This window comes from Musa acuminata, chromosome BXJ3-7 (assembly GCF_036884655.1).
Source record: "Musa acuminata AAA Group cultivar baxijiao chromosome BXJ3-7, Cavendish_Baxijiao_AAA, whole genome shotgun sequence".
Taxonomy (NCBI): Eukaryota; Viridiplantae; Streptophyta; class Magnoliopsida; order Zingiberales; family Musaceae; genus Musa; species Musa acuminata.
In genome coordinates this window covers 26,723,776-26,795,864 of record NC_088355.1, presented here as the reverse complement: position 1 = coordinate 26,795,864, position 72,089 = coordinate 26,723,776, and the positions used below count along the sequence as shown (strand labels likewise).

General features: G+C 39.7%; 2 protein-coding genes across 5 annotated transcripts; both read left to right on the top strand.

The window, feature by feature from the left end:
* The first annotated feature begins 39,086 nt into the window (after window positions 1–39,086).
* On the top strand, window positions 39,087–50,423 carry LOC135642151 (nitrogen regulatory protein P-II homolog). 4 transcript variants are annotated; one of them, XM_065158057.1, is made up of 9 exons: window positions 39,087–39,356; window positions 39,493–39,505; window positions 39,674–39,701; window positions 39,822–39,909; window positions 46,557–46,624; window positions 46,923–46,992; window positions 48,290–48,325; window positions 48,683–48,797; window positions 50,147–50,423. In XM_065158057.1, exons 1-8 carry the CDS (start codon window positions 39,158–39,160, stop codon window positions 48,757–48,759), a joined length of 579 nt encoding a protein of 192 aa, XP_065014129.1. In that variant the 5' UTR covers window positions 39,087–39,157; the 3' UTR covers window positions 48,760–48,797; window positions 50,147–50,423. The 4 variants fall into 4 exon arrangements, with proteins under 4 accessions (XP_065014129.1, XP_065014127.1, XP_065014126.1 ...); XM_065158055.1 differs by having other exon boundaries at window positions 39,457–39,505; window positions 48,683–48,776; XM_065158054.1 differs by having other exon boundaries at window positions 39,457–39,505.
* Window positions 50,424–52,262: 1,839 nt separating this feature from the next.
* Window positions 52,263–54,782, top strand: LOC135642572 (WAT1-related protein At1g09380-like). The gene is made up of 7 exons (XM_065158825.1): window positions 52,263–52,645; window positions 52,951–53,013; window positions 53,339–53,455; window positions 53,534–53,789; window positions 53,869–54,027; window positions 54,106–54,257; window positions 54,329–54,782. Exons 1-7 carry the CDS (start codon window positions 52,335–52,337, stop codon window positions 54,531–54,533), a joined length of 1,263 nt encoding a protein of 420 aa, XP_065014897.1. The 5' UTR covers window positions 52,263–52,334; the 3' UTR covers window positions 54,534–54,782.
* The last annotated feature ends 17,307 nt before the right edge of the window (window positions 54,783–72,089 follow it).

Here is a 72,089-nt window from a genome sequence, read left to right as displayed (position 1 = left end):
AAGACAAGCAGCAGGTGTTGCCCCGGAGTCAAGATCAGGATCACGTTGGGAGTTCGAGAGTTCGACGGAAGTTCGGACGGTCGTCGGAGGTTCAGCGTGAACAGATCCGAGAAGTCCAGAAGCTTGCCAAGCGAAGCTCGTCGGAACTCGCCAAGTGGATCGTTGCAAGTCCAGGAGTATGCCGGATGTCCGCAGAAGGATCACCGAGGGTTATCGGTTGATCGACGGAAGTTGGCCGGAAACTCGCCGGAAGAAGCGATTGACGCATTGGAGCAAAGCTGCAGAAGTTGTCTTAGAGTTAATCGTAGTTAGCACGATGATTAAGCATGAAAATGGGAGGTGATCCCATTAGCTTAATCTTGGGGCAATTGGGCCCCTGAAAAGATTCAAAGTGGGCCGAATGGAGTGAACCATTCGGACCCAGATTGCACCAGGAGGTGCAACCGCCCCAGCCAGGAGGTGCAACCGCCTGGGCTGTGGGGTTGAGAGGTGCAACCGCCCCAGCCAGGAGGTGCAACCGCCTGGGCTGTGGGGTTGGGAGGTGCAACCGCCCCAGCCAGGAGGTGCAACCGCCTGGGCTGTGGGGTTGGGAGGTGCAACCGCCCCAGCCAAGAGGTTGCACCGCCAGAGCTCAAGTTCCGAGCTCTGCCAGGCGATGCAACCACCGAGCTCAGTCTTCGAGCTCTGGCAGAGAGGTGCATCAGCCTGAGCTAAGTCTCGAGCTCTGCCAGGTGATGCATTCACCAAGCTCAGTCTTCGAGCTCTGGCAGAGAGGTGCATCAGCCTGAGCTGAGTTTGGAGCTCTCCCAGGTGATGCAACCACCGAGCTCAGATTTCGAGCTCTGCCAGGTGATGCAACCACCAAGCTCAGTCTTCGAGCTCTGCTAGGTGATGCAACCATCGAGCTCAGTCTTCGAGCTCTGGCAGAGAAGAGCAATCGGTTGAGCTCAGTCTTCGAGCTCTGCCAGGCGGTGCCACCTCTCCAGTTGAGAGGTGCAACCGCCTGATCCCAGAATTCTGGGATTTGATCGATTTGATCGTTTTGAGCTTGAATTTTGAATTGGGTTGGGGCCTATAAATACCCCACCCATTCAGCACTGAAAAGATACAGACCAATACCGAAATCTTGATCTTTTCTGTGATTCTAAGAGCTCAAAAGTGTTGTAAAGCCTTTAAGTCTCCTCCTTCTGTTCTTCAAGTTTTCAATTGTAAAGTGAGGAGAGAAAGGTCTGTAAAGGTTGTCTCCTAAGCCTGTCAAAAGGAGAGAAATTGTAAGAGGGAAGTTTGGCCTTCGCCCATTGAAGGAAGGCACCTAGTTGACGTCGGCAACCTCATCGGTGGAGGAAGCCAAAAGTGGAGTAGGTCAAGGCTGACCGAACCACTCTAAATCTCTGGTTTGCGTTTATTTTCGAGCACTTTATCATTACTGCAAACCTCCCTCATCACTACTGCTCTCTGCGCTTTCACGAACAAATTCTAAGTGCTGTTCTTCCAAATCTGCACTCAGACGTAAACTCGTATTTTCATACAGTACAGTTTACGTTTACGTTTGATTCTGCAGAACTGTTTTTCGTGCTTTTACGAACGAGCCTTTTTTGCAGTTTACGCTTACATTTTAATCCTATTAATAACTGCAATCTGTCCTCTGTGATTTTACGAACGAGTTTCAACATTTAGACGCAAAACTGCATTCAGACGTAAATCGGCTTTCCTCGCTCAATCGTCAGATTTCAGTTCACGTTTACATCTTGATTTCAACTGCATACTGCCTTCTGCGAGTATACAAACGAGTTTCAAAGTTTAGACGTAAATCTGCGTTTAGACGTAAAACTGCGTTTAGACGTAAATCTGCGTTTAGACGTAAAACTGCGTTTAGACGTAAAACTGCGTTTAGACGTAAAACTGCGTTTAGACGTAAATCTACGTTTAGACGTAAATCTGCGTTTAGACGTAAATCTGAGTTTAGACGCAAAACTACGCTTAGACGCAAAACTGCGCTTAGACGCAAAACTGCGCTTAAACGCAATCTGCGCTTAGATGCAAACTGCACCTAGATACAAACTGCGAATTTGCTTTTGCATCATAATAGTTTTTGAACGAACGCAGCTTTTGGTTTTTAAATTAATATAAGATTTCCGCTGCACTAATTCACCCCCCCCCTCTTAGTGCTCTCGATCCTAACAGTGATGAGATCATGATAATGAGATCGATTCACCTTTAAACACATATCCTAAATAATCCCGGTCATAGGTTACTCGAGAGGGACATCGGGATAACCGGATAGACTGGTGTGCTGTATACCCGTCCATATGATGGATGCAGCTGGTCTCATAGCTGCTCGTGTAGGGACACTAGGGATACAGTACAGGTGCTCATTGGAGAATGAGTTCACTGATTGATCCGCTTACGGAATGCTGGATGGTTGATGATGCCTTATTGTCAGACAGCGATTCCGTAGTCCTAGTGGTGTATCTGGTCCTTAGACTTGAGACACCAAGGATGTCCTGTATGAGTGCTCCACTCTTTGATACCAGACTTATAGGTTTGGCTGTCCCAGATCTAGTACAGCTGGTCATTGGGAGTGGTAGTCGACCTTACGAGGGCTATTGAGTGTCGATAGAGGATCATCCACTCTCGGCGTCATGAGAGGAATATCCCATGTGTTCTTGCTCAGACAAATCCCTGGCTAGGGTCATTCGGGTTGAGAGAGAAAGAGTTCTCCGGGAGAATCCGATTAGAGCGAGACTCGAGTAGAAACCGTATGGGTCTGACAACACCATGCTCGATATACGGTCTCTAGGATATTAGATGGATGAGGGATTATAGGTACACGGTAACTGAGGATAGATAGGTCCAATGGATTGGATTCCCCTGTATCATCTGGGGACTACAGCGTAGTGGCCTAGTACATCCGTAGTCGATGAGTCGAGTAAGTTATTACAGAGATAATAATTCACTGAGTTAGAAGGAGTTCTGACAGGTATGACTCATGGCCAGCTCGATATTGGGCCTAGAGGGTCACACACATATGGTAGGCATTGCGATGAGTAGAGGTTCGGATATGAGATATCCGATGGAGCCCTTGTCTTATTGGATGCAGATCCAATACCCACTAGGGAAGGACCCATTAGGGTTTGACACGGGATCTCTATAAATAGGAGGGATTCACAGCCTCATAGGCTAGAGTCTTTGTTTGCCTTTCCTATTCTCCTCTCCCTCTCCACCTCAGAGTAGGCCTGGAGTTTTGAGGAGCGTCGTCGCAACCCTGCTGTGTGGATCACCGCTAGAGAGGAGGGCGCTTGACCTCCTTCACCCTCTCCTAAGGATCTGCATGGAAACAGGGATATACGATCTCCCTAGGTAACACAATCTCTATACGCAGTTTTGTGTTTTGCGGATTTTTGCGCACCAATCTTCGCACGACGACGAACATCTTTTTGGGAATCGGGGATTTTTGTTTTTCTTGTTCTTCCGCTGCGCATATGATGTCGCCCCCCATGATTTCCCAACAGACAATCAATTGATGACGGAGTTAAACTTAACTCCCAGAGTTTAAACAAACTCCGCCTATCAATATGCCATATTGATAGAACCTTGAATTCAAACTGAATTCAAGTCATTGCAATTTTCATCATGAATACTTGCAATTTTCATCATGAATACTTGCAACATGTCATTATGAACTTATGTATAAACTTATACATAACATCATACTTCTCCCCCTTTGTCATCAATAAAAAGGAGAAGTCCAACTATTCTTGTATTTGGAATATAAGTTCAACTCATTGCATGAAAAACATAATATCAATTTTTACCATCATGCAAGTTTGTTATCATCAAAGATATACATGGTAGTATGATAGCAAATTTACAATATACAAGCTAGCAAAAATTTTTCAATGTTTTAAGACACGCAAGCTAGCAATTTTGATATGTTCAAGAAAGCAACTCTTGCTTCTTGAAATATGCAAGTTGCAAGCTATCAAATTTTGCTTCCTTTGCAATGTTTGAGCTCGCAATTTTGCTTCCATTGCAAAGTGCAAGTTTAGCATGTTTAGCATCTTGAGATAGCAACTGTTTGCTTCTCTTTAAACTACAAGCCAGCAATTTTTACGATATGCAAGTTTTGCTACATATAAGCTAGCAACAATTTTGAAAGCAAGTGCAAGATAGCTTTCTTGTGTAAGCTCATGATTCTTGCTTCATATTGCAATGTGCAAGTTGCAAGTTTTGCTTCTTGAAATAGGCAAGATAGCACATTTGCTTGAGATTATAAGAAAGCATTTCTTGCTTCTTTCGAGGTAGCAATTCTTTGCTTCTCTTTAGATTGCAAGATTTGTAATTCATTGATAGTGTTCATGATAGCAAGTTCTTTCAATGAAATGATCGAGCTAGCAAATTTTCCTTCCTTTGAAATATGCAGGCTAGTAAACTAACTCTCCCTTTATCATTATCGAAAAGAAGAGAGAAATTAATGGCTAAAAAATTTAATCATTATACAAGCCATATTACAAAATCATGTCATAATATCAAAAAAAATCACGAATGACATGATTCATTCGATAAATCTTTTTAATAGAGCAAAAGAATTATACAACCAAGGATCATGATTAAAATATATCAATATTATAGATCAAGTCATGATTCGTGATTCATCATAAAACAAATTAATTTTCAATCATCACATAAGGCATTCAAAGAATTTTTGAAACATAGGAGAATGATTAATTTAAGCATACAATGTTTCAATCAAATTCCAGTCATGAATACCAATACTTTCATAGTGTGAGTATCAATTCATGAATACCAAAAGATATTATTTGTGATTCCAATTTTGCAAGATCAAGATTATGATTTAGATAAAACTCATTCAACTCAAATTGCTAACTTGAAACTCATAATCAAGTCATCAAACTTAATTTCGAGATTCACAAAATATCATGAAATCATTAATCTCGATCAGATGGGAAAAGCATTTTTTAAATGATTCTTTTTCATCTAAGCATGCCTTAGTCTTTATATACTAAATCAAGATAAGCATGAAAGTTCAAGACGTAAAGGCAAAATCTTATAAAACAACTCATCAAGCAAGATTTTAAACATCTATTTTCAAGTCATATAAAGAGTAAGTCAAGGATTCAATTATCTCATGTCATAAATTCCAACAAACATCTCAAATTATCAACATCACATTAAAAAGATATTTCAAAAAGATATATCGATAAGTGATTCATTTGTATCATTTCATTCATTCGGAAGATTCTCCTCTTTGGTAAATAAATCTAAGAGAATAAAATGAATTAAGGGAGATATAACATTATTGAAGCATTGAACATGATTCATATTTAAAATGTGTCTCATGTCATAAGTATGAATCAAGCATTTGTGAAATCCAAAATCATCCTCAAAGTCATATTCAATAAATTCATACATGACAAGTATAGATTTATTGAATAGTCGATAAGATAGAGGATCGTATTTCGTTTTTATAAATTTCTATTCATGTGATTTGCTTCTTCTAAGCATGCCTTTATCTTTAATATAACAAGTGTCAACATTTAAGACGGAAAGGTAAATTTCATAAAACAAATCATCAAGCATGATTCCATGATAACATCCTTTTAATATCTTGATATTCATCATCAAGTATGATTTCAAAAAGTATGTTCAAGAGAAATCATTAAGACTAGATGCATGATACACTCATTTATTTTCAAAATATTCATCATTTTTATTTTCATGAGATTCACAAGATTGGTAAAATAAATTCATTAATCTCAATAGGATAGAAAATTCATTTCCATTTCATACAATTGATTTCATGTCACGGTATTCAAGTCTTTTGTGAAAATATGTATCATCATTTAAAATCGAAACATAAGTTTTGTCATGAAACCGTCAAGACCAAACACATCATAATATCACATCTATCATCAAAAGACTATTAAGAAATTCATACATAGATGTACATGCACTACGTCATCTTAATGTCATGAGAATGTCATCTTAATTTGTCATAAAAACGATTAGACCAAAAACATATTAATCTAAAATGAGAGTTTCAAATCAACATTTACTTTAAAAACTCATGCATGACATAAAATCATCAAGATACATATGTTAGGATCAAGAGCACTAAGAGGGGGTGAATTAGTGCAGCGGAAAACTTTCTACGATTAAAATCGAAAGCTGCGTTTGAACGACGAAAATGACTTCGATGTAAAATCCGATTCTAAGACTGCTTTAGCTTAAAATCAAGCGAGATGACGTTAAAGTAAATCTACAAGGGCAGTTTGCAGTTTATGATAAAAATTAGAATGCAAGCACAAATTGAAATACGATGTTCGTATGATAAAATCGGTTTACGTCTAAACGTCAACTTTGAAAATACTGAACTTTGAGATATGTTTTGTAAATGCGCAGAAGGCAGTTTGCAGTTATAATTGGAGTCAAAACGTAAACGTAAACTGCAATGTAATGATCGTACAAAAATGCCGATTTACGTCTAAACGCAAATACGGAAAGATCTGAACTTAGAAACTCGTTCGTAAAAGCGTAGAAGGCAGTAGCTATTTAGGAGGTTTGCAGTAATGATAAAGTGCTCAAAGTAAATGTAAACCGAGATTTAGAGTGGTTCGGTCAGTCTTGACCTACTCCACTTTTGGCTTCCTCCACCGACGAGGTCACCGACGTCAACTAGAGACCTTCCTTCAATAGGCGAAGGCCAACTAGACTTTTACAGTTTCACTCCTTTTGACGGGCTCAGGAGACAACCCTTACAGAACTTTTCTCTCTTCTCTTTACAACTCAAAACTTGAAGAACAGAGGGAGAACTTTTGGGCTTTACAACAATTTTGAGCTCTTAGAATCATAGAAAAGATCAAGATTTCGGTGTAAGTCTATGTTCTTTCTGTGCTGAATGGGTGGGGTATTTATAAGCCCCAACCCAGTTCAAATTTGGAGCTCAAAATGATCAAATCTCGGAATTCCGGGATTAGGCGGTAGCACCTCCTGATTGGAGCGGTTGCACCGCCTGGCAGAGCTCGAAGACTGAGCCCAGGCGGTTGCACTTCTCTGTTAGGGACGGTTGCACCGCCTCAGTCTCGCTCGGAGACTGAGCCCAGGCGGTGCCACCTCCTGACTGAGGCGGTTGCACCGCCTGCCAGAGCTCGAAGACCGAGCTCAGGCGGTGCTACCTCTCTATCAAGGGAGGTTGCACTGCCCAGTCTCGCTCGGAGACTGAGCCCAAGCGGTGCCACCTCCTGGCTGGGGCGGTTGCACCGCCCAATCTCCCTGGGAGACTTAGCTCAGGCGGTGCTACCTCCTGGCTTGGGCGGTTGCACCTCCTGGTGCAATCAGGGTCCGAATGGGTAGCTCCATTCGGCCCAATTTCAGTTTTTCAAGGGCCCAATTGCCCCAAGATTAAGCTAATGGGATCACCTCCCATTTCCAACTTAATCAACATGCTAACTACGATTAATTCTAAGACAATTTTTGCAGCTTTGCTTCGGTGCGTCAATCGCTTCTTTCGGCGAGTTTCCGGCGATCTTCCGTCGATCATCCGATGAACCCTCGGTGATTCTCCTGCGGACTTCCGGCAAACTCCTGGACTTGCGACGATCCACTTGGCGAGTTCCGACGAGCTTCGCTTGGCAAGCTTCTGGACTTCTCGGATATGTTCCCGTAGAACCTCCGACGATTGTCCGAACTTCCGTCGAACTCTCGAACTCCCAACGTGATCATTGACTTGACTCCGACGTAACTCCTGCTGCTTGTCTAACTTTCATCGTAGTTAATCCTGCACACTTATCTCAGCACATAGATTAGACAACAAATGACAATTGACTTCATCATCAAAATCCGAGATTCAACAATCTCCCCCTTTTAGATGATGACAATCATTTGATAATGGAGTTATCCTTAACTCCCCCTGTCTATATGCCATAGTTGAGATAAGTCAACCTTGAATTCAAGACCTAAGAATTCAAGCGACATATTAATAAATTAAATCGTTTGTACTTATCAATGCTCCCATCATGATTCCCATCATGATGTATCTCTCTGAAGATGATGTCAAGGCTTGACATCTATCATCAAGTTTGAATGATAGTAATTGTAACTATTCATCATGTAGTTGAACATCAACATGTAAAACTGTGAAGCAATATTACATGATGTACACATTTCAAATTTTCTAGCAAGTTTTTCATTTCTTCACATGGTAAGGTATAAACTCAAGGCATAATGCAAACTATAGCATATGTTCATATATTTCTTGGTGATGCAAGGATGGCATAATCATAGTAGTGTTTATAGCATCAATTCATATATTTCTCCCCCTTTGTCATCAACAAAAAGCATGGTAATTTGTGATACCAGGAAAATAATATAAGCAAGCATATAGAGGAAGGCATTATACATAGATTGCTTTGAATACTTCTTCCCTTTTTTTTGTTATAATCCTTTGTACAAGTAAAGATATTTCAAGATGGAATTCATACGCACGAATCATTTCATCAAATCTATTTCAGAAAAATATTTTTCATAAAAGTGTACGAGAAAATCTGATTTATAGCATTTGGATAATGAGATGCATTCGGACACGATTATGCTACAATCATGAAGACAAAACATTTCAACACATGTTATGTAATGGCAATCAAGTGATGTGATTTCAAAACTTTTAGCACAATATTCCATATCACATACCAAAAAAAAATAATAATACCATAAAAATCCGAGATAACCTTTCAGTTTATATTTACCACAAGGCACAAGACATATGTTTACCACGATAGATGTTTACAACTCCACATATGCTCAAAATATATCAGGTAACCATATCAAGGATCAAGACAAAGTACATCATGGTGCTTAACATAAGGAGTTTTACAACAACAACATATGTTCATACAAGTTCATTCATGAGGTGGAAAACTAAAGTGTCTAAACAAGGAGTCAAATTGACTATGAATTTGCTGCAGCTCAGATAGGATTTGATCTTGTCGTTGCTCAATCCGTTCTTGTCTCTATTCGAATTGGTTCATCCGAATCCCAATATCTTCGACAGATGATGTATGAGTTTGCTCAAATGGATGTGTTTCCTTAAAGGGACAGATCGGAGGAGATTGGGTACCCCTAAATACTAGTGTTTTCGGTTCTGGTTCAAATTGAGGGGGATCAGTTCTTCTTGGCATTCTAACCCAGTTACCGTTTCTATAATAACATCTTAGTCGGTGAAGTAGATTTTTGTTTATTATGCTAAATCTATCTACTTTTATTACTTCTTCTTCTGGTGGTATCAGAATATCGTAAGCTTTCATTATTCTAGTGATTATACCACCATATAGGAGCATCATGTCTTTCTTAGATAATTCTAACATGTTTTGTTGGATAAGATAACCAAGACAGATGTCATGTCCCTTCATGATCAAATACATGGTTCCCAATTCTAATTGACTCACTTCATCATGATGGTATTGTTTAGGAAGAATTATGCTAGTCAGGATATGATGAAGTATCTTAGTGTTTAAAGGCAGTAGATGTTCACAACTTTTAGGAACAAATGCTAAGTTGGGATTGGCAAAAATTGTTCCTAAGGCTTTCAACATAGGATGTTCCAATAGTTTCATCATCCCATGATCCTCTAAAGTAAAGTCCTATGCTTTTCATGGGAATGCCTATCATATCACAAATGAATCTATCCGTGATTGAGATGTGTTGTCCTAAAAGATAGGTGGACATTCTTTCTTCATCATCTATTTGTATGTTATTGTAAAACAATCTAACAAGTCTTGGATAGATGGGTTCGTTAATTTGCAAGATTGGAAGTAGATCTAGGTTTGCAAACCATTGGATAGTCTCTAAGTCTCTTAGTTCATTCAGATCTACGTATTTTCTCTTATTGATACTCCTAAGTTCGAAAGAGGAAAATTTTTCAGCATGGTTTTTTGAATCAAAAAGGGTGAGATCAAAATCTTCTACTAATCTCCTCTTTCCCTTGTCCCTTGAGGATCTTCTAGATCCCATAACTACTACTGTTTAGAGGGATAGTGATAAGCAAGAGTAAATGAAAAAAAAAAAACAGAGTTTAAGGGGTTCTTAGAGAGTACCTTAGTGAAATCTTCAAGAGAGGGAAGGATTGTTGATGTTTTGCTCCGAAATGAAGGGTATTTGGGAAGCTAAACGAGGTGAAATGGGGATGGAGGAGGTTTGGAGGAGTAGAGGAGGGAAGGGAGTGAGTTGGGGTCGGTTTCACCGCCGGCCCTAGCTCGAGTTAAAAAGGGCAGAGTTGCGGGCGGTTGCACCTCTGGCTGGAGCGGTGCAACCGCTGGCAACCCGTGATAGCTGGAGGTGCCACCGCCTGCAGGCAGTGAGCACTTTGTTCTGATCAGCGTGATTTGATCTGGGAGTTTTTTGTCTTGAGAAGAGTTTTCATTCAGAGCAATTAACTTTTCTTACGTAATTACGTATGAGTTTTTATTTTAAGGCAAAAACTCTTGAACGATTAAGATAGACCTTTTAACGTGCATACTCCCAATGTCGTACACATGTTTGTGATAGTTTGTTCAAGTTGGTAACCCTTTCAAGTTCATGACATACTTAGTTTCTTCATGATACAAGGTTTGATTCGAAGATGATGAATGGATGAAATTGACGGGTTCGAAGATCAAGGGGATATGTGAATTTGGGAATCATACGTTTCTAATTCTGAAAAGTCAAATAAGGTTGTATCTAAATCGCATTTGTGATTTCATAATTTTCACTTGTTATTTAAGCGTTGCGAGTTCCTTTTTGAATCTTGGGTCATGACTATCGAGAATCAAGGAGCAGAATATTATTTCTTGCTCCAGCCTAAAATTTTAATGTTTTTACAGGAAGGGATGATTTTTAGGTACCCATTTGCTTTTGGGTGCCTCACAAATAGATCTAAATTGTCTATCATGTTGCATAGAATTTATCATGGTTCCTTTAGGAACCCAAATCAATTTGTTTGGACTTATTTTCTTGAATGGACAATAATGCGTCTTGTGTCCAACTTTGCAACAAAAGTTACATTTGTCTTGATGTCGAACATGTAAGATGGAGCCTTTTATGAAGGTGGTTGGATTTTGGTGAGGACTTCTCAAGAATCCAATTCCACTTCTTTTAGGAACGTGACCCTTGTTTGCAAGGATCATGGTTAATGACTTGCTACCAACCTCGAATTTCTTCAAGGTGTCCTTAAGTAGCATGTTTTCCTTTTGGAAGGTTTCTAGATCATGGCATTTTATGCATGAGCTTAAACTATCATGATGTTCAGCTTTTAATTTATCGAAATTACAGATAAGACTATCATGCTCCTTTTTTAGCAATTTGTATTTTCTATTAATAGCCTTACATTCATCAAATAATTCATGGAAAGCATTTAATAATTCATCAAATGATAAATCTGCATCTATTAAATTTGTTACCTCATCTCTGATGGCCATTAAGGCATAATGAGCAACTTGCTCGGTGTTGGACTCCTCTTCTTCGGACGCGCTCGAGTCATCCCATGTTGCTTGAAGCGCCTTCTTCTTTGATGTTCTCCTTTTGACTTGGGGACAATCACTCTTGTAGTGTCCCGGTTTTTTGCATTCATAGCAAATAACTTGGTCTTTCTTGAGTTCAAGTTTATTTTTTGCATCATTCTTAAACTTATTTCTTTTAAAGAATTTTTAAAATTTTCTTGTTAGAAGTGCCAAGTCATCATCATAGTCCTCATCACTTGAGTTTTCTCTCAAGTGGCATTCTGAAGTTTTAAGTGTCATATCCTTTATGTTCTTTGGAAGGATGTCTTCTTACTCTTCATGAGCTTTACAAGTCATTTCGTAGGTCATTAATGACCCGATTAGTTCTTCAAGAGGGAAGTTGCGCAGATATTTTGCCTCTTGAATAGTAGTGACTTTATGATCCCAACTCTTAGGAAGGGATCTTAGTATCTTATTTACGAGCTCAAAATCCGAAAAGCTTTTTCCGAGTCCTTTTAGACCGTTGACAACATCCGTGAAGCGGGTAAACATGTCGCCAATGGTTTCACTCGGTTTCATCCGAAAAAGTTTAAAAGAATGTAACGGCAGATTGATTTTTGACTCTTTCACTCTACTTGTGCCTTCGTGAGTCACTTCGAGTGTGTGCCAAATATCAAATGCGGTTTCACAAGTTGAAACACGGTTAAACTCGTTTTTATCAAGCGCACAAAATAAGGCATTCATAGCCTTTGCATTAAGAGCGAAAGCCTTCTTCTCCAATTCATTCCAATCGATCATTGGAAGAGAAGACTTCGAAAATCCATTTTCGACAAGATTCCATAGTTCAAAATCCATAGAAATAAGAAAGATCCTCATTCGAGTCTTCCAGTAGGTATAGTCCGTCCCACTGAACATGGGTGGACGTGTAATAGAATGCCCCTCTTGGTTTCCGGCGTATGCCATATCTTTTGGGTTTTAATCCGTTAGAGAGTTAACCTTCCTCTGATATCGATTGTTAGGATAAAGAGCACTAAGAGGGGGTGAATTAGTGCAGCGGAAAACTTTCTGCGATTAAAATCGAAAGCTGCGTTTGAACGACGAAAACGACTTCGATGTAAAATCCGATTCTAAGACTGCTTTAGCTTAAAATCAAGCGAGATGACGTTAAAGTAAATCTACAAGGGCAGTTTATAGTTTATGATAAAAATCAGAATGCAAGCGCAAACTGAAATACGATGTTCGTACGATAAAACCGGTTTACTTCTAAACGTCAACTTTGAAAATACTAAACTTTGAGATATGTTTTGTAAATGTGCAGAAGGCAGTTTGCAGTTATAATTGGAGTCAAAACGTAAACGTAAACTGCAATGTAATGATCGTACGAAAACACCGATTTACGTCTAAACACAGATTCGGAAAGATCTGAACTTAGAAACTCGTTCGTAAAAGTGCAAAAGGCAGTAGCTATTTAGGAGGTTTGCAGTAATGATAAAGTGCTCAAAGTAAATGCAAACCGAGATTTAGAGTAGTTCGGTCAGTCTTGACCTACTCCACTTTTGGCTTCCTCCACCGACGAGGTCACCGACGTCAACTAGAGGCCTTCCTTAAATAGGCGAAGGCCAACTGCCCTTTTACAGTTTCACTCCTTTTGACGGGCTCAGGAGACAACCCTTACAGAACTTTTCTCTCCTCTCTTTACAACTCAAAACGTGAAGAACAGAGGGAGGAGAACTTTTGGGCTTTACAACAATTTTGAGCTCTTAGAATCACAAAAAAGATCAAGATTTCGGTGTAGGTCTATGTTCTTTCTGTGCTGAATGGGTGGGGTATTTATAGGCCCCAACCCAGTTCAAATTTGGAGCTCAAAACGATCAAATCCCGGAATTCCGGGATCAGGTGGTAGCACCTCCTGACTGGAGCGGTTGCACCGCCTGGCAGAGCTCGAAGACTGAGCCCAAGCGGTTGCACCTCTCTGTCAAGGGCGGTTGCACCGCCTTAGTCTCGCTCGGAGACTGAGCCCAGGCGGTGCCACCTCCTGACTGAGGCGGTTGCACCGCTTGCCAGAGCTCGAAGACCGAGCTCAGGCGATGTTACCTCTCTGTCAGGGGAGGTTGCACCGCCCAGTCTCGCTCGGAGACTGAGCCCAAGCGGTGCCACCTCCTAGCTGGGGCGGTTGCACCGCCCAGTCTCCCTGGGAGACTTAGCCCAGGCGGTGCTACCTCCTGGCTTGGGCGGTTGCACCTCCTGGTGCAATCAGGGTCTGAATGGGTAGCTCCATTCGGCCCAATTTCGGTTTTTCAGGGGCCTAATTGCCCCAAGATTAAGCTAATGGGATCACCTCCCATTTCCAACTTAATCAACGTGCTAACTACAATTAATTCTAAGACAATTGCTGCAGCTTTGCTTCGGTGCATCAATCGCTTCTTCCGGCGAGTTTCCGGCGAACTTCCGTCGATCATCTGATGAACCCTCGGTGATTCTCCTATGGACTTCCGGCAAACTCCTGGACTTGCGACAATCCACTTGGCGAGTTCCGACGAGCTTCGCTTGGCAAGCTTCTGGACTTCTCGGATCTGTTCCCGCAGAACATTCGACGACTGTCCGAACTTCTGTCGAACTCTCGAACTCCCAACGTGATCATTGACATGACTCCGGCGTAACTCCTGCTGCTTGTCTAACTTTCATCGTAGTTAATCCTACACACTTATCTCAACACATAGATTAGACAACAAATGACAATTGACTTCATCATCAAAATCCGAGATTCAACAACACAAGATTAACCCTAAGCATTATCACATATCATATAATTATCATCCCTAATGTTGCATACATCATTCAACATTTCAAAACATAACATGCATGAAACCTTATCAATATACTTTTCATGATCAAATTTTTAATTTTTCAAAGATGCTAAAAAGAAAAACATAATATAATTTTTGAAAAATATTTTTTTATTTCCTATTCCTACTATCTAAATTAAGCACTCATGAAAAACTTCAAGTAATTTTAAAATAATTCAAGAGAATTGAGTTACTTACCTTATAGTCGAAGCACGTCAAAGCCCAATTCGCCGTTTCACTTTTGGAAGTTCTTGATTCATCCTTAGTTGCCTTCCTCTTCTTTGGCCTCTTCCTCCCTTCAAGTTCATTGTTTATTTCAGATTTTTGTTTAATAAACTTATTAAGATTTAGTGTTCGAAGTTCAAATTCATCATTGTCCTCATCACTTGAGTCATCGGTCAAGTGGTATTCATTTGTCCAAAGTTCCAAATCCTTCCTATTCTTTGGAAGGTGGTTCAAGTGCTCATCGGGTTCAAAATGTTCCAAAAGTATCATTTCATAGGTCATTAATGACCCGATTAATTCTTCTAATGGAAAATCATTTAAATTTTTTATCTCTTGTATTGCGGTTATTTTAGGATCCCACCTTTTTGGAAGGGATCTTAAGATCTTGCTTACGAGATCAAAATTCGAAAAAGATTTACCAAGATCTCTTAGATTATTGACGATGTCCGTGAAACAGGTGTACATGTCGCCTATAGTCTCGCTTGGTTGCATTCGAAAAAGTTCAAAATCATGCAATAAAATGTTAAATTTCAAGTCTTTGACTCTACTAGTTCCCTCGTGCATGATTTCAAGTGTTCACCAAATATCAAAAGTCGTTTCGCACGTAGAAATCCGATTGAACTCATTTTTGTCCAAAGCGTAAAATAAGGCATTTATAGCCTTTGCGTTTAAAGAAAAATACTTCTTCTCTAAATCCGACCATTCATTCATCGGTTTAGAGGGAAGTTGAAAATCGTTTTCAATAATATTCCATAAATCTAAATTCATAGAAATCAAGAAAACTCTCATTCGAGTTTCCCAATAAGTGTAGTCCAATTTGTTAAACAATGGTGGACGAGCAACTGATAAGTGTTAGGATCGGAGCAGCACTAAGAGGGGGGGGGTGAATTAGTGCAGCGGATTAAAACTTCGGTTTTAGAAAATCTTTCGTACGATAAGAACGGAACTTGAAAAGCTTAATCTTGAAAGCGTATTCTTAAATATGCGCAGCAAAAGTAATAAGGAACTAAAGCATATAAGAAGGTTTGCAATAATGTAAATAGCAATAATGAAATGCAAACCAAGGATCACGCCGATTTTAGAGTGGTTCGGTCAAATAACCTACTCCACTTGCGAGGCCCCTCTTCGATGAGGCTCCCACCTTCCACTAGCAAGTCTCTTGAAATGGAAGGGTAAATACCCCTCTTACAACTCTTTACAAGCGGTTCACTCTCTTACAAATTTTTAGCAAGAAAGAAGGAGGTGAACACTAGCAAATTGAAAACAAGACTATCTAAGACTTTTCTAGGGCCTTTCTCTCAAACACTTGCTGCTCAAAAAGTTGTATACTCAGCTGAGTTTTGAGGGGTATTTATAGGCCTCAAGAGGATTCAAATTTGGGCTCCAAAATTTGGGCTCCAATTTTGAATTCTCTTTGGTTTCCGATGCTGGCGGTGCCACCGCTTGTCAGTGGCGGTGCCACCGCCTGCCACTGTCAGACGTGGACAGTGCTGGGCGGTGCCACCGCCCAGCTCAAGCGGTGCTACCGCCCAGCTCTCGGGCACTAGGCGGTGCCACCGCCTATAGTGTTTTCAGCCCGTCTACAGTGTTTTCAGCCTACTTAGTTTGGCTTCAATCTTGGCCCAAACTAATCCGAACTCAGGCCCAATTGGCCCCTACTTAGGTTATAGGATTAATACCTAATCCTAACCCTAATTAACATACTAACTACGAATTTAAAGACATTTTCTAAGCTATTACAAAGTTCGTAAGTCAAGACTTCTTCCGGCGAGCTTCCGACGAACTTCCGACGGTCTTCCGATAAACTCTCGAAAACCATTCTGCGGACTCCCGGCAAGCTCCTAGACTTCACGATTTGATCTTGGCGAGTTCCAACGAGCTTCTTCGGCAAGCTCCGATCTTTCTCGGCGAGCTCCGCGAACTTCCAACGAACCTTCCGGCGAGCTTCCGAAAATCCCTTCGGCAAGCTCCCTACTCATTCTCGGCTAGTTCCGGCAGCATTCCCGACGAACCTTCGGACTTCCGTCGAACTCTTGAACTCCCAACGAATCCTTTGTGCTTGACTCCGCACTTTGTTTCGCTTTATGTCTTCATCGCTATCGTAGTTAATCCTGCACAGCAAGCCAAAACTCTACTCCGATCTAGACAGTTATTACAACGCGAATCGACATTACGTTGCCCGGCATGTCATTGGTTGGCGCTTCGTCCGATTCTTCAGCGCATCGTCCTCTCTTGCGGCTTGTTGCCCAATCGGCGGTTGACCTCCGCAACCCCGATATCCTTGGTGCAATTCCGCTCTTGGCCCGATGCCCGACGTCCGAAGCCTTCTGCCATCCAATATCCTAACGTGATCTCCTCCGGCGCAACGTCAATTCCTCTTGCGTTAACTGTCTAATCCTGATCGAGTAGACCTGCATCACTCAAAATGCAGTTAAACATCTAAACACAATCAATTAGTTTCATCATCAAAATCCGAGATTCAACAATCTCCCCCTTTTTGATGATGACAACTAATTGATGACTAACGGAGTTAACCTTAACTCCCCGGAGTTTAACCAAACTCCCCCTATCAATATGCCATTGATAGAACACTTGGATTATCCCAAATCCAAGTAACATTCATCATATGTTATGAAAAAACATTTAAACCATCATGCAAATATATATAAAATATTCAATTCAATGCATGAAGTCATCAATATACTTCTCCCCCTATGTCATCAACAAAAAGGAGAAGTACTTACTCTTATGTGTTTAGAAATAAAAAGTTCCATACATTGCATGAAACACATAGTAACAAATTTTATCATCATGCAATCTAGCAATTAAAGATGTGTAAGTTTAGCATGTTTGCTTTTCTTGAGATAACAACTAATTGCTTCTCTTTAGACTACAAGCTAGCAATTTTCATGATATGCACGTTTCACAATATACAAGCTAGCAAAAATTTCGAAAGCAAATGTAAGATAGCTTTCTTGTGTAAGCTCATAATTCTTGCTTCCTATTGCAATGTGCAAGTTGCAAGTTTTGTTTCTTGAGATAGGCAAGCAAGATAGCACTTTTGCAATTTTTGTTTCTTAAGATAGGCAAGCTTGTGATGTTCAAAATAACAAGCTCTTTCTTCTATAAGTGTCATTTTTGCTTTCTTTGCAAAGTGTAAGCTAGCAAAATGTTTGAAAAAGTGATCAATTTTTGCAACATACAAGCTAGCAAAAATGTCAAACTAGCAAGAGATAATGTTTTACACGAGGCAAGCAAACAATTTGGCAAATGTTACATTTGCATCTTCTCTTTTGAGAAGTGCAAATTTTGCTTTCATCTTGAATTGTGCAAGCTAGTTAGTTTGCCTCTTTTCATGATGTCCATGCTAGAAATTCTTGCTCCCCTTTGTCATTGTCAAAAAGAAGAGAAGACCCTTATATCAATTTTCATATTATGACAAAGGTAAGTATTATTCTTATTTGTGCATCATTATATATTCAAATTAAAACATACACAATTTCAATAACCTTATTTTTCATGCACGATACCGAAAAATAAATCAATCATCATTGATAAGCATATCATACATGATACTCAAACATTAAAATTTTCAAGCATTTATCAACATGTTGATCATGATACTAAACATTCATCATTTAAAGCATTCATGATACACATCATATGCAATACATCACATAAAAAGCATAAGTGTTGCATGCATCATTTTAGCAACAATTTGTAGCATTTCATCATATGACAAGATATCAGTAAGTAAAATTACAATGCTAGTTCTTGATATCTTAATATGATGCAAACATGGCATATGGCAATCATAGCATTTCGATTATCAATTTACCATATATTCCGATGCAAGCTTCTTTTGATATCTCAACATAATTCAAATTTAAATATGACACTTATAGTATCAATTCATATATTTCTCCCCCTTTGTCATTACCGAAAAGAAGGGAGAAATCGATGGCCAAAAGATTTTAATCATTATACAAGCCAACTTACAAAATCATGTCATGATATCAAGAAAATTCAAGAAGGACATGATTCATTCAATAAATCCTTTTAATAGAGCAAAAGGATTATACAACCAAGGATCATGATTAAAATATATCAATATCATAGATCAAGTCATGATTCGTGATTCATCATAAAGCAAATTAATTTTCAATTATCTCAGAAGGCTTTTAAGGAATTTTTGAAACATAGGAGAATGATTAATTTAAGCATGCAATGTTTCAATTAAATTCAAGTCATGAATACCAATACTTTCATATTGTGAGTATCAATTCATGAATACCAAAAGATATTATTTGTGATTCCAATTTTACAAGATCAAGATTATGATTTAAATAAAACTTATTCAAATTAAATCGGTAACTTGAAACTCATAATCAAGTCATCAAAATCAATTTCGAGATTTACAAAATATCATGAAATCATTCATCTTGATCCGATGGGAAAAACATTTTCTTTTTAAGTGATTCTTTAACACATCATCAAAATCTCATTCATAATTCAAGTGATTTACAAGATATCATAAATGAATTTATCACTTGTATTTCATCAAAAATCGAGAACTTTAGAGATAGAAAATGATTGAAGCATTTAACAAGATTGAAGCATGATTCATATTTAAAATGTATCTAATGTCGTAAATACGAATCAAGCATTTGTCAAATTTGAAATCATCCTCAAAATTACATTCAATAAATTTATATATGACAAGCATAGATTTATTGAAAAATCAATAACATAGAGGATTGTATTTCATTTTTATAAATTTCTATTCATGTGTTTTGCTTCTTATAAGCATGCCTTTGCTTTAAAAAGAAATGTCAACATTCAAGATAGAAAGGCAAATTTTGTCATAAAGATTTATTAAGTCGAATCGCATTAAGCATGTAGCATTTTCCAAAAGATTTGATTCAAAATATTCACATAATTCATGAAATGAGTTCATTAATTTCAATAGGATAGAGAATCCATTTTCATGTCATGCAATTGATTTCATATGAGCATATTTAAAATTTTCATGTAAAAACTATGCATCATGTTGAGAGCAAAATCATCGTTATGTTTTCTTCTATCTATTAATCACATTTGGTGTGTAAGCATTATCATAAAACATGTCATTATCATGATGTTTAATTTGTAGCAAACAATGCATCTAGTTTTGAAACTAAAATCAACATGAATTTATCACGATCATACATATATATTTAATTTTTGTTTGTGTTTCATTTTGGATTGAGTAAAAGAAAATGTTTATGAAAGTGTTGAGCATCATGTTTAGAACCGAAAGCATCATCACCATCAAGGCATCATTCCAAAACATAGGGTATCATCATTTTAAATTCTCATGCATAATATCAAAATACACAATTATAGATTAATCCTATTAAACATAATCATGCAAATTAATTTTTATGTCAAAACCATACATCAAAATCCAATACGAAAATCATAAACATTCATGGAATTTTGTATTATCACAAATTAAGCAATCATCATTCATAATTTTTAATTTTTCAAAAATACTAGAAAGAAAAGAAAAAAAAAATCCTACTAACTAAGTTAAGCACTCATGTAATTTCAAAATAATTCAAGAGAGTTGAGTTACTTACCTTGTAGTCGAAGCTCGTCAAAGCCCAATTCGTCGTTTCACCTTTGGAAGTTTTTGATTCATCCTTGGTTGCCTTCCTCTTCTTTGGCCTCTTCCTCCGTTCAAGTTCATTGTTTATTTTAGATTTTTGTTTAATGAACTTATTAAGAGTTAATGTTCGAAGTTCAAGTTCATCATTGTCCTCATCACTTGAGTCATCGCTCAAGTGGTATTCATTTGTCCGGAGTTCCAAATCCTTCCTGTTCTTTGGAAGGTGGTCCAACTGTTCATTGTGTTCATCATGTGCATTGCGCACCATTTCATATGTCATCAATGAGCCGATAAGTTCTTCAATTGGAAAAATATTTAAATCTTTTGTTTCTTGTATTACCGTTACTTTCGATTCCCAAACTTTAGAAAGTGATCGTAAAACTTTACTAACAAGTTCAAAATTCGAGAAACATTTGCCAAGAGCTTGTAAACCATTGACAACATCCATAAAACGGGTGTACATGTCAACAATGGTTTCGCTCGGCTTCATTTGAAAAAGCTCGAAATCATGCATTAAAATGTTAACTTTCGAGTCTTTGACTCTACTAGTTCCCTCGTGTGTGATTTCAAGTGTTCGCCAAATATCAAAAGCCGTTTTGCACGTAGAAATCCGATTGAACTCATTCTTGTCTAAAGCGCAAAATAAGGCATTCATAGCCTTTGCGTTTAAAGAAAAATACTTCTTCTCCAAATCCGACCATTCGTTCATCGGTTTAGAGGGAAGTTGAAAACCGTTTTCAACAATATTCCATAAATCCAAATTCATAGAAATCAAGAAAACTCTCATTCGAGTTTTCCAATAAGTGTAGTCCAATCCGTTAAACAACGGTGGACGAAAAACCGATAAGCCCTCTTGAAAGCCATGAAGAGCCATTTCTCTCGGGTGTAAATCCGAAATGAGAAATACCGGGCTCTGATACCAATTGTTAGGATCGGAGCAGCACTAAGAGGGGGGGGGGTGAATTAGTGCAGCGGATTAAAACTTCGGTTTTAGAAAATCTTTCGTACGATAAGAACGGAACTTGAAAAGCTTAATCTTGAAAGCGTATTCTTAAATATGCGCAGCAAAAGTAATAAGGAACTAAAGCATATAAGAAGGTTTGCAATAATGTAAATAGCAATAATGAAATGCAAACCAAGGATCACGTCGATTTTAGAGTAGTTCGGTCAAATGACCTACTCCACTTGCGAGGCCCCTCTTCGATTAGGCTCCCACCTTCCACTAGCAAGTCTCTTGAAATGGAAGGGTAAATACCCCTCTTACAACTCTTTACAAGCGGTTCACTCTCTTACAAATTTTTAGCAAGAAAGAAGGAGGTGAACACTAGCAAATTGAAAACAAGACTATCTAAGACTTTTCTAGGGCCTTTCTCTCAAACACTTGCTGCTCAAAAAGTTGTATACTCAGCTGAGTTTTGAGGGGTATTTATAGGCCTCAAGAGGATTCAAATTTGGGCTCCAAAATTTGGGCTCCAATTTTGAATTCTCTTTGGTTTCCTGATGCTAGCGGTGCCACCGCTTGTCAGTGGCGGTGCCACCGCTTGTCAGTGGCGGTGCCACCGCCCAGCCCAGGCGGTGCCACCGCCTATAGTGTTTTCAGCCCGTCTACAGTGTTTTCAGCCTACTTAGTTTGGCTTCAATCTTGGCCCAAACTAATCCGAACTCGGGCCCAATTGGCCCCTACTTAGGTTATAGGATTAATACCTAATCCTAACCCTAATTAACATACTAACTACGAATTTAAAGACATTTTCTAAGCTATTACAAAGTTCGTAAGTCAAGACTTCTTCCGGCGAGCTTCCGACGAACTTCCGACGGTCTTCCGATAAATTCTCGGAAACCATTCTGCGGAATCCCGGCAAGCTCCTAGACTTCACGATTTGATCTTGGCGAGTTCCAACGAGCTTCTTCGGCAAGCTCCGATCTTTCTCGGCGAGCTCCGCGAACTTCCAACGAACCTTCCGGCGAGCTTCCGAAAATCCCTTCGGCAAGCTCCCTACTCATTCTCGGCTAGTTCCGGCAGCATTCCCGACGAACCTTCGGACTTCCGTCGAACTCTTGAACTCCCAACGAATCCTTCGTGCTTGACTCCGCACTTTGTTTCGCTTTATGTCTTCATCGCTATCGTAGTTAATCCTGCACAGCAAGCCAAAACTCTACTCCGATCTAGACAGTTATTACAACGCGAATCGACATTACGTTGCCCGGCATGTCATTGGTTGGCGCTTCGTCCGATTCTTCAGCGCATCGTCCTCTATTGCGGCTTGTTGCCCAATCGGCGGTTGACCTCCGCAACCCCGATATCCTTGGTGCAATTCCGCTCTTGGCCCGATGCCCGACGTCCGAAGCCTTCTGCCATCCAATATCCTAACGTGATCTCCTCCGGCGCAACGTCAATTCCTCTTGCGTTAACTGTCTAATCCTGATCGAGTAGACCTGCATCACTCAAAATGCAGTTAAACATCTAAACACAATCAATTAGTTTCATCATCAAAATCCGAGATTCAACAATAAGCCCTCTCGAAAGCCATGAAGACCCATTTCTCTCGGGTGTAAATCCGAAATGAGAAATATCGGGCTTTGATACCAATTGAAACTGCGTTTGTACGTTGAAATCTGATTCCGATGTAAAAATGGTTTCGTGCATATAATAACTTTGAAAGCTTACGGAAACATATTTGAAGTAAAGTAAGGAAGGTAGTTTGTAGTTAAGATAAATAACACAAAGGAAATGCAAACCAGATTTTAGAGTGGTTCGGTCAAACATGACCTACATCCACTTTTGCCTTCCTCTTCTGACGAGGTCACCGACGTCCACTAGAGGCCTTCTTTCAATAGGCGAAGGCCAACCCTTTGAAAGCTTTTAGAGTTTCACTCCTTTTGACAGGCTTAGGAGACAACCCTTACAGAATTTCTCTCCTCTCTTAAAAGCTAAAAACTTGGAAGAAAAGAGGGAGGAGAACTTCTAGCCTTTACAACACTTTTGAGCTCTAAAAATCACAGAGTAAGATCAAGCTTTTAGTTCCCTTTCATGCAGGAAAGGGTGGGGTATATATAGGCCCCAAACTGATTTGAATTTGGAGCTCAAAAATATCATTTTCTGAATTTCCGGGGTCTTGGCGGTACTACCTCCTGACTGGGGTGGTACAACTGCCTGGTAGCTCGAAGACTGAGCCTCTAGGTGGTGCCATCGCCTGACAGGGGCGGTTGCACTGCCCAGTCTCGCTCGGAGACTGAGCCCAGGTGGTGCCACTGCCTGACTAGGGCGGTTGCACCGCCTAGTCTCGCTCGGAGACTGAGCCCAAGCGGTGCCACCGCCTGACCTGGGCGGTTGCACCACCTAGCTTTCCTGGGAGACCATCTCCTAGGCGGTGCCACCACGTGGTGCCATCGCCTGATAGGAATTCTGGTCCGAATGGGTTGATCCATTCTACCCAATTTGGGTCTATCAAGGTTCCAATTGCTCCCAAATTAAGTTAATGGGATCACCTCCCATTCCTAACTTAATCTATATACTAACTACGATATTTCTTAAGACATTTACTACAACTTGCTCCGGTGCGTCAATCGCTTCTTCTGGCGAGCTTCCGATGAATTTCCGGCGAACATTCGACGAACCTTCAGTGATGCTCCGGCAGACTTCCAGTAAACTCTTGGACTTGCGACGATCCACTTGGCGAGTTCCGACGAGCTTCTTTGGTAAGCTTCTGGACTTCTCGGATTTGTTCCCGTAGAACCTCTGACGACTATCCGAACTTCTGTCGAACTCTCGAACTCCCAACGTGATCATAGTCTTGACTCCGGCGTAACTCATGCTGCATGTCTTACTTTCATCATAATTAATCCTGCATATGTAAAGCATAACTTCGATCGAGACAATTAATCCTAATCAATTAACCAAGTTATCCGGCATGTCATTGGTCCCTCGACACTTCATTCGATTATTCGGCACATCGTCCTCTCCTACGACCTATTGCCCAATCGGCCAGTTGACTATGTAACTCCGATATCCTTGGCACAATACCCGCTCTTCTTGGCTCGATGCCCGAGTCCATGGCCAGAAGGCTTCGATATGTTGACCGATCCACCGGCCCGACGTCCAATCTTCTGACATGTTCCTCTAGCACAACATGATTTTTCCTGCTTTAATTGTCTCATCCTGATCGAAGCATCCTGCGTCACTCAAAATGCAGATTAAAACATAAACACAATTATCAATTGGTTTCATCATCAATTGATTTTATCGTATGAAGATTTTTGACTCAACGTCATTTTTACCGCTGCACTAATTCACCGCCCCCCCCCCCCCCCCCCCCTCTCTTAGTGCCAACTCGATCCTAACAATATGTAGATCTATTTATGAGGAACCCAAGGTTAAATAGGTATCTAAAAGAAAACCTCATTTTTTGTAGATATGTTAACAATCACAAGCAAGGAACAAGAGATGGTACCTTGATAGTAGATACTCAATGCACATGATCAGAGATCCAACACACTTCTCTAAGCTCACTAGCCAAGACGAAGGATTTATCACCTTCGGAGATAACAACAAAGGAAAATTTATTAAGAAAGAAAATATATGTAATAAATTAAACCGATGTGTTATTAGTAGATGGTTTAAAATATAATCTACTAAGCATTAGTCAATTGTGTGATAAACGATATATTATCTAATTTGAATCTAATACTTGTATCATTAAAATAACACACAAAAATAGATTTATGATTGTCATAAAAAATAATAATATGTATACTATTGATATTAATGATTTTTACGATGAAACGTGTTTTTCAGCTTTAGACAATGATGCATAGCTTTGGCATAGGAGATTAGGTCATGCTAGCATGAAACTAATCTCTTAAATTTCACCTAGAGAACTTGTAAGTGAAATGTCTCTAGCATCAAGTTTATCAAAGACAAAGTTTATGATGCATGTCAATTAGAAAAATAAATAAAAAATAGTTTCAAATTAAAGAATCAAATAAGTACATCTAGACCGCTATAATTGATCCATATAGATTTATTTGGACCAATTCATATAACAAGCCTAGGAGGTAGTAAATATACCTTTGTAATTGTTGATGATTTTAGTGGATATACTTGGACATACTTCTTGGCTCACAAAAGTGATTATTTTAAATATTTCTCGAAATTTTATAAGCTTGTTCAAAATGAAAAGGGTTTTATGATTTTATCTATTCGTAGTGATCACGGTGGTGAATTTCAAAACCATGATTTTCAAAAATTTTGTGCGTTAAATGGGTACAATCACAATTTCTCTACTCCAAGAAATCCACAACAAAATGGAATAGTTAAAAGAAAAAATAGGAGCTTACAAGAAATGACAAAAATCATGTTCAACAATCATAGCCTACCCACATATTTTTTGGGCCGAAGCCATTAACACAACATGTTATGTCATGAATAGGGTTCTCGTAAGACCATTACTTTCCAAGACTCCCTATGAATTGTGGATCAATAAAAGACCCAATATTTCATATTTTAAATTTTTTTATTATAAATATTTTATTTTAAATAAAAAAGATGCCTTAGAAAATTTTGATGCTAAATTTGATGAAGGCATTTTTCTTGGTTATTCCTTTATTTCTAAAGCCTTTTGTATTTTTAATAAAAGAACTTTGGCTATAGAGAAATCCATTCATATTATTTTTAATGAGCTTCCTAAATTTAATTTGAATAAACACTCTCCTTTCCCAACCAACTTAGATGCATCTTCTTACAAAGAATCTTTACCTAAGGATTAAAAGTACATAGATGCTCATCCTAAGGAGCTAATCATTAGAGACACATCAAAAGGAGTTCAGACTCATTCTCCTTTTAAATTTTTTTTGTGAATGTAGCTTTTTTTATCTCAAATTGAACATAAATGCATTGACGAAACCCTAAAAGATAATTCATTGGTCTTTGCAATGCACGAAGAATTAAATCAATTTGAGAAATAAAGTGTGGAAGCTTGTTCCTAGACCTAGTGGCAATTTGGTAATTGGTACTAAATGGGTCTTTAGAAATAAGTAGAATGAACTTGATATCATGGTTAGAAATAAGACTAGACTAGCGGCCAAAGGTTTCAACCAAAAAGAAGATATCGATTATGAAGAAACCTTCGCTCTTGTGGCTAGACTTAAAGTCATAAGGATTCTCCTTGCCTATGCTAGTTGTAATAATTTTAAATTATTTCAAATGGATGTTAAAAGTACTTTTCTTAATGACTTTATTTTTTAAGAAGTTTATATTGAACAACCACCTGAATTTGAGAATATAATTTTTTTGAATCATATGTTTAAGTTATCTAAGGCTCTCTATGGATTAAAACAAGCCCCTAGGGCTTAGTATAAGAGGCTTAGCTATTTCTTTATTCAAAATAATTTTATGAAAGGTAAGGCCGATACTATATTATTTATTAAATATTTTAAAAATAATTTTCTCATTGTTTAAATATATGTTAATGATATCATTTTATATGAGTCAAAGTGTGAAATAAGCTTAATGGGTGAATTAACTTTTTTCTTAAGATTATAAATTAAATAATTAAGTGATGGAATTTTTATTAGTCAGACTAATCTATTGAAACAATTTAATATGGATAGTGCTAAAGCTATTAATACAATAATGAGTACTTCTACAAAATTAGATATGGATATTAATAGAGAATATTTTTATCAAAAGACTTATAAGAGTATAATAGATAGGTTCTTATATCTTACAGCAACTAGACCTGATATTATGTTAAGTATTAGATTATGTGCTAGATTTCATTCTGATCCCAAGCAATCTCACTTAAAATCTATTAAAAGAATTTTTAAATACCTAAAAGGAACTCCTAACCTAGGATTATGATATCTAAAATCTAAAAACTTTGAGTTACTTACTTGCTTATGTCGATGTTGATTTTGCTGGTTGTCAAATAGATAGAAAAAACACATCTGGAATATATCAACTCTTAGGTCATACACTTGTCTCTTGGTCTTTCAAGAAATAAAACTCAGTTATATTATTTACATCTGAAGCTAAGTATATAGCAGCAGGTGCATGTTGTGCATAAGTTATATGGATGAAAAATACATTATAAGATTATGGAATTTACTTGAAAAACATACCTATAAAATGTGATAACACTAGTGCAATATATTTAACAAAAAATCTCATTCAATACTCTAGAACTAAACATATTGACATTAGGCATCATTTTATTATAGATCATATTAATAATTATGATATATCTTTTGAATTTATTAATACTAAACATCAATTAGCTGATATTTTTATAAAATTATTTAATGAGGAATAATTTTATTTTATTATAAGAGAATTAAGTATGTTAAATCTTTCTGAATGAGTTTATCTTTTATATTTTTTGGATTTCTTGACTTTTGAAAATTGAGTTTTCTTTTTCGAGATCGTTTATTATCATTTCTTCTCTTTATAATTAAAAAAAAAAGAGATCTAATTTATGGATCATTAGTATATTTGATCTTTTCCATATGAATCCTTCCTCTTTTTATTTACGAAAGTAGAACTTTATTTCATGGAATGACTTGATATGATATTTACACAAATGAGTGTTTGCACCACATAATGATTATAATCTTGCTTGTCTCAAAAGAAAAGGAGGCAAGGCAAGAGTACCTGCTTGCTACATCTCAAAAGAAAAAAAAAAAAAAGCTAGACAAAGACAATTAATAGCGAGATGCTGAGCAAAACAGTGCACCAACGGTCGCACCGCTAGTACGCACTGCTTATAAGCGGTAGCACCACCCAATTGGCGGTACCACCGCCCGCGACCCTACCCTATAAAAATCAAAGTTAGGGTTGGCAGTAGAATCGCCTCCAACCCTCTCTACACCCCTCTAAACTACTCCAAACCCCTCATTCCCCTTATTCTCCCTCTAGAAACTCAAGAAAACCACTATCCTTTATAAAGCTAATGATCAATCTCAAAACCTCGTTTTGGTAATCACAAGAAGATTAAACTACAAAAGTAATTCCTAAACCCAATTATTTCTCTCATTTATTACTTGTTCTTGCCTCTTATTTTTTGTAATATATGTAGTCCCAATGACATCTAGAAGATCCTCAAGGGATAAAGGAAAGAAGAGATTAGATGAAACCTTTGATTTCATACTCTTTGATTCCCCTCAACATGCCCTTAAATTTTCAACCTTTGAGTCTAGAAGTGTACATAAGGGAAAATATGTAGATATAAAAGAATTGAGTGATTTAGAAGTAATTCAATAGTTCGTTAACTTAGATGTCCTTCTAATTCTTCAAATAAGTGAACCCATTTATCCTAGACTTGTTCGGTTGTTTTACAATAACTTACATGTGGATGAACACGATAAGGTGTCCACTTATCTCTTAGGGCATCACATACCCATTATGGATAGCGTGATTTGCAACCTAATAGAATTCCTGAGAAAGGAATAGATTATTTTAGAGGATAATGGGACACAAAATCGGTTGGGATCAGGCTATAGGTACCATTTTTGGTAACCCAAATTCGTCTATTGATCCAAAAATTTGTAAACACTTGCTACCTTTCAGCACAAAATTGCTTCATCACATCATGATAAGCATTCTACTTCCAAAATAATAACATCAAGATAAAGTTAGTCAAATGGATTTAGGAACAATGTATTATATTAGATTATAGTAGGACATGATAACTATGATGGATATCTGATACGATAAAACATGATTGAACTATTAACAAAAGATATGATGCTTCTATATGATGGCTTGATTACTAGACTAATGCATACACATGACATAGTCATTTCACTAAACGAAGAAACCTTGAAACTAGATAGATTTAATGTTATAAATAGAAACCTATTAAGAAGATTAAGATATATAGTAAAAATTGAGGTTTAGACTAGATTACCTAGAAGGATTGACCCTCTCCCACCTGAATCAGAACCAGAAACAACCTATATATAGGGAAAGTTAATCTCCTCCTACTAGTCCCTTTGAGGCAACACCTCTAACAGAACTAGCACCCTCATCTACCAATGCCATAGTGACTCGATTGGATTGAATTGAACTATGTTAATATCAAATCTTAATCAAGATGCAGCAAATTCATCGATAGCTTAATCCTCTGTTAAGGTATTTCAATTTATCACCACAATAATAGCTTATCTATGTCTTCTTTTTTATTAATGACAAATGGGGAGAAATTGATGGATTCTTTCGTATACTCTTTAATATTACCTTGCATGATGTTTTGCACACTTTGATATGATGCAATAGATTCTTCCATATACTCTTTAATGTTACCATGCATGATGTTATGCACACTTTTATATGATATATACTCTTTAATGTTACCATGCATGATGTTATGCACACTTTGATATGATGCAATGCATGAAATGATGAATGCTTTAGTATCATTTATGTTATAGCTAAAGTAATAGTGATGAGTTGTAATATTTTGACGTTGTGCATGTTATATTTTGATAATTTGAAGCTATAATGATGTATAATTTTGATATGATATATTACATTTGATCATTATCATCGAAATAGTTTTACTTAAATTTAAAGGTTGTGGTTTCTTTTGAATTCAAGTTTGCTTTATCTCAATATGACATATAGATAGGGGGAGTTAAGGCTAACTCCATCATTAATTAGTTATCATCATAAAAAAGGAAGAGATTGTTGAATCTCGAATTTTGATGATAAAAGTAATTTGTGAATTAATGATTTAATCTATGTATTGAGATAAGTGATGTAAGACTAACTACGATCGTGAGATAAGAAAAATGATTAAAGAGAAATCCAATGTTGGGCTAGAGTTAACAATTGGGCATCGGGCCTGTTGAATCGAGTGACCGAAGGATCGGATGATGTAGTGAAAGCTCATCGGAAGTTCGCAAGGATTTCATTGAAAGCTCGTCGGAAGTTTACCGAGAGTTCATTGAAAGCTCACCAGAAGATCGTCGGGAGTTCGTCGAAAGTTCACCGAGAGTTTGGTTGAATAATTAACGTGCTAGACAACTTAGAATATGTGTAATTGTTTTAGCTTTAACTATCGTAGTTAGGACTTTAATTGAGTTAATTTTGAGAGAAATACTACTAACTTAATTAGGGGCCAAATGGGCCTAAAACAGGGCTGAATTGGGCTGGTTGGATGGCCCATTCAGCCACTTAGAGCCACGTCAGGTGGTAGCACCACCTAGACTAGGCGATGGCACCACTTGAGGCTCAGCCTCCTAGGTGGTTTAGGTAGTGGTACTATCAGCAATTAATGTTGTTAGGTGATGGTATCGTTAGAGCCCTGTCTCCGAGGCTTTGTCAGGCGATCATACCGTCCAGACTAGGTGGTGGTACCGCCTAGTTGTCACGACCTTAGCTGGTTTTGCCTAAGGCGTGCGGTACCCTCGCGCGTCCATCCGCAAAGGTCAGCCTTCCCGAAGCCTCCCATTGTCCCTTAGGACCAACAAAAGAGAGAACGGGTTAAAGAGAACGCCTCAATCGGGATCCACAAGCAAACATGTCCGAAAAACACTTCATAGACAATGCAAATTACAAACAGACTTTACAAGCTCTGAATAGTTGCACAACAAAGGGTAAAATGGTCCATTACAGACCGAGAAGCTCTCGCACGTGTCCACATGACACAACCTTTATTTACAAGCCTAAAGAGGCCACCAACCCAACTAACATGGGACTATTTAGCCTTCGGCCACCCCTCTACCTGCTGTACAGGGCATGAACATGACAAAAGACAACGGACAGACATAAGCATTACATCCAACATCTTGTTTAGAAGTTTGTCCGTTACATTCTCCCCCACTTATCCCTTCGACGTCCTCGTCGAAGCCTTTGTGAACACTGCAACTCTTCGCCTTTGCTGAGTCTTCAATCTTCTGCTCCAGCTGCAATGCGCCTCCTGGCTCCCAGCTGCTCTCCGCTGCTGTTTCTGAGTAGTCGAACCTTTGATCCGCCATGCTGCTTCAACTAGCCAATGACTCTGACTCTGGTGTGGGGTTGGCTGAGTTATATTGATCCTAGTTGATTCCTGCGGATCCACCAAATGAAGGAAAAGACCATCCTTACTGCGCCAGTCTCTCAAAATTTCCACATGCTGCTTGAACTGGGTGGATGCTTGTTGGAGCTTTAACGAGCATCGCCTCGCAAACTTCTAAAGTTTTGGGTCCTTCCTCCACAAAATCTACTCATTGACTCTTCTTTCAGTTAGTTGTCACATCCAAGTAGGTTCGCATCACTTCCGCTTTCGATTGGCTCGTTGGGAAATGAGGCGAACAATCTACTCTCAGTAGCACTGATCACCGTTGGTGAGGACTTGACAACTATTGTCTTCCATTATCTTCGAAGGGTCTTTGAACTTGTGCAGAGCTCCTCTACTAGATAGACAAGAGAACTAGGGTACTCGGTTTCGCCCATTCTCTTAAGAGTTGAGAAGGCAAAGGTTACTTTGACTTCGCCCGCCTCCTCGAGGTTGTACTTCATGCATCGAGCTGGTTACTAGTCTTCGCCTGCTCTTTGCTCACACTTCTGAAGCACTTGAAGTGTTTGCACTCCTTGCGTTGAGTTAGCTACTGTGATTCACCTTCTCAATGCCATCGAACTTCTGGAATGCGGGAAGTTTTCACCCCAACTTGGAGTAATTCTCTGATAGATGAGGTCGCCTCTGGGATTGTACCGTCTTCTCCATCAACCCTACCGCCTACTCCACTGAGTAGCAAAGGTACAGCACCGCGTACTGCCTGCTTCGTTCCTTGGTCGTGCACTCTTGCATGACCCGAAGTCCTTCACTTACGGCTATCTTGATGAGAAACTTGTTAACACCAGTCTTACGAAGTTTCTTGGCCTCTGCCCTTCAGCCTTGTCTTGGTGCTTGGAGATTGCCTCTGCATGCTCCACCTCCTCGGCCCCTTTCACGACCAAGCGCTCTCCCTCCATGAGAGCAAGGGATCAATGACTTGCACGGAAGTTCCGCCTCTGCGGTACCATGGCGCTGCCATGCCCATGGCCCTACTATCCGTCGCCTCGCCTCTGTATCCCTTTTCTTCACAATCAGTAGAGATGTCTTCGTGGCACTCCTCTGAGTCCACCTCCATTCTAACTGATGCTTGAATTTGGGTAGCTAAGTCCCTCTGGACTCGTCGTCGCTTCCTCGCCCCTTTCGACCCCCTGCTTCAACACTACTGTGTTCTCCAAGCAGTCCGTTTGGTCGATGGAAAGACAGACTGCAACTCCCATGCATGGCCTCTGCCATCACGTTGTAGAGTTTGCACCGATTCTGTTCTCCTTAGCTTCCTTGGTAGCAACGTTCGCTTACTCGACATTGTCCTCTGACTTGTCGGGCTCCCTTAAGCGAATATGAGCTCTGGAGCAGTCCAACTCTCCAGCTGCTTCGATCATACCTCTGTATGATCAAGTCCCTCCCATGGAACTCACTGGTACTTGCATTCGAACTTTTCCCTCGGTGGAACACAGCCCCCATATGCTGATGACCAAGGCTTTCATCCGATGCAAAATTCGATGCACGCCCGGAAGACCCGCCTCTGCGGTACCATGGCCTTCACTCCTTGAATCCATAGCCCTTCTTGCCGTCGTGTTGTTTATCGAAGGGGAGCTTCCAGTAACTCCCGATCATACCTCCATATGATCTCATCCCTCACGGGACAATGTCGTGTGTGTCGCATTGCCACGAACTGTTCCACCACGATCCGCTGCACCATGTCGCCTCCTGGTGACATCTCCATTGCATACTGATCTTTGTGGAATAAACTCGAATTGTGAACCCTCCATGTGTGGCCTCTGCCAATACATCGCAGGGTCTCCTCCACCTTCGATTTTGTTCACTCCTTTGGCAATCGACCTTCATCCACCCACTCTTGGGTCACACCTAGATGAATCACCACTCTAGGATAGTCCGTCGCCTAGTAGCTCCCGAAGTCCACCGACTTCACTATAGTTTGTGCACCATTGTCTGGATCCTGGGCCTCTGCCCCTACCAGCGAACTCTCCGCTGCGCACTACTTCCTTCATGGCAACTTGAATGGCAACACTGTGGCATATTCTTCAAGAGTACCCGCCTCTGCGTCCTCTTGCCCCGTGCTAAGGCCTTCTGAACCCAACTTCGCCTCCGCAAATTGAGTCGCCTTAGTTCCTCCATCAAATGCTCCTCCGAGATAAGGTGCATGTGCCCAGAAGCTCCCTTCGTCTTCGGCACCATGCAAGATGAGTCTGCTCCGTCAGAATGAAGGACCCATGGAACAACATGATCCTACCCTTGCCTCTGTAAGAGTTCATGTCTTTGACCTCTGTCTAAGGAAAGCACTGTGCTTCTGCTCCATGTTCCAACTTCTCTGCTGGCTCCCTTCATGCGGCTTGGGTACTTCGCCAAGTTACACCCAAGTTGCTCCGCTCCTCGTTTTTGCATTGAGTCGATGGTGGCCCTCGCGCCCTCCATTCCACGGGTCAGCCCTCCCTTGAGTCCGATCTCTATATCGACTCTAAGTGTGCCTTCATTTAAGTTGCTTCAGGTCGCTCCCCCACTTGATCTCGCAATGCATCCACCAATGCATTCTCTCGAGCGAGATCATGCGACAACTCCTCGCCACTTGCTCAGTCCATCGAGCTTCGTGAAGTTGTTGTTTGTGAGGTACTCCTCCTTAACATGTGAAGTCCGTCTCACATGATTCTCCCTCTTGAGTGCCGAGACTTATCCCTCCTAGATAACTGTCCCGTTGGAGCAACATCTCTCTTCATTTTGGAGACCCCCATCCCCTTGGACTACTCCGATCTGCTGAACAAACTGTGCATTGTTCTGCCTCTTGCAAACGCACTTGCTAGATTGCGCCTCCACGTCAATACAACCACCGCCGCACCCCTCAAGGCCTAGCAACATGCTAAACTCGTTGCACACTTCAGCCTCCTCCGGACGTATCCTTCACATGACGAAGAGAAAGTTTCAATGCTCCATGGCGCCGAGTCTCGGTCGCCTTGGGATGGCCACGAACATTCCATCGTCCGCATACAAGCCCATGCATGAGTACCAAATTCTTCGAGTTAGCAATTCCCCTCACCTCTGTGAGCTTTGCATAACTCTTTTGGTCGTTGAACAACTCATTCCACCTTGGATGGTCTCATTCTTGCCAAGCGCCTCGCTTGCCTAGAGCACCATCAAGTATAGTTGTCAACGTTGAGCCATAGCTCAAACTCTGTCATCTCAACCTTTGTGCGCTCCAAATTCAACCAAGCTTGCCTGTTCTCGTGGTGCCTCTTGCGCGAAGGGTTGGTCATTCCTCTGAATACCAATCTCGGATGCTCGCTCCTCTGAGCGACTCTTTTCCCTACATCTCCATGCACGTTTTCCCTCAAACAGTCGCGCGTGTGCTAACTGCCCTCAACGCAGCCCCGCTAGGTCCCCCACATTTGCATGTCAAGTGTTTATATGAGTGCTTGTCCCGCTCTGATACCATAATGTCACGACCTTAGCTGGTTTTGCCTAAGGCGTGCGGCACCCTCGCGCGTCCGTCCGTAAAGGTCAGCCTCCCCGAAGCCTCCCATTGTCCCTTAGGACCAACAAAAGAGAGAATGGGTTAAAGAGAACGCCTCAATCGGGATCCACAAGCAAACATGTCCGAAAAACACTTTATAGACAATGCAAATTACAAACAGACTTTACAAGCTCTGAATAGTTGCACAATAAAGGGTAAAATGGTCCATTACAGACCGAGAAGCTCTCGCACGTGTCCACATGACACAACCTTTATTTACAAGCCTAAAAGGCCACCAACCCAACTAACATGGGACTATTTAGCCTTCGGCCGCCCCTCTACCTGTTGTACAAGGCATGAACATGCCAAAAGACAACGGACAGACATAAGCATTACATCCAACATCTTGTTTAGAAGTTTGTCCGTTACATAGTGTCAGTCTATATGCAGTGATATCACCCAATAATGATGATGGTACCACTAGTACCCCGGAAACTCAGGATGAAATACTTTTTTGCTTCATTTCTAAAGCTATTGGGGCTTATAAATACCCCACTCTTTTCTATAGAGCACGAAAGCATGAATAAAAATCTTGAGATTTTGGTTTATAAAATTGCTAAGTTTCATCGTCCTCCCTTTCTAGTTTTGTAAGAGTTTTCTCCTAAACCAATGAAAAAGAGAAAGTATCGTAAAAAAGTGGTTGGAAGGTCGTAAGATGGTGATGACCTTAAGGAATTAATTGAAACTGAAGCGTATCTACAAAGATAATGATTGTTGGAATATAATGGTTATCTCAACTAGATCAAGCCACGCAAAAAGAAATCAAAATATCATCTTTGCACAAAGATAATGATTGTTTATTCAATGTATTAACTCAAGGTATTATTGCAACATCTGACACCTAAAGTAATTAAAAAATTTATAATTTTATTTTTTATTATCAATTTTTATATCATTACGCTTATTATACATTCATTTTCTGAATCTTAGAAATAGAAATATAAGTTTATCATGTTTTAAATTATATTTAACTAAAAATTAAAAAAAATTAACGTACTCGATTCCGAACCGAAATCGTTACTTCTAGTTTCGATTCTGAGAATAACACCATTTGATTTTAATTTTTGACATTAGTAAACTAATCACCGAGGTCAATCCTAGCAAGAAACAAGACAGGAGGACAAAGGAAGAAAAAAAAAAGGGAAATCCGCAATCAATATTTTGATACTGAAGGGATTATTATGCATCGGGCTTTAGGTACCTTCTACAAACCTAAAGGAAACATGAGCATCATAATCCATCGGGCTTTAGGTACCTTCTACAAACCTAGAGTGTTTTTGAAACTATTAGAAAAATCAAGACAATTAAATTTGTGTTGTTGAGGAGGAATAAGAGAATTTGAGCTTTTTGTTTTCTTGTTTTTTTTTGTGGTGATAAAAGTATCACAGTGATTTTAGCTGGCACGGCACATAAATAAATTAAGCTGCTTACAATTTAAATATGGCAGAGGATTTATTGATTAATTGCATTCGCAACATGCATCTAAATATTGTCCTGAAGCTGACAACTTCAGGGCCAATGAAGCGTGCAGTTACTCTCTCTACTGTATTACCCAAAGTCATGCAATCTAGAAAATATGACATTAAATTTACTAAAGTAAAACTATTAAGATGGAAGGTCATTTCAGGTTATATATGCAATGGATTCTTTTCCCAAGATGAGGCATATAGAGGAACCTTAAACCCTTCCTCATGCTGTTTTAACCGATGGCTTTGCAGTTGAATGGAATCTTGTGAGAGGTTGGCCCACGCTTTAGACATGCTCTCATCCTGGAACAGTTGGCGGATATGATCCCAAGCGTTCTTAGGATACAATTCTTTCCGATGTAGTGATAATATCAAGCGAAATTGTGTATGAGAGAGAGAGAGAGAGAGAGTGAGGGAGAGAGAGAGAGAGAGAGAGAGAAAGATATCAATCACAGAACATAATGTTTATTTAATAGACCCGGCCACTCACATGTAGATATGGAACGCACGACTCGGACACGTAAACCACACAGAGAAGCTAAAGCCTTTCTTCTGCCCTCCATAACAATGTAACCAGATCGAAGTCTTCAGCAGTGTAGGCCATCGCATCCATCATGGTGCAGCGACGCGATCGCCGCTGCCCCCTGGCACCGCCGGTACGCTCCCGAAGCCGGGGACTAAGCCACGAAATGGCTCTCCAAAACCAACGGCAGGAACCCCACCGAAGAAGAGCCCAAAGCCCCCCATGCGCACGGTGAAGGTTCTGAGGCTGATATGGTTCAGCCTCCTTCTGGAGCTTCCTCGATTCAAGACCCACAATGAAGGTGGCAAGCAACAGTGCAAGGAGCAGAACCATCTTAGTAGACCTCTCCATGCCTGCCTCTCTAATCTGCAATGCAAGCCCTGTGAGGCCTCGCCACTCACTTCCGTCCATGTTATAGCAGACAGCATACAGGTCTCATTTACTTGCACCACCCACTTGCAGTTGAACTTTTAAGATCTAATACCAGTACGCTTGCAGTGTGATAGAACGAGATATGTGCTTGATTCAGGATCAATATTGAGTGACATGAAGAAGGAAGAAGTGCTAGAACATGAAACTGCATCTTCCCGGAAGATATGTATTCAATGGAGTACTGTGAATGTTTAAGTCAAAAAAATTCACCTACTCCCAACCAACCAACCAACTGCTAATGCAGCTGAGAAATCTCCATACAAGGAGGTATAGGTTGGTGACACCACTCCACAAGTGACAATTGATTTATTGATGTTTTCATGGTGGTGGTTCCTTTCTTCCAGATATAAACTACTAGTGTTCCTTCAGCAGAGAGCACAAGAATGAAAAGTGGAAATCTGAAGCAAAAACACAGATATCATTGGAGAAGACCAACTTAGAACCGTTAGAGCTTTTGATATAAAAGAGAACACTTTACAATGTGCTTAAGTTGTACATAGCAGCCAACCCTAAAAGCCACTAAAAAGAAACTTTATTTCAAGACAACAGATCATATACCATACATAGGGTTCGATGAAATGACAAAGTTTTCCTACATAAAGATTAGATGCATATAGGTGCTTTATCTTATGACATTTAACACACCAAGAGTATTAAGAAGAGATTGGAGGAACATATAAATGGTTATCAACACAATAAAAAGATTTGAGACCTGAGAGCTAATTGGAAACATATATCCGATTAGCTGGATGATGGATATCAGTAGGGGCTTTCCTTTTAACAAAATAAAAAAGACCAGCATTTGACCCCCAATATATGCTTTGTATGTATGTCTTCCCTATATGCCAAGAAAAAAATATTTATAGATTTGGTGTTATAATTGTTATAATATATAGTTGATAAACTTAAAGAAATTAATTTTTTGACTATCAAGTATCGTGGAGATCCCTCGTGCCAATTCCTACCTCGTAAATATCCTTGATGCCTAAAGCAATTGATCCATATCTAATTTGTTAATGTTGTATCATATGACTTTTGAGCAAAGAAAATTGGGTTGATTTAACTTTTTTTTTTTTTTTTTTCTGTGTATGAAGCCATCCAATTACAACTAAGTTGGCAGAAAAGATATGAACCCATTACTTACTCATGTGGTAATAAGATACACAATTATCAAATTAGATTGTTAATTTATGTTAACCAAATCACACCCAGTAACTTTGGTTGTGATGTGATCTCTCAAGACAACATCATCCTTATAAATTTGGAGTTGTGTTGATATGATATGTATTTTTTTATTATTATATCGAAAGATGTATATGATACTAAGCATGTAAGTGCAATATTGTACCAACCAACTCCGATATCTCAATACAGATAATACATTTATTTTCATGTATATACAATAGATTTCAAAAATTCTATTTTACAACCTTAATAGTTGTCATAATGAGTCATATGACACATCATAAAATGGAATTAAGCCCAAAAAGATACGGAATTCAAGGTCTCTAATCACATTAGAGATTTCTAGCATTGTACAATATTCATATTTTTAAAGGTTTATTATTTATATAGGGGTATCATGACACTTTATAAGGTATATTAAATACTCAGGCAATGACTTGGAAAAAAAAAATTCAAGGATCTTTTTATTCCAAATAAATATATCTAAATTACTGAGTTAACAATTTTATTGATTCCCAAATCTCAACCTTTCACTAAATCTATCAAATCCAGTTTTTTTTTATTATTTTATGTTAAAATTCGATGGTTGGGATGAAAAGTTGAAACTCGAAAGTGAATCAACGGTTGATGCAACTTCGCATAGATATACTATGCGGGAGTTCTCCATTATTTGTCCCCATTATAAGAGGCATAATTTGGGCCGTGCGAATTGCCATGGTTTTATTAAGAGCCGGAACAGGAGGAGGACCCGAGAGCGCGACAGCGAGTTCGAGCTTGAGATCATGGCGGCCGCCACCTCTCCCTTTTCCGCGAGATTGCGGGCTGCGAATCCCTTATCAACTCGTCATCTGAACTCCCTCGCCCTGGTTTCCAAGCCCAAGTTTCTCATTTCTGTTTCGAGGGCTGCGCCGCTCCATACAAGGTTTGGGGGCGCGAGGCTTCCCTCGTTGCTCCCTGTGATTAGAGCCCAGAGCTCTCCAGGTACGCCTTAAGGATCAGTTCTTTCTTGGCCAGAACTATGAAAAGTGCGCATTTAAGATGAATATTCCTTTTTGCGATCTGATTCTTGACTCTGTTAAAGTAGAATATACTCCGGATGCGGAATTTTACAAAATAGAAGCGATTGTAAGGTAAATTTTTGTGTTTTTTTTTTTCATTTTTCTATTTCTGTTTCTTTTGTTGAATTTCTTGCCTGCTTTATGCTTCTGTTGTTGATGACGCATTGGATTTAATTTCATGGAAATGACTTGTATTTTCTTCTAAAAATTGTTCATTTTGGCGGTCAAATGGGAGTTCAGGCCTTGGCGAGTTCATCATGTTTCATCGGTAAGAAAATAAAAGAACTCGTTCTGTGGTTTGGCAATAAAATGTCGAACTCCTGGTGGCGTGGGAGCTAGGAGTTAGTTTTGTTCTATAGGTTTATGGAAGTATTGTGTGGAAACCCAGGGTTTGCTGCAAATGGGTATTCGAGGAGTTACAGTTTCCGACGTTCGAGGTTTTGGAGCACAAGGCGGCTCAACAGAGAGGCATGGCGGTATGTTCTTATTTCTTCTGGTGTCTGGTTTATCATTGGGTTGACGTTGGAGGCATTCTGTCGATTCAACTTGTATGTTATGTAGTTTGATCTCTGGATAATGCGTAGATTGTTCTTTTTGCTTGTTTCTTTGGTTATTTGCTTGGACCATGTCATTCTGTAGCTGCCAACCAAACAAGTAACTATATTGTTGGAAATATACATGCTTAACATTCTAAAGATTGCTACTAGCAAGGTTTGCCGTACTGGACTGTACCGCCCGATACGGGCGGTACGTACTGGTCCAACAGGGCAACGGTACGCGGACCGCCCCTTACTGTACCGAGTACTATAGCAGTGTACAGTGCTCGGTACACGTGAGTATACCGCTCTGTCACGACCTTAGCTGGTTTTGCCTAAGGCGTGCGGCACCCTCGCGCGTCCGTCCGCAAAGGTCAGCCTCCCCGAAGACTCCCATTGTCCCTTAGGACCAACAAAAGAGAGAACGGGTTAAAGAGAACGCCTCAATCGGGATCCACAAGCAAACATGTCCGAAAAACACTTCATAGACAATGCAAATTACAAAACAGACTTTACAAGCTCTGAATAGTTGCACAACAAAGGGTAAAATGGTCCATTACAGACCGAAAAGCTCTCGAACGTGTCCACATGACACAACCTTTATTTACAAGCCTAAAGAGGCCACCAACCCAACTAAAATGGGACTTATAAGCCTTCGGCCGCCCCTCTACCTGCTATACAAGGCATGAACATGCCAAAAGACAACGGACAAACATAAGCATTACATCCAACATCTTGTTTAGAAGTTTGTCCGTTACATTCTCCCCCACTTATCCCTTCGACGTCCTCGTCGAAGCCTTTGTGAACACTGCAACTCTTCGCCTTTGCTGAGTCTTCAATCTTCCGCTCCAGCTGCAATGCGCCTCCTGGCTCCCAGCTGCTCTACGCTGCTGTTTTTGAGTAGTCGACCCTTTAATCCGCCATGCTGCTACAACTCACCAATGACTCTGACTCTATTGGGGGGGTTGGCTGAGTTGTGTTGATCCTTGTCGATTCTTGCGGATCCACCAAATGAAGGAAAATACCATCTTTTCTGCGCCAGTCTCTCAAAATTTCCACATGCTGCTTGAACTGGGTGGATGCTTGTTGGAGCTTTAACGAGCATCGCCTCGCAAACTTTTGAAGTTTTGGGTCCTTCCTCCACAAAATTTGCTCATTGACTCTTCTTTCAGTTAGTTGTCACATCCAAGTAGGTTCGCATCACTTCCGCTTTCGATTGGCATTTCGTTGGGAATTGAAGCGGACGATCTACTCTCAGTAGCACTGATCACCGTTGGTGAGGATTTGACAACTATTGTCTTCCATTATCTTCGAAGGGTCTTTGAACTTGTGCAGAGCTCCTCTGCTGGATAGATAAGAGAACTGGGGTACTCGGTTTCGCCCATTCTCTTAAGAGTTGAGAAGGCAAAGGTTACTTTGACTTCGCCCGCCTCCTCGAGGTTGTACTTCATGCATCGAGCTGGTTACTAGTCTTCGCCTGCTCTTTGCTTACACTTCTGAAGCACTTGAAGTGTTTGCACTCCTTGCGTTGAGTTGGCTACTGTGATTCACCTTCTCAATGCCATCGAACTTCTGGAATGCGGGAAGTTTTCACCCCAACTTGGAGTAATTCTCTGATAGATAAGGTCGCCTCTGGGATTGTACCGTCTTCTCCATCAACCCTGCCGCCTACTCCACTGAGTAGCAAAGGTACAGCACCGCGTACTGCCTACTTCGTTCCTTGGTCGTGCACTCTTGCATGACCCGAAGTCCTTCACTTACGGCTATCTTGATGAGAAACTTGTTGACACCAGTCTTACGAAGTTTCTTGGCCTCTGCCCTTCAGCCTTGTCTCGGTACTTGGAGATTGCCTCTGCATGCTCCACCTCCTCGGCCCCTTTCACGACCAAGCGCTCTCCCTCCATGAGAGCAAGGGATCAATGACTTGCACGGAAGTCCCACCTCTGCGGTACCATGGCGCTGCCATGCCCATGGCCCTACTATTCGTCGCCTCGCCTCTGTATCCCTTTTCTTCACAATCAGTAGAGATGTCTCCGTGGCACTCCTCTGAGTCCACCTCCATTCTAACTGATGCTTGATATTGGGTAGCTAAGTCCCTCTGGACTCGGCGTCGCTTCCTCGCCCCTTTCGACCCCCTGCTTCAACACCACTGTGTTCTCCAAGCAGTCCGTTTGGTCGATGGAAAGACAGACTGCAAATCCCATGCATGGCCTCTGCCATCACGTTGTAGAGTTTGCACCGATTCTGTTCTCCTTAGCTTCCTTGGTAGCAACGTTCGCTTACTCGACCTTGTCCTCTGACTTGTCGGGCTCCCTTAAGCGAATATGAGCTCTGGAGCAGTCCAACTCTCCAGCTGCTTCGATCATACCTCTGCATGATCAAGTCCCTTCCATGGAACTCACTGGTACTTGCATTCGAACTTTTCCCTTGGTGGAACCCAGCCCCCATATGCTGATGACCAAGGTTTTCATCCGATGCAAAATTCGGTGCACGCCTGGAAGACCCGCCTCTGCGGTACCATGGCCTTCACTCCTTGAATCCATAGCCCTTCTTGCCGTCGTGTTGTTCACCAAAGCGGAGCTCCCAGTAGCTCCCGATCATACCTCCATATGATCTCATCCCTCACGGGACAATGTCGTGTGCGTCGCATTGCCACAAACTGTTCCACCACGATCCGCTGCACCATGTCGCCTCCTGGTGACATCTCCATTGCATTCTGATCCTTGTGGAATAAACTCGAATTGTGAACCCTCCATGTGTGGCCTCTGCCAATACATCGCAGGGTCTCCTCCACTTTCGAATTTGTTCGCTCCTTTGGCAATCGACCTTCATCCACCCACTCTTGGGTCACACCTAGATGAAGCACCGCTCTAGGCCAATCCGTCGCCTAGTAGCTCCCGAAGTCCACCGACTTCACTATAGTTTGTGCACCATTGTCTGGATCCTGGGCCTCTGCCCCTACCAGCACAATCTCCGCTGCGTACTGCTTCCTTCATAGCAACTCAAATGGCAACACTGTGGCATATTCTTCAAGAGTACCCGCCTCTGCGTCCTCTTGCCCCGTGCAAAGGCCCTTCTGAACCCAACTTCGCCTCCGCAAATTGAGTCGCCTTAGTTCCTCCATCAAATGCTTCTCCGAGTTAAGGTACATGTGCCGCAAAGCTCCCTTCGTCTTTGGCACCATGCAAGATGAGTCCGCTCCGTCAGAAAGAAGGACCCATGGAACAACATGATCCTACCCTTGCCTCTGCAAGAGTTCATGTCTTTGACCTCTGTCTAAGGAAAGCACTGTGCTTCTGCTCCATGTTCCAACTTCACTGCTGGCTCCCTTAATGCGGCTTGGGTACTTCGCCAAGTTACACCCAAGTTGCTCCGCTCCTCGTTCTTGCATTGAGTCGATGGTGGCCCTCGCGCCCACCATTCCACGGGTCAGCCCTCCCTTGAGTCCGATCTCCATATCGACTCTAAGTGTGCCTTCATTTAAGTTGTTTCAGGTCGCTCCCCCACTTGATCTCGCAATGCATCCACCAATGCATTCTCTCGAGCGAGATCATGCGGTAACTCCTCGCTGCTTGCTCGGTCCATTGAGCTTCGTGGGGTTGTTGTTTGTGAGGTACTCCTCCTCAACATGTGAAGTCCGTCTCACATGATTCTCCCTTTGGAGTGCTGAGACTTATCCCTCCTGGATAACTATCCCGTTGGAGCAACATCTCTCTTCGTTACGGAGACCACCATCCCCTTTGGACTACTCCGATCTGCTGAACAAACTGTGCATTGTTCTGCCTCCTGCAGACGCACTTGCTAGATTGCGCCTCCACGTCAATACAGCCACCGCTGCACCCCTCAAGGCCTAGCAACATGCTGAACTCATTGCACACTTCAGCCTCCTACGGTCGTATCCTTCACATGCCGAAGAGAAAGTTTCAATGCTCCATGGCGCCGAGTCTCGGTCGCCTTGGGATGGCCACGAACATTCCATCGTCCGCATACAAGCCCATGCATGAGTACCAAATTCTTCGAGTTAGCAATTCCCCTCACCTCTGTGAGCTTTGCATTACTCTTTTGGTCGTTGAGCAACTCATTCCACTTTGCATGGTCTCGTCCTTTGCCAAGCGCCTCGCTTGCCTTGAGCACCATCAAGTAAAGTTGTCAACGTTGAGCCATAGCTCAAACTCAGCCATCCCAACCTTTGTGCGCTCCGCATTCTTCCAAGCTTGCCTGTTCTCGTGGTGCCTCTTGCGCGAAGGGTTGGCCATTCCTCTGAATGCCAATGTCAGATGCCCGCTCCTCTGAGCGACTCTTTTCCCTACATCTCCATGCCCGTTTTCCCTCAAACGGTCGCGCGTGTGCTGACTGCCCTCCATGCAGCCCCACTAGGACCCTCACGTTTGCATGTCAAGTGTTTCTATGAGTGCTTGTCCCGCTCTGATACCATATTGTCACGACCTTAGCTGGTTTTGCCTAAGGCGTGCGGCACCCTCGCGCGTCCGTCCGCAAAGGTCAGCCTCCCCGAAGACTCCCATTGTCCCTTAGGACCAACAAAAGAGAGAACGGGTTAAAGAGAACGCCTCAATCGGGATCCACAAGCAAACATGTCCGAAAAACACTTCATAGACAATGCAAATTACAAAACAGACTTTACAAGCTCTGAATAGTTGCACAACAAAGGGTAAAATGGTCCATTACAGACCGAAAAGCTCTCGAACGTGTCCACATGACACAACCTTTATTTACAAGCCTAAAGAGGCCACCAACCCAACTAAAATGGGACTTATAAGCCTTCGGCCGCCCCTCTACCTGCTATACAAGGCATGAACATGCCAAAAGACAACGGACAAACATAAGCATTACATCCAACATCTTGTTTAGAAGTTTGTCCGTTACAGCTTGGTACACCTGGGTGTACCGAGCGGTATACCGTACCATACCGGTACCGAGCCCGGGTCGAAACACCGGTACGGTACGGTACGGCGAACCTTGGCTACTAGACAAACTTCCAGATTGATTGCATGCTTTAGCCAGATCAATAAATTCTGTCTTTATATCTGCCTGTTCTTGGGTGTGTCCTGTTTGGTTATCTTGATATCGAACTTTTGTTTTTCACTTTTATATGAGCATGTGGTTGGTACTCGGTGTGATGGGATCTTCCAATAACTTGGTGACCCTAATATTGTTTATGGGCTTGAGATTCATCACATTCTAGATTGTTTTAGATACTAGTTCATTGATGATTTCAAGTAATTGTATATATGTCTTTCGGGGTTGAAATTTAAAATCCATAATATCACAAAACAAGGCTCAACAATTTATGTTCTTCTACATAGTATTTCTAATTTGCAAGAGATAATAAACAAGCGAAAAGGGACTCAGCAATTGTTCTCATTATGAGAGGACTACTGAAGATAGAAATGGATGAATTTAAAAGCTTTTCCCTGTTTCCCTTATCCATCATACTCTAGTTTACATTTTACATATTTGCTATGTTTTTTCCTTATCATGCTTTAGTACTTTTCCTTGTGTTTTATAGCATTAATAGTGGCCTCAATTTGTTGTGTAGAACCATAAAACTAACTCCTAATAGGGAGATTTCCATCATTTGAACAAGTCCCACTCATCAGTTCCGTCACCTACAAAATGCTTTCAGCTCTGATATGTGCAAGTGATGTGCTGGCATAGCACATTGCATTTAGTATGTCTTAGTATGAACTATGCTAATTGCAGTGTTGGCATGTCTTTGGTGGAACACCATGTTAAGTGCCACTAACATGATGGCATATGAGTGTAAATATGGCATCAGATTCTTATTAAAACTGATGCGGAATGGTTTGATTCCGCAAGACAATTGTGAAGTAGTTTGATTCCAAATGCATCCATCTTAATGCAGCTCAATGAACGTGTTACATATCCATGGTGTCCACCATTTAGAAGCATAGTTCCAGGATATAGCCTCCTATGCTATATGAGACCACAAGAAGGCATCTTGATGAAGAGATCGAGGAAATTAGCATACATAAAGTCTTTCATAAAGTAGTGAAGCATCTATGGAGTTATCCTTATGTGTGACAACTGACCAAACCCAGCAGAATAACCATTATCTGTTAGAAACCAGGACAATTATTATCTGTGGTAACTAGTAAATTCAACAATTAAAATATAATAACAAGCTTGCACTTACCACACCGGATAGGCATGTTCGTCTGTGATAAAACATTCGTGAAACTCACTTGTGGACTTCACTGACATTGTGACAATTTAGAAGTAAATCAATGGTAACTTGAAGAAATATGTTAGTTAACATGATATCCTCCATTGTCATGTTTTATAGTAGTAATGACTGTAGTGCTGTAAACTTGTTTGCTTCTGCATCTTTTACTTTCTAAGGCCTTAGATGAAATATAACATTACGTGTAACTCTGTCATCTTCTCTGTTGATTATTGATTTTTCAATTAGAGGAGCATTATTTGAGTAAGAATATTGATTTTTTCATAGAGCTTCATTAGTTGTATATATGTTTATACTCACTGGAAAAATTAATATACAAAGATGTTGCAGTTCCTGCCAATAATTTTGTTTCCATGAATTTCAGGATCTGAGTTTTCAGAAGACAAGTTCATAGCTAAAGTTAAGATGGAGATAGTGGTATGCAAGGACCAGGTAGATGTGTGTTGGACATATACATATGTATATGTTTTTGCTGTTGATTATGCAATAAAGATGAATGTGATGATACTTGTTATGGTTATTATCCATATATTGGGTGCTGCATCCTTTTTTTTGATAGCCATGGATAAACATAATCAGTTTCTATGAAATGAATAATTTAATCTATTGCCTTTCTGTTGTTTGTAGAGAACAGATATTGGACAATTATTTAGATATTTTTACTTATTTAAAATTAGTTATAAAGTATGTTTTTCCATTATTTTATTTAGTTCATTTGTTACTTCTATAGGTTGAAGCTGTAGTTGAGAAAATAATTGAGGAAGCAAGAACAGGAGAAATTGGTGATGGCAAGATTTTCTGTAAGATCGTTTTTTTTCATCCGATGGGTTTTCTTTATCTTATAAGACATGCATAGTCCATGTAACTGCTCACCTGAGGAAATTGAAGTCCCATTGTTATTTTGCTAATGTTACCTGCATAGGGCTCATCAACAATTAGTTAGAAGTTCCTTGGTTATCTCATCAATGTGTCCAACACTGGATTCCCAGGTTCTTGAACACCTTCACCGCCTATGTTTGATTTTACATTTTATGCACAATGTTCCAAGTATGGTATCAATGGAGGATTTATATTTAATGTGAAAGTTGAAGTGATCTTCATAAAGCATTACTATTTAGGCTTCCCAGCTTTGTTTACCTTTTCTCATCTAGTATTTGTTACTCCAGCCACATAAGGTCTGCAATTCTATGGTAAGCTAACTGGATGTTCTTGCCTGTATAGAAAGCTTGCTCAAAAATTGAATTTCCTTTATTGTCAAACTTCCTTTCGAAGTTGTTTTTATCTTACTCATGTTTCACTTATACTCTAGCTATTGTATTTTTCTTCTTTGTTTAAGTTTCAGTTTCTTGCATTTGACAAGATATCCTAGTGGTTAAAACTTTAACCTTATATTCTTAGCTTTGCTTCTCAAAATGATGGACATCAAGTTCAGTGATCAGAAATTTTCTTTTTCTGTAGCTGACTCCAGATCAATGATAAAAAACTGATGATGATAATAATAAGTTAGCCTGAAAAAGTTAGTCCTGGACAAACTTTTTTGTGTGACTTTAACAAAACAACTGTCTCTAAATGCTTCATTACAGTGTACAATAATTTCGAATTAAGAATAAATTTGAGCAAGTTGGTTGTCAGAAAACTGGTACTCTGGTTGAGAAGGAACTCAACCAGTAATGCTTTACTACCTAGAGCATTTAGGACAATTTTATAATTAGATACTGTGAAAAATGCAGCAATTGCTTCTTCGAAATCTTGAGTTAATGCAACTAGACGAAGTAATACTAGATGACTGAACATCAGAATGTATGAATCCAGACAAAAACCATTTATGGTCATAAAAACTCTAACGTAGTAATTTAAAGATGTTTTATTTTAGAAAAAAAAATCATAATAGTCAACATTGTGCATGGAAGACTTTTATAAACTGATAATCATGTCTCGAAAGTGGTAGTTGTTGTATTAATGTTAGACTGAACTATAATTTTAGCCTATGCAATTTAATCTCACTGGTCATTGCTTATCAGATTATGTTTCATTACTTCTTAGTTGATTTCATTAATCTCCTGTGAATCTTCCTAATCTGGTTTCACCTTTTTGCAGTAATACCAGTTTCAGATGTAATTAGAGTTCGTACAGGTAAAGCAATGAAAAATACTCATTTTTCTTTATAAATTATTTATTTAATTCGAGTTATTATTGGCCTTTGTCTGACTATTGTAAAGACAAAAATCAACTCAGGAGATCTTTTAGCTGATTTCACCTTTCCAAGCATGCTTTCTTTTATGTTTTTCTATTAACTTGTTTCTTGAAATTTTCTTTTCATTGTTACATATAACACAATAAAATGCTTAACTTATTTATTCTTGACATCTGTACATGCAATTTGGAGAGTCTTGCAATTTTTATGTGTTTAGTCTCCATATTGGTGAAAATATTTATCTTGAATTGGTTACTATTCCTATCCTAATGTTTTATTTGGTCCTGAATCCTCAGGTGAACGTGGTGAGAAAGCTGAGAGAATGAGTGGTGGACGAGCAGATATGATGTCCTCGACAGCATCCATTGACTAGATGCATATTGTTGTAAGGTGAGGAGAAAAGAAATAAAGGTAAGAATGTGATTTTCCATTATGACTTTTGTTATAAATAAGGCTTTAATGATTTTCCAAAGATAAAGAAAAACATAGAATTGGAACAGAGGAAAATACAGTCTTGTGCCTGCTTTTTAGACATAGTACCACGTTCATGAGGTGGCTCATCTCATTAACGTTCAAGTATTTCTCTTTGATGTATAAGCAAATGATGCACTTTGTCTGAGTAAGCAACAGAAAGATTCTCAAAAGAAAACTATTTAGCTGGATGTTTTCTACGAATGAATCAGATCAACAAAAATATTAGTTTCTTATATTTTGGCTTTTTACCTTTTATCTAGTGTCATTTGGATTTTACTTATATATGTATTTCTTTGTATAGAGGGCTTATTACCATGTATAATTAACTGGAATGAGGACTCCTCTGTGATTCATGGATAGATTGAAAACGCCTAAAAATGTGTCAACAGGAAATTTTTCCTAATGGCATCTTTCACTCTAGCTGAAAATATTTTCTAGTTTTGCTTCCTCTTGTGCTACAGAAGTAGGTCAAATTGCATGGAAAGATAGATCATATGTGATCAACATTGTGTTGCAAAGTTATTGAGAAGGTTTTTAAAGAAGTGAGAAATTTTGAGATGTTCTTAGTGAGGATATATATATTTGAAATGTTGTGTTGGCTGATTAGCAAAAGCCAGGATTTGAATGGTGTATGTCTCTGAGAAAACCTACTTTTAATGGTTTTCAAAATGTCTAAAGTTGATTCTAGTTATGACGTAAGGGATATGTTTAAGTTTAAATGACTGCCTATGAATCTCAGTAGGAATAAGTTATTATTTACTTTCTTACTTTGTTCCGTCTTAATTAACAATTTTGAAATGGCAGAATGATTTATGCTATCTGATACTGTTCTACATACTCAAACTGAAGTGACTTGATGGTTGATGATCCATGGAAATCTCTCTTTGAGTGTTCCAGTCTCAAATCTCAAAAATACCATGTTGAAAGTAGCTTATGAGCTTATGCCACTTATTTACTGACTTGGATTTTAACAGAAGCTTGTTGAGGACCCCCTAGGAGTTACTTAGGCAGTTAGGCTCTTTGTTGTTTCTCTTTTTTGTTTATTTTCATGTAATATATTTTGAGTATGTTTCTGTTGTTTTCTGAAGTGTGAATTTATGGCCTTTTTATAACATTGTTTCTATGGGAAAAAGGTCATCCTTTCAGCCATGAATTTCTCTCTACTTACCATGAAATTTATGTTAACATGCTTTTTTTCATTTAGCTTCCTTTTTCTAGACAATTGACCCTCAATTTAGAATTATATGATGGACTGGTGTTACAGCTAATGTTTTTCCATTAAGCAGGGTTGGCAAGTAACAAGTAAGTTCGGTGTCCAAATGAGGTGGGCTGGACAAGAAGATGATGTTATGGTTAAAGCTACTGCATGGTATTCTTCAAGCAGTAAAAAATTCTATTTGGTGTCTCATCCTTAGAATAACTTTTTTGGCCCTTTTTGGAGGACAAAGTCTAAAATAAACCATTAGCAGTGCAGCATTTTTCTTATCGAAGTCGTAGTTTGCATATTCGATATTGTTTACAAATTGGGTGCTCAATGCATATTCTTAACCAAGTTTGCTTTCCTATTTCGCGTTAAACAGAGAAATCCATTGATCAGACCCAACCACCCATCAATGGCACCGTTAAATGATGTTCATTGCTGAGGTGTATTTTCAAATGACCTATATCTACAATAGTGGCAGCAGGGTTTCGGTCACTGTGAGTAGATATAATTATTCTCACATCTGAATCCCAAATGATTTAGTTATGAGCGCGTGCCACGGGGCATTTCTCATTCAAATATTCGTCTAATGGAATTCCATGTACACGTCTGATTGGCTCTAGATTCTAGGTCTCATGTTAATTGCGTCTCCAACATAAAGACTTGCATTCATAAATGACTCCGCAGTTGCTGCAGAGGGCCATCATCTTCTGGTGCAAATTGTGGTAGTATATATTGATCGTTGGCACTCAGTTACATTGCTTAAAACCTCTCTCTATTTCTCATCTTCTATTTTGTCTTTAACTAAAATTCTGGTACCCTAAAAAGGCTTATTTTTCAGGTGCCATAGTGATTATGTTTGTTCTTTGTTTTTTCTTCACTTCTCGTATGTTTATATACTTGCAGCAACTTATCAAGGATTACTTTGCTTTCCAACCATCCATTAACTGTTGTTATACCTCTTTCTGTTAATCAAACTTTGGGATGTAGAAACTCGTTGTTCAAGGAGAATGATCTTTTATTGTTGTCTAGACCAAGAAGAAAGGGTGTGGGTTCCCTAACAACCTTCCTTGAGATTGTAGGCAACTGCATCTGTAGTGGATTTTGGAGCTAAACTGGTAGTGGCTTCATCTTTTGCCTTATTTTTCCTCACATCCATATTGGGGTGTAGGTTGTGCAATACATATTTCAGTTTGTTGTTCTAGTTGTATGTTTGTGTTGGTTTGCTACAAGAAGATTTCCCCACAGAACACAGAAATTCTAGAGAAGGAAATTGTCTTTCAATACCAATGAGTATGAGAATTCATATCACAGCTACATTTTTTTGCTGATTCTGAAGACTTGAATAAATTTGTAACAAGGATGAGGAGGTATTATGACAGAAATCTCCATTTGGAAATGTGTCATTTTAACTTTATAGTCTTTCTAGCTTGCTCACATTGTTCCATGTCACATCCAACAAGACCATTTTGAGAGTCACTAGCTTGTGGTCCTCCTGTTATCTATTTTTCAACGCATCATTTCTTGCTCATGTCTAGTTTAGCTTGTAAAATGACATTAACGTAATAGATGATTCATGTGGAGCTGAGTAGGGGTAATGATCTTAAGTAAATAAATTAAATGGCAGGAGGGTTAACCAATTTAGAATGCACTCTCTCTCTCTCTCTCTCTCTCTCTCTCTCTCTGTATAAAGCCAAAATTAAGTCTGTTATTAGGGAGAGAAGTAAAACAAGATTAATGTGAGATAATTTTCCATATGCTCCTACCCAGATAAGAAAATATTACTTAGGAGCAAAGAGAGGAGTATTGGGAGTGCGCATGTCAGATGAGAAAGCTACTGAAAGCCCAATCCTTCTATCGCATCCCAAGCATGGGACAAGAGGCTCCGTTTCTCAAACAATCCTTTCTCTCTTTGTCCTCTTGTGCAACTGCAGATGGTGCTGCCACTCCTGCCAGCATCCATTTCACTGCCTTTACTTCCCTTCCATGCAATCCCAAAGCAAGTCTAAGGTTGGCTTTGCAACAAAAAGGGGTATTAAACGCCGAGGCTACGAAAACATTATATATATATATATATATATATATATATATATATATCATAAAGTGGTGTTAGATTGTCCTCTACGCTTTCTGTTACTCCTACGAAGTGGACACCATTCTAGTGCATACGTCACACCTCTCTCTCTCTCTCTCTCTCTCTCGCTGTCTCTCTCTCTCTCTCTAACGCAAAGTTCTTTCCTGGTTAATGGCTGTTCTCTCTCTTGAAACGATCTATGAGCTATTCTTGTCTTTCTTGGTTGATGATTCTTATTCCCTTACTCTTCCTCTTTCTATACATCCACATCCTGGCTCCTTCAAGAACTATATATCAGGATAGTCAAGGAGAGAGAGGGAGGAGCCAAGAAAGGATGAGAGGTGACTGCACGCCAACCCTGGCCATGGTGGCAGTCCAAGTGGGTTTTGCAGGCCTCAACGTGCTGTCGAAGTTGGCGTTGGACGACGGCATGAGCCCCTTCGTCATGATCGCCTACCGTCAGCTCGTCGCCACCCTCTTCCTCTCCCCTCTTGCCATCTTTCTTGAAAGGTATATATACATCCGCTGCTTCTCCACCATTTCCCTTGCATCTCCTTCCACCAGTTACTGTTCCGACGTCTCATTGTTGTCGTCGTCGCCATGATCTTGTTCTTGCACGCTTTCTTCTTGACATCGGATCTAGTTCTTTCGGACACCACTGGCCTGTCGACTACTTCCTATTAAATGGGAAGATTAATTACAGTTGGAACTCTTGTTCACCGATAAGATGAATCAGCACTCCTCCTCCTGCCACTTGGTTGCGTGCGTTCTGCTGCCACCGCTCACGAAACTTCTTTTCGTCACTTCCAATGCAGGAAAGCTTGCAGGGAGATTACACGCAGGGTTATCATCCAAATCTTCTTCTGCTCTGTGTTCGGGTAAGTCTCCAGCAAATTTAGCAAACGAGTGCATACTTTTGGATGCAAATCACATTTGTTCTTGTGAATCCTCGAGTCTCCAAATCACAGTATCACTGCACTGGACACATGATGCTTCATACGTAACGTATTAGGTCTGCCACACATGTTGCATGGTGACAGCAATCCGAGCGAGCCATACCCCACGTTATGAACGAGGTGGCGGTTCACGAGTTGGTCGCACCGAACCTGCTCCCGAGGAGCCTGGCGTCCACATCTCAGATGCATATCTTTCTCTTGAGACCTCTTGATTGGATTCACATTTCAATGGATTGGGTTGATGCAGGGCTACACTGAACCAAGTCTTGTACTTCCTCGGGCTCAAGTACTCCTCGCCGACGATCGCATGCGCCCTCAACAACATGCTGCCTGCCATTACCTTCATCATGGCCGTTCCTTTCAGGTATGATCACCTGCCATCTTGCAACATCAAATTAATTCATCTTGGCAAAAACATTACTGTTCGATTCATTGGTCTCAGGATGGAGACAGTAGGGATCAGAACACTGGGCGGGCAGGCCAAGGTGATGGGAACCCTGTTGTGTGTGAGTGGTTCCATGTTGATGACCTTCTACAGAGGAAGCCTCATCAAGGTGTGGCGATCCCACATCCACTGGAGATACGCCGAAGAGATGACGATCAGCAGCGCGAACAACGCCAGCGACCAGAATATGGCTGTTGGAGCTGCCTTGGTCATCTCCAGTTGCTTGGCTTGGGCCGTCTGGTTCATCATCCAGGTGACGAACACAACTCCATCAAGTGAGAAGGTTTGCAGAAGGATGCGTTAAGTAGACCGTCATGCTTTCCTTTTGGCAGGCGAAGATGAGCAAGAGCTTCTCTTCTCCGTACACCAGCTCCGCTCTCATGTGCTTCATGGCCGGCGTGCAGTGCTTCGTCATCGCAGCCGGCGTCGAGAGGAGCTTCTCGGCGTGGGCGCTCGGTTGGGACATCAGGCTCGCGGCGTCGCTCTACACCGTAACGCACGTCCACGAAGAGCAAATCTGTTCTCGGTACCACATTCTTGTTTGCTAATCCTTGATCCGACCATGGCAGGGATTGGTGGGATCAGGGCTGGCAGTTTCTCTCATGTCATGGTGCATACAGAAGAGAGGCCCCCTCTTCGTCTCAATGTTCAGCCCGCTGCTGCTCGTCATCGTTTCGATCCTCGGTTGGGCGATCCTCGACGAGAAGCTCTACGTTGGAAGGTAGATAAGTTCACAGACCATGGTTCTTACGCAACGGACTCTCAGATAGCTTCTTTCTCCTCCGGTTGCAGTGTCACAGGATCTGCACTAATAGTTGGAGGACTCTACTCGGTCCTCTGGGGCAAGGGAAGGGAGATCAAGAAGCTGAGAGATGTGTGCCAGAGAACTAATGGAGATGGAGATGATGAGGGAGGAGCTGTTGCAGCTGTTGGTCTCCCATTGTTCTCTTGCCCATCCAAGCTTCCAATTCATCAGGTTGAAGCAGGCCAACCTTGAGACACAGATGATCATGGCGACTCACTGATTCATGCTGTTAACCCTGTTGATCCATCTCAGGAGAGTGAGTACAGGAGAATGCTGGAATCCTATATCATGAGGCATGTGGCAAGATTGACACACCTGTTGTTGAGCTCATATTTTTGTTGTTTATGGTGGATGGTTGTGCTCATGGTAATCAATGAGCTATTATATTTTGTGATACTATATCTTTCCTGAAGCCAGAAATTGAAGGCATATACCTTGAAATGAATGCTGCACCTTTTTTCCTCTCATATTGCGGTCCATCGAGTAGTTTGTACGATTATTCTTTCACCAAAAGCAGAGGAAAAAATTATCACTGTTGCTGAAAAACTGAGTTGTTTTGTCCCACTATACCATAAAACAAAAATCAACTATTTTACTTTTTCTTTTCTATTAGAAAGGTTTATGATTTTTAAATTATTGCACCAAATTTCTTATAAATGTAAACAGTAATATATAAATCGTTGTCATGTGTTTTTTTTTTTGTTTATAAACAAAAATATCATATGATTATTGATTTTTCGGGTGCTGGATATCCAAATTCCACCCAGTATTCGGATATTAAATCTCCCAAAAAGATTAATCGCCAATCATAGAGTCCATTTTTACCCGTCAGAAATTAGCAACAGGGTCGACCATTCACAATCGGACAAGTCAACCGTGTGTGCTTGTCAATAATGTTCGTGATCCAGATGCATTTGCTTTAAGATCCGAGCCAACTTAGCGTTGGGCACCTGTCGCTGATTGGTCAAGAAAACCTCGTCTGCTCCGATGACACCGGAAGAGGCCAAGAATCCCTTTGTCGAGGTGGATGGTGTTTAGGCAATCCTCCTCCTCCTCCTCTCTCTCTCTCCTCTGTTACCAGTGGATTCCTTTACCGATTCCCTGTCTTCCGAAGGCCAGTGGTACAATCCAAGACGAGCTTTTTCTTCGAATTCAAGTTATTTTTTACGAGCAATGGTGGGTTATTGCGGTGCTCGGAGTAATACTCGCCTGATCTAGAATTGCTTTCTAGTAGGGAATCATGCTTCTGTTGGTCTCGCAAATTTTCTGTCATTTCTTAGTATTAGTTGATATGTTTGGTGATATATGAAATGTGCCAATCCAAAGACTTGTCTTTATGTGCGTTCTTCAAGGTGTGTTCTTTGACATTGAATATTGATAGGCTGCGGCATCGTCTTTCTACGCGTTCTCGATGCCTCTGATTTTTGGATCGCCAACAATGTTAGCGGCAGGATTTTACTAGGGCCGAGGTGATGGAGTGAAATCAAATTGGTGATGGGATATAAAGATAAATAATTTTTTATATATAAATAAATATTAGAAGGTCATAAGAAATTAAATGAAATCATAATGAAATAGAATATCAAGATATATGTGGATAACTCCTTCAATGTGAAGAGTAAAAATCACGGGGTAAATTAGAGATAATCTGTATAATAATAATGAATATACAAATCTCAATCTTTTGCCCAAAACCCTAGCAACAATCACAAGAGAATAACTGGGATACAAGGATCACGTCACTGTGCACAATATCTAAATCCTCCTTAATTCTTCCCAAGTAATTATAGTAAAAATCTACTATAGATCTGATCTAACCTGAGTTAAAAGCACTACTAGATGATTGAGAATAGTCTCTCTATGTTGTTATTGTCTTCTTCCCTTTTTTTCTGTTATTTTTCTACCTTGTTCTCCTCCTTTTCTTTAGAATCTCATGGCTGCCAAAAACTATCTCATTGTTACCTTTTTTTGTCTCTTTTTATAGTCACCATGCCCCCCTAATATAAATTAGGGTTAGGTTAAAGGGGGTGAGCTGTGGGTTGATAAAGCCCATCTTGAGCTGAATATGGACTGTCAGCCCAACAACCTCTCCCTTCAGCCTATAAGGGAGGTTATCCTATGACTCATCATGTGAAGTCATGCTGACCAGCTATCGGCATATCTTCTGTCTTTCTTTTGATAAGGTCTTCATTCCATTTGGTAGTAGTACCAAATCATAAGTGTGGTTCTTTTGAAGAGCATCTATCTCTTCCTATATAGCAACTAACCACTTCTCTTTCTATTCACTTTCAATTGCTTCCTGGTAACTCTCTGGTTCACCTGCATCAGTAAACATCACATACTCATATGTAGAGTTTCTTATGAAAGATTGATGTTGTTTAGAAGATTTTCTCAATTGAGGTGCTGTAGGAAGTTGCTCTCGAACTTCTTATTGCTCAACATATCTTACAAGTATATTAACATCAGGCTCTACACCATCTTTCTGCACATCTCCTCCATCACCTTGATATACTAGAGGAGTAACCGGGTCACAATCTACTAATCCTTTTGCAGAAATCTTGGCTTGTGTCTTCTTCTTCAAATCCTCAAATGTTTGATCATAAAAAAAGACTATATCTCTACTTCTGAACACCTTTTGCTTTTCTGGATCCCAAAACCTGTAACCAAACTGATCATATGAGTAACAAAGAAAAATACATTTTTTAGTCTTACCATCCAGCTTGAATATCTCATTGTCTGGAATATGTGCAAATGCACGACAATCAAACACTCTCAAATGCCTATAGGAAATATCTTTCCCTGACCATACATGCTCTGCAACATCACCATCTAGGGCTGTACATGGTGATAAGTTATTCACATCAATTGTAGTCCTCAAAGGCTCATCCCAAAATCTTTTGAGTAGCTTGGCTTGTGAAAGTATACATATGATCTTTTCCATAATGGTGTGGTTCATCCTCTTTGCAATTGCATTATACTGAGGTGTACCAGGAACTATCATCTCATGTTGGATCCCATGTGACCTGCAATAATCATCGAATAATCCTGTGTACTTACTACCATTATCTGATCTTATGTATTTCAATTGCCTTTCTGTCTCTCTTTCAACCCTGGTATGAAACTCTTTGAAGACATTAATCGCTTGATCTTTGGTCTTCAAAGCATAGGCCCAAACTTTCCTGAAAAAATTATCTATAAAAGTGACAAATAAAGTGCACCACTTATACTAGCAACATCAATATATCCACTAGGAGTTTTTGTCCTCAAAGGACCACATACATCTGTATGAACACGGTCTAAGACATGCATTTTTCTAGACAAAGCAAGACTAGTAAATGAAACTTTGTGTTGTTTACCAGCTAAACAATCAATACAATGGTTCAAATGTATATCTTTGAGGTCTGACAATACCTCTCTCTTGGAAAGAGCTTACAGTCCCTTCTCGCTCATGTGTCCCAGTCGCCTATGCCACAACTCCATGCTAAAGTCTTTCTCTGTAGCATTTAACTGCTCACCATAAGCTTTAGTCTACAACTTGTACAAAGTATGACATTTCTTTCCACTAGCTATAACAAGAGAACCCTTACTGATCTTTCATTGCCGTTTGTAAAATCTGCTATCATAGTCTTCATCATCTAGTCTTCTAACTAAAATTAAATTCAACTCAAGTCAACCATATGCCTCACATCCTTAAGCACTAACTTGCAGCCAAGGTTGGTCTTTAAATGGATATCACCCATGCCAATAATGTCTGCTATGCCATAGTTGCGCATCTTGACAACATCAAAATTTTCAAACCTGTATGTAGCAAAAAAACTCCCTCTGTGGTGTAGCATAATAAGAAACACCTGTGTCAATCACTCACTCAAGATCTAGACACACACAAGAAAAAATATCATTAGAAGAAGACAAAATCAAATAATCACCACCCTGCACTGTAGTTGTAGTATTATCCTTTGACTCTTTAGACACCACTTCTTTTCTCTTTTTCTTGCTCTTCTTAGGTTGCTTACATTAGTTCTTCTAATGTCCATTCTCACCACAGTTATAGCAAATAATATCTTTTCTTGATCTTGACTTGCTCCTACCCATGCGTGAACTATTTCTAGACTTTGACCTTCCTATATTCTTTGAGATAAGTGTGTGAATCATTCTGAGATGTTGCTGAATTCTTTCTTCTCAACTCCTTATTCAACAAACTGTTTGTTACTTGACTCATGGTGACAACACTATCTGTCGCAGAAGTACTGAGGGAAACCACCAGTGTCTCCCAACTTTTTGGTAATGAACTAAGAAGTAACAATGTTTGCAACTCATCATCAAGAGACATTTTCATAGAGGATAACTAGTTAGTAATACTCTACATTTCATTTAAATGCTCAGCAATAAAAGCACCCTCTTTATATTTTAGGTTCACAAGTTTTCTAATAGAAAAAGCTTTGTTGCCAACTGTTTTTCTTTCATAGAGACCTTCCAATTTTTTTTTAAAGAGAATATGCAGAACTTTCAATGGAAACATAGTGAAAGACATTATCATTAAGCTACTGTCAAATAAACCCAATTGTTTTTCGATCTAATCTCTTCTACTCATCATCTATCATAGTTGTGGGTTTTACACTATCCCCTGTAAAGGTCCATACAAATCTTTGCAATACAAGAGATCTTCCATTCTTGGTTTCCATATCATCCAATTGTTTCCATTTAAACTAATCATACGAGAAACATTACTGGCCTCCATATTCAAATACAAAATTAAATCACTACAATCATGCTTTGATACTAGTTGATGGGATATAAAGAGAAATAAACTTTTGTATATGAACAAATACTAGCATGTCATAACACACAACAGAATTAAATAGAACCACAATCAAATAGAACACCAAGATATACGTGAAAAATCCTTTCAATGTGAAGGGTAAAAACTATAAGGCAAACTAGAGATAATCCACTATAATAATAATGAATATACAAATCTCAATCTCTTGCCCAAAATCCTAGCAACAATCACAAGAGAATAACTGGGATACAAGAATCACGTCACTTTGCATAATATCTAAATCCTCCATAATTCTCCCCAAGTAATTATAGTAAGAATCTACTGTAGATGAAATCACTGCAAGATGATTGAGAATAGTCCCAATATAAATTAGGGTTAGGTTAAGAGGGGGTGAGCTATGGGCTGATGAAACCCACCTTGAGCTGAATATAAGCTACTTATATTTGATTCTCTATCTTTCCGGTCTCTTACGGGCAGGATTCATGGCTAGTTCGGTGGGTGCTTTTATCTTACGAGTAAGTTGCCTAATTCATGCTAAATATGCATGTATACGGCTCTTATCTCTACATAACAATGTCATCTATACTATCTTATTTATGTTCCTTTCTACCTGGATGCTCTTTAAGCTATTATAATGATAATTTCTACCTGGATGCTCTTTAAGCTATTATAATGATAAAACAAGTGAAGCCTTCATAATTTATAGGTGAAGTATGTTTGATCCATGCAGAAAGTTATGTTTCACAAGAAGAAGAAACTATGCTTGGCAACTCTCCTTATAGACTATGGCGGAAAGTTTCCTAGTAATAGCCTGTGGTATCAGAAACAATGTCTTTCTCACTCTTCGTGGCTTCTTGATCTCTTAAAACTTCAATCGCATTCAATTATAGCTCTCTAGAGTCGTGGATTGAGTTGCTTGATCTGCTCATCATGGATCGACCTCTTAAAACCCCATAAGTATACTGTGCATCAAATTGTATATTTTGCTTGAGCAAGTAGGAAAGTTGATAGCAGATAAAACTTGTTGGAGAGTTGAGAAAAATCCTTCCTTCTCACATATATACATTGTACTCAATCATTTTAAGTGTACTTTTTATCATCACAATTCAACTCATCATGTTATCAGAGTACTTGCCTAAGAACACATCTCATCACCGACACGAGAAGCTATGTTATTTGCTGGCAGGCTCTCCACGGATGCAATCTTCCACCACTCCAGCAACACCTCCGAAGTCCTCAAGCAGCGGTGTTCTCCGGCAACGCAAGGGCGTCCTTCATCTTGGCGTCGAGTTGTAGCAATCCCGGTGCCTGCCTCTGGAGCCGGCTCGGGGGTTTCTCGCCTTCCTTGCCGTTCTAACCGGCCTCCTCTGTTGCTCCAATAGCTAGCACTGCATTCCTTGTCGAGAGTCCAAGTGCGAGTGTCGCAAACGATGCTCTCTTCTTCTCGTCGTCGTCTGATCTGCACAAGCGGCTGCACCTTTTTTCTTCACTGGTAAAAAGTTCTTCTCCAGCAGATCTGCACGTCTATTTTCCTTCAGTAGAGAACTGCTGTAGCTCTCTAATCTCTACCGCACTGCAAATAGCTTCTTCTTGGGAAGAGACCAGAAAGAGACTGCTTTCCCCAGAGCTGTCTCTCCATTTTCCTCTCTCCAGAGCAATCTCCACATCAGATTATTGCTAGGCTCAATACTAGCAGCATGGTCTCCGAAATCTTCACAACTTTGCTGCCATTCAATGAGGAATCTGTGAAGTGAAACTTACCCATCCCCACCGATTGACAGTGACAAGAGGTCTACAACATCATCCACCGTCTAGTCCCACTCTTTTCTCCTTTCCCGACAGTGCTGCATCCCCCCCCCCCCTTCCCCTTCTTCTTTCTTCCTCATGGAAGACCTCCCAAAGGAAGCACAGGTGCTGCCATCTTCGGCCCATCGTTGATCATATCACTGGCGCCTGTCTTCTCTCGCTGTCGCTCTGCGCTAGTGTCTGCCCACTGCAGCCCAACATGCCCGGAGTTAGCAGGATCTCATTTACTGTGTTCCTCCTCGCTGCGACGCCTCTAGTGCTGCATTCACCAATACTACAGATCTCGGTGGCCATTGATAACAGAGAGATTTTCTCTGATAAAAGAGAGATATTCTCAACTGCATAGCAGATGAGATTTCCTCAACTGCATGAGGAAATCTCTGCTCAGTTAAAGAAATATCCTCTTTCACTATGTATAAATAGACTTCACATGATATTACTTGAAGTGTGCCTTTTTGCTTTATCCTTATAATTTCATTCTTCATTCTCTCTTGGTATCAGAGCGGCGTTCTTCTCTTTGAGTCTTTCAACCTCACCCATCTACTTCACATCAGGCCATGGAAGTTGCTGTTGCATCATCATCTTCCCACCTTTCATCGCCACTAGCGCCCCGTCACTGACCCTCTGCTCCAGATTTGCCAGATCTGCTATGCTTCCGCGCGCTGGTCCATCGACCAGCTCCTAGCCTTCTCCCTCCAACGCCTCCGCCACCACTGTCCTCGACTCCGGCAACATTATCCTCACTGCTTCCGAGAGGACCTTCTGGGTGCAGGCCTCCCAGCAGCCAGCATCCTGCCTTCGCAGAGACAAGCAGCCTTCGGTAACTTTCCACGCTGCTGCCTCGTTGCCAAGATTCCTCACTGCTGATCTATTGCACATAGATCTACAGTTGTCTTGCACAAAGCTGATCACGCCACTGGCTGCATCATAGCCCAGAGTCCCTCCTATAGAACTGCTGCATAGAAATCTACAGCTTTACACCATCTTGCATAGGTCTTTTCCTTCAACGAAGACCTTATTCTTTCACAGATCTTATTTGCCACCACCTCAGGTGACATTGATCTATACCAACACTTCTTTCTCCCTGATCATATCTTTCATATGTCATTATCATCTACTTCTGATGCTCCCATTACTGTTCCCGTAGGGAACCATAGTATCTTCCCACATACAAACCTTATCTCCATAAATGCAGCAACCCTCATCCCCTTCAAATTATCCAACGGTGGTAACTACACATCATGGCATGCTCAATTCTCTAATATACTATTTGGCTATGATCTTCTAGGCTATGTCGATGGCTCTCTTCGTTATCCACCGGCGATGCTCAACATCCCAGGCGCATCCGATCCAATACCAAATCCGGATCACAAACAAACTATGGTTACGCCAGGATCGCCTCATCCTTCAAGCAATTCAAGCCTCGGTCGCTGGATCTCTTGCCCCACTCATTTCTTCATGTGACACTGCTGTCGAAGCTTGGTGCAAGTTGCAAACCACCTTGGCCAATCGTTTTCGCACTCGCATGCTTAGTCTTCTATCCAGCCTCATGAAGATAAAACAAGAGGGAAGTAATATTGCTGATTATCTACATAACATAAAGGTTATCATCGATAACTTGGCCTTGGTAGGTCGTTCCCTCAGTGATGAAGAAGTTACTGTTCATATCCTCAATGGCCTCGGAGACGAGTACAAGGAATTGGCAGTAGCAATACGGGCGCGTGATTCACCAATCACATTCGAAGAACTTTTTGACAAGCTGATTGACTTTGAGATATATCTCAAGCGCGAGGACAAACCGCCAGGACCATCCATCACAGCTCAAGTCACTCAAAAAAGGAGGGGCAATTCGTATAATAAGATTGTCAACAAAGGTTTGACCAAGACACCTTCTGAACCTATGAGCTCCAAACCAACTATTTCTCCTCCTCATCCTTAACATTCCAATCACAACAACCAATGTGGCTTCTTCAATCATCTGCAGTCCTGGCGCCCTCACTACACAAACCAACAAAGAATTGTTTGCCAACTATGTGATAAAGTCGGTCACTCTGCAAAGGTCTGTCGTTCTCGACCCAGACTTCTTGCTCAATCACATTGGCCTCAAGCAAATCTCACGACTACTCCAACGACCAGCGATCATAATTGGATTGTGGACTCTAGCGCATCCCACCACATCACCTAAGATCTCCAGAACTTGTCCATCCACAACAACTACGGTGGCACTGAGGACATCATCATCGGTGACGGTAAAGGAATTCCTATTACTCATACGGGTTCTACACTGCTTAATTCACCTACCACAACCTTTACACTCGATGATGTTTTATATGCACCTTACATTAAACGAAATCTCATTTCCGTTTCTCAATTTTGCAAATAAAATAATACCTCCATTGAATTCTTTCATAACTCTTTTCTTGTTAAGGATTTGAGCACGGGGGCATCATTGGTCCAAGGCCAGAGTAAGGACAATGTTTATGAATGGCCGTCACTTCCATAAATAAAACAGCCCACTGCTTACTCCTCCGTTGCAGCTTCAATCGATGTGTGGCATCGTCGTCTCGGTCATCCCTCTCTCCCTATCCAAAATAAATTACTTTCTCGTTATTCTCTTCCTACTCTTACAAATAATAGGGTTGTCACTTATTGTGATGCTTGTCTTCATAATAAAAGTCATAGACTTCCTTTCAGTGTTTCCTCTATATCATGTTCTAAACCATTTGAAATTATTTATACTGATGTTTGGGGCCTTGCTCCTGTCACTTCTTTTGACAAGTTTAGCTTTTATGTTATTTTTGTCGACTATTTTACTAAATACACATGGCTATATCCTCTTCGTCATAAATCAGAAGTTTCAAAAGTCTTTACCAACTTTAAAAGGCTGGTTGAAAACTTCTTTCAGTCTACAATTAAAACAGTCTACTCTAATGGTGGAGGTGAATTTCAAGCCCTCACATCCTACCTCTCAACTTGTGGCATCCAACACCTTAAGTCACCCCTACACACTCCTCAACTAGTTGGCTCTGCTGAACGTAAACATCAACATATCGTAGAAACTGTTCTCACACTTCTACATCAAGCCTCCATGCCACCAACTTTTTGGTCTGCCACCTTTCAAACTGCTGTCTACCTTATTAATCGTTTGCTCACTCCAGTTCTTCAATACTAGTCTCCATTTGAAAAACTATTTTCCAAATCCCCAAACATTCAAAAAATCAGAATATTTGGTTGTTTATGTTATCCGTGGCTACGTCCCTATGCCCCACACAAGTTAGAGCCAAGATCTAAAGCTTGCATCTTCATAGGATATTCTCTTGAGCATAATGCCTTTCGGTGCTACGAACCACAATCTCAAAAAGTCTTTATTTCATGGCATGTTGTTTTTGTTGAATCTGCCTTTCCATTTCAAAACCATGAATCTCCTACCATTCATACCACTCCGACAAATATTCATTCCTGGAGTATACATTCGATCCCCTCAAACGAACCTCCTCCCACACCATCCAGTCCTATTGTTGAAGATCCACACCCTTTTGTTCTCCCGGTTCAACAACTCTCCACTCCCCCCATTCCTTCTCCCCTTTCTTCTTCACAAGTCTCCCCTACCACTGAAGTCGTATCCTCAGAAACACAACAACTTTCTTTACCTAGTGCCATCGATGTATCTCAACCTCTCTTGCATCCTGTCGATGCCTCTTCACCACTCTTACCAATAACACAACCTGCAGTTCCTAGCCATCCAATGACAACACGCTCAAAAAGTGGAATCTTTAAACCACGTGAGGTTCTCGACCTCCATACTATCATCAATTCTTCTCTTGAGACCAGTGAACCCACCACAATTACTCAAGCACAAAAATCTTCACATTGGTGTCAAGCTATGTGTGAAGAATATGATGCTCTTCTACGTAACTCCACATGGACTCTTGTACCCTCTCATCCTGCACAAAATATCATCAGGTGTAAATGGGTATTCCGAATTAAGCGAAACCCCGACGGGTCCGTTGCTCGATATAAAGCACGATTAGTAGCCAAAGGGTTTCATCAACGACCTGGAGTTGATTTTACAGAGACTTTTAGTCCTGTAGTTAAACCCATAACAATTCGGCTTATTCTAAGTTTGGCCATCTCCAGAGGTTGGAACTTACGACAATTGGATGTTAACAATGCCTTTTTACAGGGGACTCTAACTGAAGATGTCTTTATGCAGCAACCCCTTGGCTTTGTTCATCACCAGTATCTGAGACATGTTTGCAAATTATAAAAAGCCATTTATGGTCTCCGTCAAGCTCCCAGAGCTTGGTATACTGAACTTGGATCGTTTCTGATATCAATTGGCTTCATCAACTCCAAGTCTGACATCTCTTTATTCCTCCGACAACATCATGGCAATACAATATATCTTCTAGTTTATGTAGATGATATTATTGTTACAGGCAATGATCCCTTGGAGGTTCAGACATTTTTAAATTAATTGGCTGATCGATTCTCCCTCAAAGACTTAGGACCATTGAGCTACTTTCTGGGAATGGAAGCAACATTTACATCCTCCGGTCTCTTCCTCTCTCAAAGAAAGTATATTCAAGACTTATTATCAAAGACAAATATGCAGGATGCGAAAGTAGTTGCTACTCCTCTCTCTACTGGTGAATCACTCAAATTATGTGATGGCAGCCCTATCACGGACTTAACTCAATACCAGCAAGTACTTGGCTCCTTACAATACTTGGCTCTCACCTATCCAGATATCTCATTTGCAGTCAATAAATTGTCTCAATACATGCACCAACCTTCTGCTATACATTGGTCTGCGGTTAAACGAATTTTGCGATATCTTAAAGGGACCCTTAATCATGGTCTCTTTCTCCGCAAAACCACTCAACTTCATCTCCATGCCTTTGCTGATGCTGATTGGGCGGGAAACTTTGATGATAGAACCTCCACGTCAGGGTATGTCATCTTTCTTGGGTCTAATCCAATCAGCTGGAGTTCTAAGAAGCAAAAGACAGTGGCCCGGTCTACAACTGAAGCTGAATATCGTGTTATTGCTACCACTGCTGCTGAACTCAACTGGATCACAAATCTCCTCAAGGAACTCAAAGTTAGCTTTACTCATACTCCCACAATATATTGTGACAATGTTGGAGCTACCTACTTATGTGTCAATCCAGTGTTCCACTTGCGCATGAAACATATCGCCATCGACTTTCACTTCGTGCGAGATCAAGTTGTCAGACATCAACTTTATGTCTCTCATGTCCATACGGCTGATCAACTTGCAGACTCACTCACGAAGCCTCTAGCTCGCAAACTATTTTTGTTTCATCGATCCAAGATCGGTATCCTTGATAGGAGCTCGATCTTGCGGGAGCATGATAACAGAGAGATTTTCTCTGATAAAAGAGAGATATTCTCAACTGCATAGCAGATGAGATTTCCTCAACTACATGAGGAAATCTCTCTGCTCAGTTAAAGAAATATCCTCTTTCACTATGTATAAATAGACTTCACATGATACTACTTGAAGTGTGCCTTTTTGCTTTATCCTTATAATTTCATTCTTCATTCTCTCTTCTATCAGCCACTACCAGCTACACCGCCGGAGCTTCCCGTGCGAAAGACATAATGGCAGACTTCTTTCTCTTCTGATCTGCCACTTAACGAACAAGCAGTAGCGACCCTTGATTGCTGATTTTTGGACTTTGCTACCGACCGCTACTCTAGATATGGACAGCAGCACCTTCGGGGTGCTTTTATCAGAGCAGCGGCACCTTCAGCAACAGGACCGGTGGGCTTGTGGGACTTGAGCCGGGCAGCTCTCCCTCGTCTCCCAACTCGGTTCCTCTATCTAACTTGTCGACTCTCGTGCAATCGAGAGCTAAGTTGATCTACACATCACTGTTGAATCTCATATTTTGATGATAAAACCAATTGATAATGTTATGATATAATCAGCATATTTAGTGCTACAGGCGATAGTATCGCTAGGACCCAGGATGAGATATTTTTTGACTTCAATTTGAAGCTATTTAGGGTCTATAAATACCTCAGCTATTCCTGTATAGATAAGTAATAATTTGAGCAAAAGTGGGGGAAAGAATCCTGGAGTAAAAATTATAATCTCTTTAGATTAGTGAGTCTCTTCCTCCTAGAGTTAGAAGGTTTCTAAGGGAGGAGTAAGGTCTAAAAGAGAGGTGTAAAGGTTCTCTCCCGAGGCTGTGAAAAGAAGAAAAGAGTGTAAAAGAGTACTTGATCTTTGCCTATTGAAGAAAGATCGTTAGTGGATGTCGGTGGGCCTCGATGGAAGAGGAATCGGGAGTGGATATAGGTTACGACGACCGAACCACTATAAAATAGTTTACATTTTTGTTTTGCTATTTATCTTTATTGTAAACTACTTTACTTCCTCGTTACTTTCGGTGCATGCTCTTACGAATATTTTCAAAGTTAAACATTGTTGAAATGATTTTATCATATGAAGATTTTTAAATCGACGTAATTTTATCGCTGCACTAATTCACCCCCCTCCCTATTAGTTCCAACTTAATCCTAACAATCATAACTTCCTCATCTCACCTACTGTTATTACTATTGCTACAACATCGACAATGCAGCTTCCTTATTGATTTACAGTAATAGCCGTGTCACGCCCCCACGAATTATCACATTCAGGAGGTGTGACCCTGTCTAAAATCAATAATATTATAATTCATCATCAATTCAATCCAAGTTCCAATCTAACAATTTGAGAATACTAAGAATCATTAAAAATCAATATTCACAATTCATAAACATATATATTACATAAATCATAATCCATTTCACTTATAGATTCACAAAATCCAAAGGCAACTCAACTAAACATCAACCACAACATAAATCCATAATCGTAGAAATATATACAATCACAAAAAGATAATTATTTACCATGAGTTCTTATCCTTATATAACTTAAACTTATTATTCCATAAACATGAGCGGTCCTTTAAACTTTTACAACACATAAGTATCAACATATCCTTAACATTACATCAGAAGTAAAGTATACTATACAACAAAAAAAACTATCATCCAACAAAGATTAGCTCAAAAAACTTCTAGCCTTTCACTACTTCAACCCAATTCTAGCTTTTCAGTGTGTGACAAGCTACCCTGAAAAATTTATATAGCAACGGGGTGAGCATAAAGAGCTCAGCAAGTGACTAATATATCCATGGCGATAGGAGAAGTTCAAGCAGGCTTATATCAAGATAGCAAAAGCAGAAATATAAGCGTTCATTTGGAATAATCTCATTTGATATAAAAAAATCACAAAGGGTTACCTCATTCGAAAATAGGCATTAGACATAACAATAGAAGAAAGAAAATTGGAGCATTTCATTGGCAAAAGAAGCATTTAGGCATATATCAAATGGCACATGAAGCATTTAGGTGCATATCAAAGGTGTAGGAGTGTTTAGGAGCATAACAATGACATACGAAACACTTCAAAGTATAACAAGTAAACCGAATAATAAACACAAGCTTGTATGTCATTTTTTGATGTAGCATGCATTCTATTTTTTATCCAAAGGTGTAGGAGTGTTTAGGAGCATAACATTTTTTGATGTGCCATTTAGGCATGTATCAAATAGCACATGAAGCATTTAGGTGCATATCAAAGGTGTAGGAGTATTTATGAGCATAATAATGACATACGAAACACTTCAAAGTATAACAAGTAAACCGAATAATAAACACAAGCTTGTATGTCATTTTTTGATGTAGCATGCATTCTATTTTTTATCCAAAGCATAAATATAAACTCATAAGCAAAGCTTTGGATATCATATCAAAAAAATAGAGGGCGCTGTGGGACCACATACATAATGTGATTCATCCATTTCTGGATGACCACCAAGCATAAGTCTCCCACGTTTGGGAGCTCCATCCACCCACGTCTGAGTGAAGTCAATGGGGGCTGGCAGAGCATTACGGGCTCTATGCATAACTCCCTTTACCATTTCTGACAAAGGTTTACAATATCCCACAAGACACCAGAGTACAAAAGGATAGTATGAACAATAATATTGGCACATATCGGAAACACATGTGGAACAACGGAGATATGCATGTGCCTTTATCAAACAAGGAAATGCAAACAAAGCATTACATAATAAATTTCAGACATACAATAATTTCAGGATGAACAATACAAAAATTTCAAAGGACTAATATAAAGCTCAATTAAAGAAGAATTTAGCAGAAATCAAATTTCTAATAAGATGAAAATTGAATAGGCAAAATCCAACAAAGTTTTTAATTCTGACAGAATTTGGAGGGTACATTTCCTAAATTGTTTGAGTGACCAAGCATGCTCCAATTCACTAAACATGGGTGTCATTTGAAAGCTGTATCAATCTATTTTTAGATGAACTAAAAACAGGAAGTTACAACAAATAGAGTAAAGGAAGGTTAGAATTGATCATCTCTATTTTGTAGAATTGATAGAATTAATTTAAATAGATGTTTCAGAAGGCAAACATACTTCAAAATTTCCAAATTATATGTCAATAGAAAGATATGTGAATCTAGTTTCCAAAAAACTAAGTTTTGCATAATTCAGAAGTTTTACTAGAGAGTTATGAGCAATTTAGTAACAGAAGGTCAGAATTGATCATCTTTGTTTTGTAGAATTGATAGAATCAATTTAAATAGATGTTTTAGAAAACAAACATACTTCAAAATTTCTAAAATAGGTGTCAAAAGAAAGATATGCGAATCTAGTTTCCAAATAACTATGTTTTGCATAATTCAAAATTTTTACTAGAGAGTTATGAGTAATTTAGTAATGAAATATTAGAATTGATCATCTCTATTTTGCAGAATTGATAGAATAAATTTAAACAGATGTTTTAGAAGGCAAACATACTTAAAAATTTTTAAATTAGATGTCAAAAGAAATATATGTGAATCTAGTTTCCAAATAACCATGTTTTGTATAATTCAGAATTTTTACTAGAGTTATGAGCAATTTAGTAATAGAAGGTCAGAAGTTGTAGTATCTATTTTACTAAATGCATAAGGTATATTCATTTATATGTTTGGATAGGTAAATTTACTCCAAATCTTTCGATTTTTATATCAAATGAAAGCTCTATAAGTCTCCTTTCATATGTAAGAGGTTTTTCCTCAATCTGAATTTGGTGCAAAAAGTTATGGCCATACGAGTACTAAAAGGTCAAAATCTGAAAAATTTTAGATTCAACATTTGATGTATAAACGGCATGGATATGTTACATGCAGTCACAATCTTCCAATTTTCTCAAAATCAAGGTGAATAACAAGGATCAAAATTTATCTCTAGGATGAGTTAGAATACTTGCCTTAAAAAGTTTTGATTTCCAAATGTGGGAGATTTGATGCAAAGCCTTAAGCCAAGATAAAACTTCTTCTTCTTCAATTCTTTCTCTTTCTCTTCTCCTTCAATTCCTTCTCCTCTTCTCAAGTTATGTTGGCTGTAAAGTTTCTCTTAATTGTGCCTTAAATTACTTAGGTTTGGCTCATGCTAAAATAGTGAGGTGGCAAGCATGGAGGTTTAGGTGTCATCTTTAGAATAAATGTAAGTGGCTCATCCTTGCTAATGACACATGTCCTCCATTTTATTTTATTTTATTTTTTTAGTGTGAGTCTTTCATAAATCACCTTCAATTAATGATATTCATATTTTGGTCCCTCACAATATTATCAATATATAAAAAAATATTTAGTGCTAAAGAATTATTTAAAAAATCCTCATATTTACAAATAAATCCTTATAAATTTTTAAAAAAATAAGGGATGTTACACTCTCCTCTCCTTAAAAGAAAATTTAGTCCTCTAAATTTGTCATACCTCTTTCGACAAAAAGACGATGGTAAGGTTTCTTCATTTCTTCCTCTAGCTCCCAAGTCGTTTCATTTGTAGGAATATGTTTCCAAATTACTTTAACCAAAGTAATTATTCTATTTCTTAAGACCTTCTCCTTTTTATCAATAATCCGAATGGGCTCTTCCTTGTAAAACAAGTCTTTCTCAATCACAATCGGCTCATACTCAATAATATGAGAGGGATCAGGTATATTTCTGAGCATTGATACAAGAAATATATCATGGATATGACACATCGATGGTGGTAAGGCAATCTTGTATGCGACAGAGCCAATTCTTTCAAGGATCTCAAAAGGTCCAATGAACCTTGGGTTTAACTTTCCTTTTTTTCTAAATCTTACAACTCCTTTGGAAGGGGAGACCTTTAGGAATACAAAATCCCCTACTTGGAACTTGATATCTCGTCTTCTGTTATCAGCATAGCTCTTTTGCCGACTCTGAGCAGCCTTTAGCTTTTTTATGATAACCTGAATCTTTTCAGTAGTCTCTTGTACTTTATCTAGTGCTAACAACTTTCTATCACCAACTTCCTCCCAACATATAGGTGTTCTGCACTTTCACCCATATAATGCTTTATAAGGAGCCATCTGAATGCTCGAATGGTAACTATTATTGTAAGTGAACTTAATAAGAGAAATATCTTTATCCCATTCACCTCTCCAATCCATAACATAGGCTCTTAGCAAATCCTCAAGTACTTGAATTGTTCTTTCAGATTGACCATCAGTTTAAGGGTGACAGGCAGTGCTAAACTTTACTTTGGTGCCCATATAATCTTGTAATCTCCTCCACAATCTAGAAAGAAATCTGGAGTCTCTATCCGAGATGATCTCCTTCGGGACACCATGAAGTCATACTATTTCATCAACATATAAATCTACAAGCCTATCAAGAGAATAAGTCATATTGATTGGTAAGAAATGTGCATACTTGGTTAACCTATCAATAATGACCCAAATAACATCATGCTTTCTAGAGGTTCTGGGTAGTCCTGAAACAAAGTCCATAGTAATGCATTTCCATTTTCATTTAGGAATATCTAAGGGATGTAACAAACCTCCAGGTCTCTGGTGTTCTGCTTTGATTTGCTGATATGTCAAACACCTTGAAACATATATTGCAATATCCTTCTTCATGCCTTTCCACCAATAATGACTTTGGAGATCTCTATATATTTTCGTGCTACTAGGATGTATGGTGTACTTTGAATTATGACCTTTGTTCAAGATCTGGTTCTTGATATCTAGGTCA

Excerpts from the sequence above, each read along its gene's own strand:
- LOC135642151 (XM_065158055.1), top strand. The coding sequence starts at position 39,158 with ATGGCGGCCGCCACCTCTCCCTTTTCCGCGAGATTGCGGGCTGCGAAT. Across the intron at positions 39,506-39,673 it reads AAAATAGAAGCGATTGTAAG|GCCTTGGCGAGTTCATCATG; the intron begins GTAAATTTTTGT and ends ATGGGAGTTCAG. Across the intron at positions 39,702-39,821 it reads GAGTTCATCATGTTTCATCG|GGTTTGCTGCAAATGGGTAT; the intron begins GTAAGAAAATAA and ends GTGGAAACCCAG.
- LOC135642572 (XM_065158825.1), top strand. The coding sequence starts at position 52,335 with ATGAGCTATTCTTGTCTTTCTTGGTTGATGATTCTTATTCCCTTACTC. Across the intron at positions 53,014-53,338 it reads TTCTTCTGCTCTGTGTTCGG|GGCTACACTGAACCAAGTCT; the intron begins GTAAGTCTCCAG and ends GGGTTGATGCAG. Across the intron at positions 54,258-54,328 it reads GAGAAGCTCTACGTTGGAAG|TGTCACAGGATCTGCACTAA; the intron begins GTAGATAAGTTC and ends CTCCGGTTGCAG.